The following is a 72,089-nucleotide window of genomic DNA, read 5'->3' on the forward strand; positions in this document are numbered from 1 at the left end:
CTAAATGCGGATGAAAATAGTGGCTTCCCATTCAAATGAATTCAATTCCGTATCAAATTAAAATTTGCAATGAATATAAATAAATCACAATGACAAATTTTAGATCTTGTTTGCATATATTTGCTTCAACCTTTTTTTAGATGGGCAATTATACATAGTTTTATCAAGAGCTAAGACTGCTTTGTCCATAAAGATTTTAATATGACCAATATCAAGTGATGGATGTGAAAACAATTTTACAAAAATATTGTGTATACATAATTATTAAAATTAGCATATTCAATTTAATATTATATACATGTAACTAGATTTAATTGTATAACATGAGTCTTGATATTGGAAGAAAATCGTATGTTTAATTTGATTTTCTTTTCTATATAATTATTGTTGTGTTATTTAATTTATTACAGTTATTCAATATAAATTAAAGTTTATATATTAATACATTTTATATATTCTACACTAATAGCGTCCAAGATGCAGATAATTTATATGTCAATCAAAAAAATACTCCAAGTATAAAAAATTAAAAAATGAATATGAATGTAGTAGACAAGTCACCCAAACGAACATGACAACATTCACTAATAAAATACCAAAATTTAACTTTGATTGGCCTAGAGGTTTAAAATTTATTTGTTTCATGCTTTTAAAAAGAAATTTTGACTCTTTCCTTCCTATTATAAAAATGTTATCTTAATAATAGTCATATATTAGCATTTAAAAACAGATTTTTGTTCTTAGCAACATCTTTTTAAAAATATTCTTCAAAACATAACATTAAAACAAAACAAAGTTATCATAGTAATTACATTATTTTGATATTCTACAAGGAAATCAAGTGCAAACTGTGACGCCCCCAAATCCCCACGCCCGAATACGGGGAAATCGAGACATCTGGATGGTGACAACCCGGGTCACCATCCCATCGACGGGTGACAAGTGTGTGCAAAGGCAACAAATATGCACGAAAGAACACGCAGCGGATAACGAAAGTCATTACTAAGTACCAGAATTTTCTTAACGTAATACAAGCTGTTTAAAACGTACATAGATAAAATATTACAAAAACACAAATACAGCTTTAAACAAATATAACACATAGCATCAGCAACCCAGCGGAGCCGCATCCTCGGGCTCAGCCTCCTCCTCTTCGTCCTCTAACTCTGCACCAAAAGCTACGGAACCAAAAATGGTACCGCAGGTAAGTAAAACCCAAACACTACCAGATAATAACACATATAGAACTCAAACAATATGCATGAACCATGCCCGATGCACAAAACCCAAAGACACAGTTTTCCACACACGCCAAAAACCCATTTGGCCCAAAAACACATCTTTTCCGGAAAACACGCCAAAGTCACATTTTATCCGTATGCACCATGACCTCCCCTAGGGGTCATCCGCACACCCTGGCTCCAGTGCCACACCGCAGAGTACCACCACGCATGTGACACCTAACGAGCGATGCCCAGTTTCGTGCCCCGCACGTTCGTAGCCAAGCATCCTCTAGCCCTCACCAGTGAAGGGCCACGGAGTCGGTGCGTAGAGCGATGCCCGGTTCCGCGCCCGGCGCGTTCGTAGCCAAGCAACCCCTAGCCCCCGCTCCCGTCGTCTAGTGACAACTCAGGGGACATCACTCAGTTTATTCCGCTCCCGAATGACCAGAGGAGCTCCACCGGGATAATACCCCATCCCGGCTTGGGGTCGTGATACACACGCACCCGTAAGACCACTTACGCCAATACACAGGCTTTTCACACATCAACAAAAACACACGTGCATGCACCATGAAATGCCATATCAATGCATAATAAAATAATCCAACAACATAATTCAAATAAACAGGCAACTCCGTCCTCCATCCATCCGACCCCCGAAACTCCTCGGACTCAGTCCGGAATCAACAACCAACAACAATAAATAAATTGAATGAGCGATATATATTTAAATCTGAGAATAGGGTTTGGAAAATACTTACAGCGCTATACGGTAATTTTAGAAAACAAGCAGCGTTGCAAACGGCGGCGGAAAAGCAACGTCACAGTGAAAATTCACTGCGGCCGTGGGTTTGAAAAACCCACTTTTGAACGGGGACAAACTAGGACACGAAATTGATAGGGAATGGTCTAGGGATGGTTGTGAAGCTATTGGAAGTGATGAACGGCCGTGGGTGGTGGCGGAATCGCCGGAAATGGCCGGAAAGTGCAAATCGGAAACTAAGCTCGTAGGAGCTGTTCCGGTGGTCGTTGGAGGCCGGAAATGGGTGGGTTAGGACGGCAAGGAGTCGGTGATGAAGTGGTGAAGAAATGGTGGCCGGAGGTGGAGCGACGGCGGCGGATCGGAGCAAAATCTGTGCGGCTTTGTTGGGTGTTTTCCAGCCAAACGGCCGGCCGGTTGGGGGTGGCCTTCGGAGGGGTGGTGCGCCGGAGGGAGGGGAAGAGTTTGGGACCGGTGGCAAGCCGAATGGTGGCCGGACGGCGGTGGGCCGGTAGAGAGAAGGCTTCGGCCGTGAGGGAGAGAGAAGAGAGAGAGAGAGCCAATCGGGGGGGGTTCGGACGCGGGGAGAGAGAAAAGAAAAAAGAAAAAGAAGAAAAAAGAAAAAGAAAGGAAAAAGAAAAGAAGAAGGAAAAAGAAAAAAGAAAAAAAAGGAAAAAGAGAAAAGGAAAAAGATGTGAAAAGAAATGAGGTCCAATCCTCACTCCGGGAAAACGAAACAAACCGCCGAAAAAGAGATTAAAAACCATAAAAACAACTAAAAGAAATAAAACACAACATCAAATAAATTAAAAACTAATTTTAAAACGCAAATAAATTAAAATAATTAAACTATATATTAATTAAAATAAAAACAATTATTCCAGCGAAAATACACTCAAAAGCGGGTCATCAGACAAACTACCTTATTTGATAAAAATATTGATATGCAGGATGACACTTCACACATTTTATGATCATATTACATCAACCATGTATATGTGAGGCCATTAAATCCTAAGTATAGAATTGAAACACATCAATATCAATGGATCTTAAATTTTAAAATACTCATTGAAGAGATACCAGCTGATGAAGAAGCATTGGAATCGCCAAAGTATAATATCGTCACCTTCAACAAACTGGATGCTTATAAAGACTCAATCACAAAAAAAGTGATTTGCTCTTCAATGTTTTAAAAACTTTAATTATCAACAAATTAATTTTTTAAATCTTATTTATTAGATTTGTTGCGGTTGTAATCCATGTCAAGCCATTTAGAGAGATAAATTCAATATATGGACCAACAACTATTTAACAAATATATGTTATTGACCAAAGGTAAAAATATATTTTAAGTTGTTCATTTTCTATAATTAACTTTCAATATTAATTTAGTAAATATTCAGTGTTTTTATTTGAATTTTGTAACTTAAATCCCATTTATTTAAAAATGTGGGGTCAATTTGTACATGCTGAATGTAAAAAAATTTCAGAAATAATTGGAGCTAAGTCAATTATACCTGGAATTTGGCTAAAAGTGGGTTCTTATAATGGTATTTTTAATTTTTAATAAATTACAATTTTATATTTTCTTTTATATCATATATATATATATATATATATATATATTTGCATTGTTCATAATTCATGTATCTAATATAGGATTGTCTCTTTCATCATAACCACCAAGCGTATTTACAATTAATCTTCTTGTTCCTGATGCAACATCAATGCAAAAATGGTAATCTATATTTACATAATTACTTCTCAATTCATTTATATTATATAATTAAGTTGTAACTTCTATATTTTAGTAATATATGTAAACAAATACAACTATATTAATGTCCATTGATCTTAATATTTTTTTTATCTCCTTCAATATTTAAATCTTCACAATTTTTCTTCTTACTTTGCATTTTTTTTTTTTATAAATTTTAAGGGTGGTTACTTAAGAGTATAATTGCAAAATTTTTGAAATACCAATCCACATCCATATCAACTGTTGGTTTCTGAGAAATAAGAAAGATTTGTGATGCTGCCAAATTGATGAAGACTTTGCAACTCATGATGGTAAAATCTTATTGTTAGTAATAAATTGCAATTTCTATGATGTAACTATAGAAACAAACTACATGCAATTTATCATAATTAAATCACAATACTTTCCAATATTAAGATGTATGTAACCACTTTGTCTAAATATTTGTCTTTGATCGAATGTAGAAAGTAAAATTTTAGATAAAAGCAAGGATAATCGTGATTGATTTGCATGAAATATTTTTTTATATGTCATGAATTAGCTGTAACAAAGGAATAGGCTGTAAACACAATGATTCTACCTCATTAAGAAGTAGGTTGAACTAATTTCTTTTGTTTGTACCTTCACAAATACTTTTCTCAAACTCATAAGCCCCTTGACAAAGCATACTCATGAGTTCATAAGTTCAAACCATGATATACCTTTACTCATACACTCAAAACATAACATCATCTAACCAAATGAATATAACAATCCATATAAGGGTGAAGTAGAGAGTTAAGTAGTTACCAAATATTGTGGCCAAGAGTTCAGCATTTGGTATGGTTGAACATCTTTAATATGTGGTAGAAAGAGACCAATTAATGGCCATAAGTTGTCAACTTGTGGTTTGAACAAAACAAAGGAGAAACGGAGGAGCAAGTGGCATGAACAAAGCATTGTATAAGTTGTCTTGAGGTTGAATTGATGGTTCACAAGTGAAGTAAGGAGCCTAGCTAATATGGGGTGTTGTACAATGCTTGATATGGTTGTTAAAACATCTCCTAATGTAGCCTAGAATAATATGAATTTAGTGGGTAAGGATATAAATGAGTTGAGAAAGGGAAGCTGAAATCTTACTGACATTTAACACAACTCATGCAATTTCAACCCAAGAGTTATCTCAACTAAACATTTTTTGTCGAATCCTAACATACAATTTGATGCATATGCATATTCTCAATCCATCTTTCCATACCATCAAATTCTTGCACATTTAAACCCAACATGCATCCAACTCCAAAATTACATGGCTTTACAATTCAAACCATAACCTCTCCTAGTTCACAAATCAAAATAACACATTATTCAATGATACAACCATACCTCACTCAGTTAAGCCTTCCCACAATACTTGACTATCATTTGAACATCCATACAATAGGGTGAAAGAATAATATAGAGATAGGGAGCAAAATCGAGAGAGTGGCGTGAGAGGAGACTTATTGTTGGTGCTACATTAGATTGGCGGTGATGGCTACCGCGAGAGCTCTTCAGGGGTTTCTTGGCTGGACATAGGGGAATCTTTGGCCGTGTATGAAGTAGAGAGAGAATTTGAGGTGTGCTGCAATGATTGAGTCCTGTCGTGAGAGTGAAGGGGTAAGCGAGAGAGGCAAAAAGGGGAGGAGGAAGAATAAGAACAGAGAGAGAGCCTATGTGTGTGTACCTTGCGGTGTTTATTTAGTGGTGATTGGTTATGGACGGCGGCAAGGGTTCTAGCTAAGCAATGGTGTACAAAGACTTGTTGTAGAAGAGATCATGGCTTCTACTCAAGGTGATGGCAGCTGTGTAAGGGACAACTAAGAAAGAAAGAAAATATGGAAAAATGCCGAAGAATACTCAAGAAAGAGAATGGATGAAATCAAGAATAATTCATTTCAATTCTTGATAAGATTTTTCGTGGAACTCTAAACCTCCACATGAAAATCATCTACAAAACACTTCCATACCTTCCATCTACATGACCCACACTTGTATACATGATACAATCTAAATGCACTGTTCTAATCAAAGTAAAACGTAGACTACAGCATATAAAACACACCCATTACGATCCCCTCTTTCCCATGAAATGTGCCATTTCATTTAACCTTCAGCACACCATTTTATTAATTCTCTAAAACGCCTCGTTTCATTCTACTCCCTTTATTCTAGTTGTTAATGTCGTTATTCTTTAATCTTCACATAACAATATCCACCCCTTCAAAGCCTTGTCCACAAGGTAGAATAGTAACTTTCCCCCATCACAGCACCTTGCCCACAAGGTAGGGGTATAAATTGTGTAGCTTCGAGAGCATCTTCCTAGAGCTATATTCAACTATGGCACCTACCCACTTAATGAGAACTTTAGTTACTGCTTGATTGCCCACTTTTTCCATCCTCCTATCCAAAATTGCTTTTGGTTCAGGTTGTATAGCTCTTTGATCATTTATAGATGGAAGTGAGGGCAAAGGAAACACTTGTTTTACCCAACTTTTTCTTTAGTCAAGACACATGAAAATTGGGTACTTGGAATTCTTTGCAAAGAAGCTATGCTTTCTCAAAATTATTAGTACATGTCTCAAATGTGTCAAATGCTCAAAAAAATTTTGGCTGTAAACCAAAGTATTATAAAAAAAATACCAAAATAAACTTCCTAAAGAAAGGTTTGAATACCTCATTCATTAATCCTTGGAAGGTAACTGGTACATTTGTGAGACCAAATGACATGACTAGAAACTTATAGTGCCCCTCATGAGTTTTGAATACTGTTTTAGAAATTTCTTCTTCTCTCACCCTTATTTGATGAGAGCCCAATCTAAGGTAAAGCTTGGAAAAAACCTTAGCACTAAAGAGCTCATCAAGTAACTCATCAATGACAGAAATTGAGATATTGTCATTGGTAGTTTCTTTATTCAAAGCTTTATAATCAACACACATTTGCCAAGACCCATCTGCCTTCTTAACAAGCAAAACTGGTGAATAAAATAGGCTCTGACTTAGCCTGACCACCCCACTCTTCAATAAATCTTGAACTATTTTCTTAATTTATGTTTTATGGTAGTGAGGATATCTGTAAGGCCTCACTAACACAGGGATTAATACCTCCCTTCAATATAATCTTATGGTCACAAACTCAAGTAGAACACAACCCCACAAGTTCCTCAAAGACTTCCTGAAACTCTTGAATCACAGCTGCTACATCAGTCTGCAATGTCTGCTCTTTCCCTTTATTTTCAATTGCCACCACTTGCAATAACCAAGCTTGCTTCCTTGGAAAAGATGACTTAAATTGCATTTTTGTAGCCTTTATAGCTATATTCTCATGGTTAATGCCCTTAAACATCAACTGCCTGTCTTGCAGATTAAATTGCATTGTCATATCAGTGAAGTCCCAATTAATATGACCTAAGGTCTTCAGCCATTGTACCCCTAAAACAATGTCACATCCACCAAGATTCAATACATGGAAAGGAACTTTGAACTTAGTTTCTTGAATCTTGATGAATTCTTCATATCTCCCTTAACTTAAAATATTCTCACCATTTGCTACTTTAACTTGGAGACTGGAATCCTTAAGAATATTCAATTTAGTAGGCTACACTACCAAAGGATCCAGGAAGTTGTGAGTACTCCCTGAATCTGCCAAAATTCCTATTGATAAATTTCTCCAACAATCTCATTGAATTATTGCTGGAAAAACCATATATGGCATGGATAGAGATTTCTAAATCCTCCCCACCACACTGCTGTTCTTCTATACACACATGGACTATCTCAATTCCCTCCTCCTTCTCGATTGTATTCTTAACAAAATCCTTAGTTTGCAACAAATACACCATAGGATTCTTACAAATATGGGTAGGATTCCATTTCTCATCATAATGAAAACACAAGCCTTTCTTTCTTTTTTCATCCATCTGTGATGAGAAAATATTTTTAGTTGGAATCGCTGTCCTGTGTCCTATTCACATTAGTTCCCAGCCCCTTCTCCATATTGACTTCACTGTTCTTCCAGGATCTTCTAAATGAAATCACATACTCTTTTTGGATTTTGGCCAATCCAAAAGCAACACGCAGGTTAATTGGATTAAACATCTTAACAGGAAGCCTAATCTCATCCTTCAGTCTAAACAAAAAACAACTAAGTTTATGTCTTTCAGATAGACCCTCTAGCCTATTAGACAAAGCTTCAAACTGTGCTTTATAGATGGACACATATGAAGTTTGTTTTAGGCAAGTTAATGCATGTGGAAATCCCAATAAATCTGGAGATGAAGTAATTAGTGGCAGATATCAAGATATTGTATTAGTGGAGTAATTTATGATAGATATTGTTTAGGAAGTTTCTATTTATGAATTTTCTGTTTTCTTGTCAATTAGTTAGGCATATTTCCTGCTCTTATTCTAGGAAATTCTTTCCTTTTTGGATATCTCCCTTGTATCTTAAATAGACCACTAGCATGTATAGAAAAATATAAAAATAACATTCTGATTTCATGGTATCAGAGCTAGTATTTTTTCTAAACCTAGCTATCAATGACAAAAACTGTTGTCAATAGCAAAGGGTTAATGACCTATGAACTCACAATAGTGAAAGAGAAACTATCTCCACCACGGATTCAATTGGACTTGATAATTCATCATTTCAACTAGAGAAGCTAAATGGGAAGAATTTTCGTGAATGAGCTTAATCGATTAAGCTCGTAATCAATGGCAAAGGAAAACTAGGATACCTTAACGATGAGACAAAAAAGCCAGCCTCAATCGACTCTTCCTCCCTCAAAAAATGGAAGTCAGAAAATTCAATGGTGATTGCTTGGCTTGTAAATTGCATGAAGCCCTCCATCGGCAAGACCTATCTATTCTTGCCATCGATGGAAGATGTCTGGGAAGTTTCCCGTGAAACATATTCTAATATTGAGAACTCCTCTCAAATATTTGAGATTAAGATTCAGCTATGGTAGATGAAGCAAGCAGAAAGGGGGGTCACAAATTACTACATGTAGATGACAACCATCTGGCAAGAACTCGATCTGAGTTTCAAAGAAGAATGGGAGTGCACTGGCAATAGTGTGCGATACAAGAAGCAACTCAAAAATGAAAGAGTTCTTGAATTTCTTGCAAGTCTTAACCGAGATCTAGATGATGTTTGCAGAAGAATTCTTGGCCGATGTCCCCTGCCTTCAACATGTGAAGTCTTCTCAGAGGTGAGGCGAGAAGAAAATAGGTGTAAGGTAATGCTAAAGGAGATTGTCTCTGCTAGACATACTGGATCTAAAATGTTTGCCTTGCTGTCTTAGGGCACTCTTGCTAGATCAAATTTAAGACAATAGAAGGGACGTGCCTAGTGTGAGCATTGCCGAAAACCTGGACACACAAAAGACTTGGGAGATACACGAGAAACCATGTAATTGGAAACCAAGGCAGAACAACTAAAATCGTGGCTACCAAGCTGCTGTTGATCATCAAGCCAAGCAACCTCAAGGGGAAAAGAGCAAAAAACCCACTCCCAACAGTGCATTTTAAGCTAGACAGTTGGAGCAACTCTATAATGCATCGGGTCAATCTTCCACGAGTGTCCCTTCTAGTTCTTTAGCCCACAAAGGTAATTTTTTGATAGTGTTAAGTTGGCACAGAACTCCTTGGATTATTGATTCCCTTGCTTCCAATCATTTGACTAATTCTTATCATCTTTTCTCCGCATACTCACTTGGTGCTGGAAATCTGAAAGTTAAAATTTCATATGGCTCACTCTCATCTGTTCCAGGCAAAGGGAGTATCCAAATCTTTGACTCTATAAAACTAGAATATGTTCTTCATATCCCTAATTTATCATGCAATCTATTATACATTAGCCAGTTGACAAAAAATTCCAATTGCTTGGCTAAATCTCTTCCCTCTCATTGTGTCTTTCAAGACCTGTCATTGGGGAAGATGATTGGCAGTGCTAAAGAGTGTGAGGGGCTCTATTACTTTGAGGAGGCTATTTGTGATTATGCATCTATTCCTAAGCATAGTGAACGTTTGTTATGACACTCTTGATTCTAGAATGGGTCATCCCAATTTTCAATATTTGAGACTTTTATTTCCTTTCATTTGTTTGAATAAAACATCTCTTAATTTTCAATGTGAAATTTGTAAACTTGCTAAACATCAGCGTACTTCTTTCTCAAAATCAAAATACAAACCGTTCACTATGATTCACAATGATTTATGGGGACCTTCCCGTACTCTTAATCGTTCCCACACAAGATGGTTTGTTACTTTTATTGATGATCATACTTGTATTTGTTGGGTTTACCTGTTGAAAGACATGACTGAAGTTCGTTCTGTGTTTATCCATTTCCATTCCATGATTTAAACACAATTCCAAACAAAAGTTCAAATTCCTCATATTGATAATGGCACTGAATATTTCAATAGTATTTTGGGAAATTATCTTCAACAACATGGGATAATTCACCAAAGTTCATGTGTCGACACCCATCGACAAAATGGAGTTGCCAAACGAAAAAATAGACATTCTTGAAGTTGCTCGTGCGTTGATGTTCACTACAAAATGCCAAAAAAATATTTTGGGGAGATGCCATCTTAACAGCTACATATCTCATTAATAGAATGCCTAGCCGTGTCCTTTCATTTGCAACACCCCTAAAAAAATTTTAGGAATTTTTTCCTACCTCTTGTCTCAACTCAAGTCTATCTCTCAAAGTGTTTGGTTGTATGGCCTTTGTCCATATTCATGATTACCATCGAAATAAACTAGACCCTAGAGCTCTTAAATGTGTTTTTATTGGCTATTCTCCTACCCAAAAAGGGTACAATTGATATGATCTAGCCACCCAAAAAAAATATTTGTTAGCCTTGATGTTACTTTCTTTGAGACCACTCCTTACTCCCAAAAGCCCTCTCTTCAAGGGGAGAATTTGAGTGAAGCTCGACCTTGGAGTTTTCTGGACTTCGATCTCTGTATTGCTGAATCTGTCCCAACCATTTCTAAGCTGCCAGTTACAAAAGAAAACTTAAACTCAGGGGGAGATGTAGAAAAACAAAATGACAAGGAGATACTTGTTTATTCAAGGAAGCCAAAATTAAGGTACAAGGAGAGTCTCACCCCTGAGGCACCAAGAGAGTTGGAACCGATGATAGATCCAAGCAATCATGAGTCTCTTTCCAATTCCGACCAAGTAATAGCTCAAAATTGTCATGAGTTTGATCTCCTCTAATAAATTTGAGCCTACTGATATTGATTTACCTATTGCTCTCAGGAAACAAACTTGATCATGTACTCTCTATCCTATTTCAAAATTCATGTCTTACAATACTTTGTCTGCAAGGTGTCGTGCCTTTACTTCTAACCTTGATAGTATAAAAATTCCAAAGAATATTTAGGAATTCTTGGAGATTCCTAAATGGAGAGAGGTAGTTATGGAAGAAATACGGGTCTTGGAAAAAAATGAAACTTGGCATGTGATGAATTTGTCGAGAGGGAAGAAACCAGTGGACTGCAAATGAGTTTTCATTGTGAAATATAGAGTTAATGGGATAGTAGAACAGTACAAAGCCCGTCTTGTTGCAAAGGGCTTTACACAAACCTATGACATTTACTACACCGAGACGTTTGTACCTATGGAAAAGTTAAATACAATTCAGTTACTCATCTTTGGTAGCCAATTTAGATTGGCCACTTCAACAATTTGACATTAAGAATGCATTTCTAAATGGTGAATTAGAAGAAGTTCTCATGACAGTACCACCAAGTTTTTGTAAGAAGGGTGAAGAAAATAGAGTATGTAAACTCAAGAAATCCTTGTATGGATTCAAACAATCTCTAAGAGCACGGTTTGATAGATTTGCAAAGGTGATAAAGGATCAAAGATATCGGCAGGGACAATCAGACTATACTATGTTGTTTCAGTAGTCCAAATATGGAAAGAAAACAAGTATGATTGTATATGTCGATGTTATAATCCTATACTGGAGGTAATCTAGTGGAGATGGAGAGGTTGAAGAAAGTCTTATCCTCTGAGTTTGAAGTAAAATATTTGGGACAAATGAGGTACTTTTTGAGAATGGAAGTTACTAGATCAAAGAAGGGAATTAGTCTCTTAGTGCAAGTATATTCTTGATCTCCTAACTAAAATTGGCATTCTTGGTTGTAAACCAAGTGACACTACCATCGAAGTAGGGAAAAGAACGGGAGGCTTTGGAAGACCTGTTGAAAGAGAAAGATATTAGAGATTAGTTGGCAAACTAATCTATCTATCACATACCAGACCTAACATTGCATTCGCAGTGAGTGTGGTGAGTCAACACATGCATTCACCAAAGGAAACACACTTGGAAGCTGTGCACCAAATTTAAAATCCAACTTTGTTTTTCTTGGTCCAAAAATAATATTTTTATCATCAATTAAATTGATGAGTTTTAGTAAATATTTCTTAAGAGAAATACAATTATCTAAATAAGTAGAGTTTTTAACATAAAATAAAAAGATGAATATTAAATAATATTTCTAAAGAAATAAAATCATTTAAATAAAATAAATTTTTAAAACTTTATAATTTTCGTGGCTCCAAACAATTAAAGAATCTTATTTAAAAATTAGGTTTGATCCAATAACACTAAAATGCCTCATTAAAATCAGTTTTGGACTAATAAAAATAGTGAGAAGATTTTAAGACAATTCACTCTATTTAAAAATCATTCGCAAAATTTAAAAACAAGATTTGAGATTTAAAACGTATAGGTGAGACTCGTGACCAATCGAGAGGAAAATGAGTGATTGGTCACAATTAGTGTCCAGATTTTATTCAGTCTAAAATCTCATTAACTTTGTAGTTGTTGTTCTATGTATTAAGATGTACTTGTGCTTCCTTTTGAATGAAATATGTTTATTATAAAGAAAATGCTGATATTCAATTATTTTGATGTATCTCACATGTTACTTTTATCATAATACAGTGTATTAAAAACAACAATATGTTCAATAATTTAATTGCCATGTATCATCGACCTTATACAAAACAATTTATTCATATGCATTGTGGGTAGGTTGGTAAACTTAGAGGGCACCCGCCTCTTCTTCAAATGTGTCCTTGACAACCCAATGGTTGTGTTAAGGACGTGTTTCATACCACCAACCACACAGATGACCTACAATGAACAAAGGGGCAGCACTGATTGCCCTGGGGACACTCCGATGCTAAAGTCAGTATAGCAATATGAGAGTAAATGTATAAAGTAGCCAATCAATATGTTTGTTACCTCTTGTAGGCTATTTCTAGATATTATTTTTTGAGTGTAAGTCCAACTTGACTTGTGAAACTTTTTCCTTTTAGGAATGTAAGTCAAATCTCCTGCTAGAAGTGTGATTCATCTCCCTCTTAAGAGTCTGAATCCCTTCTTGACTTTATCTCTGAGCTAAAATTGTGAGGGCTCAAATATTCCTTCCAGTTACCTCGCTAATTTTCTTTATGCAGTCACATGGAAAATTAAATACTTTGCATTCTTTGTACCTGCCTTTTACCCAGCTGGCTTGTGGGCGTCTGATTGCCTTCATTTTTCCCTACCCCACCAAGGATCCATGCTAGTCAGTGCATGTGGGTGCCTTCACTTCCTTTTGGTTAGCTACCAATTGGCTGCATTGTGAACGACCTTTGGTGGCTCGGCCGTTTAGTTGTCTTGGGAATCTTCAAGTCAACTATGATGGAGGTAACCTGCAGAAAAAGCAATTCTGGTAGTTATGAAGGCTTAGAAGGCCTTGAAAATTTTCAAGTCAATAATTTGCAAAATAAATTTAGAAACTTGGTCATTGGTTTCCCGTTTGGTCCTTGGTTTTCTGTTTGTTTTGTGCTAAGCGATGATGAGCTCAGCTTGGAGAGATAGGTGGGAGATGTACTCATCCACATTAGGTGTGAGCATGGAGCTCAATTTTGAGTTTGTTTGTTTGTGTGAATGTTTGCTTGAGAGATTGTTTATTGTCGGCAAAGAGTGACTATTTTTGTCTATTGGTTTTATGTGTGTATTTTTGTGATTGTTTTTGCTTTTGTTGGTAGTAGTGGATTTCCTACCCCTTAGCGTAAATTGTTGGTGTTCTTGATTTGTTGTTAGTGTTTGCTAGTAGTAACCCACACTTAAGTGATCAGAAAGCATGTCGACTCCCTGGGTCCACATTAGGGGTTGCTGAACCCATTCACTCATTCCCAAAGGAAACTCTCACGATGCAGATATGGAGCTCGATGGCTTGTTCTCGTGGGTAACCCGCTGGCGACAGTTGTGGCACCAGCATATACACTCGGCGTTTGCTAGAGAAGATGTTATACTCGTTTTGCGGTTCAAGTGAAAGAGGCCAGGCAATACAGAGAGTTGCCTGCCTATTAAGTGCCTAGGAGGTCGGGTGGTCCTTGACCTTTCCCGCTTGTTTACTTGTCACGAAAGAGGTCAAGCAGTCTTACAACTTGTCTTGCCTGTTGGCTCTCTACGATGTGTGAGTGGTGTTGGACGGTCAGGGACCTTTCCCAATTTACATAACACCGCGAGTTGTTTAGGCTCATCATTGGTGTTTTGGGGTGGCGTAGTCTAATGATCTCCACGTCCCTTTTACATGGCACTGCAAGTCGTGTAGGCTCATCATAGGTATTTAAGGGTGTTGTGGTCTATTGACCTCCACATCATTGGTGTATGGAGAGATGCTCGGCTGCATTGTTGTGACAGGAGGCCAAGTTCAATCGCCCTGATAGATTTTCACCAAAATTTAATTAGGTTAATGTAATACAAATTACAAGTTTGAGATTTTGTGAACCTGAGCAACCCTGCTAAAGTGTGGTGAAGGCTGGTGATACATGGGTGATGCCTGCAAGTAGCCATGCCTTGGCACGAGCAGTGACAGAACCACATATGCTTTCCAAAGAAAGATTGATCTGTTTGCATGGTGGCAGTGTCGATTTTGCTGCTCGCCGAAAGGCGTCAGTCAGGTTAATTTCCCAAAGCATTGGTCTTGTCTGCTCACCAAGAGGCATGGGTCTTGTTGCCCGCGCGGGTCTTCTTCTAGTTACTGAGTGTTCTTTGATCTCCACACCCTTCTTAGTTGCTAAGTGGGTCGTGGGGTTCTTCAACGTTGAAGCCCTTCTTGATTGTACCACATCCTGAGGAATTTTTACTAACACAAAATAGGTTAGCATAATATAATTTACAAGTTTTGGATTTGCAAACCTAAGCCATTCTGCTAGTGTGTAGTGAAGGTTGGTGATACATGGGCGATATTCGTTGGCGAATAGGTGTAACGAGAGATGCCCTTGACCATGTAACTCTGGCAAGTGGCATAACGAGAGAGATGCTTGACCGTGTAGCCTTGGTTAGGAAAGCGTGGCGGGAGGATGACTCTACCACATTGATGTTAAAGTTGAGCTCAACTGCTTCGTTGTAGTAGGAGATAAAATGCAACCGCACTATGTGGCAGAAACTAGAGCTTGCCTTGTACCAAAATAAAAACCAAACAGATTAGCTTAAATAATCTAAATCACAAGTTTAAGGTTTGCAAACCTTGGCTATCTTGCTTGAGTGTGGCGAAGGCCAGTGACACATGGACTATGTCCACGGGCAGCCATGCTCTAGCATTGATGAAGGTCTAGGATGCTCACGATACCAGTAAAAAGGCCCAGGCTGCCCACGATACCGAACGACCTATTTTGTTGAAGATAAACTGAGATGCACAAGTGGAGCCCAAGATCCGCTTCATTGTTGGTATTTCGCGCCATGCGATTCATTTCCAGTGAAGTATATTCCCACGACATGCAGGAGCCAAGTTTCTTGTGGAACCTTGAAGAGTTTTGTCTTTCAAAAAATCAACTTCATTAGAAAAAAAAATAACAGATTTGAAAAAGCCAAACTCGAGTAATTTGGTTGTTGCATCCAACTATTCCTCGACTGAGATCATTAGCTACTGAAACAATTTTTGCATAGGAAAATTGTCCGTCTTTGAGCACTTAACCATAATTGTTTGTTCTCTCTTCTTTTTTTGTTTGTTTATTTTTTTTTAATTTTATTTATTATTATTATTATTATTATTATTATTATTATTATTATTATTATAATATTATATTTTGTATCATGATTCAACTTCACAAGGCATTCTCTCATTCTAATCCATAAGCCTCCAAATTTTACAACTCATAACCCTAGCCAATAAAACCGAAATTCGACACCCAGATTCCAGAACCGCTGCCAAATCACTTATTTCTAGGCTCAAGGTCAGTAGTACTTTAGCCCGTGAAAAACCCAAGAGTCGTCCATAATTTCACACAATTTAGAAGGAAATATCAGACCAAACAGTAACATAATTGATAAGAGAACCTCCAAAATCATGAGGATTGTCGTCTCAGGAAGCTCTAAAACCCAAATGGCAGATAAACGAGGTAGTAAAAGGGGCTTGATGACTGAGGAAACCCTACACTACAGCTTCCTTTTCGGGTGAAACTTTCTGACGAAGAGCCTTTTTCTCTCACCACTACTACTTATACAAATTAGTAAATTACAAACTACTAGTTCTCTCTCTCTCTCTCTCTCTCTCTCTCTCTCTCTGTGTTAAGATAGAACAGGAACAAAATGATTAGTTTACAAAGGAGAGTTTCAAAAGTCGAGTAAATCACATTACGTACACATGAAGAGCATCATCTAGAATATACATATATACACACCAAAATTAACGAAATAAAAGAAAAATAATAGATTAGTACATAAAATTCTAATTTGTTAATTTTTTTTCTTTATTGGAGATGGTCTCACGAGTTAAAGAACCTGGACTTTTGTAGATGATTGCGATTTGCATGTGATGTGTGATAGTTGATGTGTGAAAATCACATTGAAGTCTACAAAGAATCCCATAGATGATGTCACTGTTAAGGACGTGTTTCATACCACCAACCACACGGATGACCTACAACGAATAAAAGAGAGGCACTAGTTGCCATCGAGACACTCCGATGCCAAAGTCAGTATAGCAAATGAGAGTATAAAGTAGCCAATCAATCAATTGTTTGTTACCTTCTGTAGGTTATTTATAAAGATTATTTCTTTTGAGTGATGAGTCCAATTTGACTTGTGAAACCTATTCCTTTTAGGAGTGTAAATCCATCTCCTGCTAGAAGTGTGAGTCATCTCCTTTTTAGGAGTCTAAATTCCTTATTGACTTTATCTCTTAGCTAAAATTGTGGGGGCTTAAATATCTCTTTCAGGTTCTTCGATCAATCTCTACTTTTGGGAGATTTGTTGCTGGGGTTCCCTTCTCCTCAACCAATTCGGTTGCGTCAGTCCGTGATTGGTCTAACATTTTGTTACGAGCTAGCTGGACAAAGATGGTTTGAAGGTAAGATAGATTTGAGTTCCAATGGCACAGGACCTTCAATCGACCATCGGACGTATTCTATCCTTATCAAATTCATTGTATTGAAGTGTAACGTAAGAATCTTTATGCTTACCCTAAAGGAGGTAAGCAAATTTTTGTCACAAGTGCTTGGGTTAACGGTTGAAGGGTGTTAAAACAGAAGAAGTAGAGACGCCAAGTGTTTGAAAATTTTTGTCACGAGTGCTTGGGTTAACGGTTGAAGGGTGTTAAAACAGAAGAAGTAGAGACGCCAAGTGTTTGAAAATATTCTATAGAACTGAGTATTGTATTGCTTGTATTCTTCAATACATGATCTGTGTACAGTAATGGCTATTTATAGTATTTGTACTCCTATAGATGAAAACCAATAGATCCGCACAAGCGAACCCACCACGCATAAAAAATGCCAAACAGATCTGCACAAACCAACGGAATATGCTAAAATGCTGTAGCCCCCCACCACCCCCCTCCAGTGGGATTTCGGTGCCTTCCTCTACAACCCAACCATTGCAATTTCGTAAACATTTTAGCGCCTAGTTAACAATTCTTCTATGGCCTGGAAGGAGGTAAGCAAATATCTGACACACAGATTATGAAACAAATCTAGCAATACATGTTATTGCATGAAAATCCTGTGAAAACATGTTTTTTTCCTACCCAAAGATGATTTTCCTTCGGTGACCATAATTAGGCAAAAACTCTGATAAATTAAGTGTGTCCAAGAAGGTTAGCAGGTCACCAACAATGAACGACCAAAGATCTCAAAAAATCATATGCCAAAAAAGGACCCTCAAGACCAATTTGCACAAGAAAAATTATTGTTCATACTTTTCAACTAGACACGAGAGAAGTGCATTCTTCATAGATCATTAACAATATAAGTTGGCTACAGAAAAGTCCAAACTCCTCAATATAGAATGCACGAGGAAAGAATATACCAACCCTATCATTCAAAGTGAAACCGCTTCCAACACTATGGACAACAACCAAACCAAAATAAATCAAAATCTTGCACAAAGCACCAACCTTGATGGCAAAACCAATCATTTTAAGGCCTAACGAGTTGTGCACTTTCCAAAGATTCATGCTTTCCATGCTAACCAACCATAAAAGAAAGGACAATGATAAAAATTCGTGCCCCTAAAAAGAAAACCAAGTTGGTCTGGAGAAACTAATTTCGCTAGAATCCACTCTGATGTTCCATGACCAACATGCTGATTGCCGCTGCAAAAATATACTACCTTGATGCCGCCACCCATCTCAAATACTATTTTTTTTTTCATTAAGTATCTACAAAATGAGTTGGGTTCTTAGAAATGCAGCTGTACGCGTTATCCTTCCACCATTGAGACGGGAGGTTTTCTTTGCTTCGTGAAACCAGACTCACACGTTGAACTCTCGGAAGCGAGACACGACTTGAGAGCCAGATCTAGCCGGTCAGTAGAAATATTTAGTGATCCAACACTCTATGCCTTCGCTCAAGTCGGGCCTATTAATTTAAATTCAATAGGCTATACTCAAGGTCACACCATGATTGCAATACGTAAAGGAAATGATATGATAGTAATACAAATCTCTGCTCAGATAGAAAAATTCCAAATCCTTCTCAAAACGCCAACTTCGCTAAAACCAACCATGGAAAATGGCAGTACTCCAACAAAATCTATGACCTAAATCGAACATTGCATCGTGTTTCAAAGGAACATATATGTGCTTGAGGTCATTAAGCCATTTCAGCTAAAACATTGTGTATGTATTTGTACTCTTATAGATGAAAAACAATAGATCCGCACAAGCAAACCCACCACACAAAAATTTTGTGGCAATGCCAGAAAAATCTACGGCAAAAATCATGTACGGAACAGAGGCTGTCTTGAGAGAAAAACATATCTGCACCCATGGTCACAAAGCAAACCTACCATAGAGGAAAAGATCATGTTAGACACTGGTTACCTGCCAGAAACCAACGACAAAGGAAATGGTAGTAATACATATCTGTGTTCACACAGAAGAATACCAAATCCTTCTTGGACATCCAACTTGACCAGAACCCAATGTCAAAACATGCAGTACCCCACAGCCAAAATCTTTGAAATAAATCATACGATTGTGCTAGATAGCAAAAATTAGCCCGCAGTGGGATTTTGGTGCCTTCCTGTACAACCCAACCATTGTAATTTTGTAGTAAACAATTCTTCTATGGCAGGGAAGGAGGTAAGCAAATATCTGACACAGAGAGATTCCAAAACAAATCCAGCAATACAAGTTATGGCATGAAAATCTCGGGAAAACATACACGTCTCAGCTACAAACCAACTATCAAAACCTGCTATTTTCCTGCCCAGAGATGTTTTTCCTTTGGTGACCATAACCAGGCCAGAAAAAAGGTTTTAAGGTCACCAACACTGAAAGACCAAACATCTCAAAAAACACGTCGCAATTTATGATCCTCAAAAAATCATATGCCTAAAAAGGACCCTTTAAGACCAGTTGCACAAAAAAAATAATTGTTCAAACAAGTAGAAAGACATCCCAAGGAAAACGAGACAAAAAATACTTCCACAAATCACACTTTCTCACTGCAGTTAAACTAAGGCTTGATCAAAATTTTCAACTAGATATGAGAGAAGTTCATTCTTCATAGATCATTAACACAGAAACTTAGATACAGAAAAGTCCAAACTCTTCTATATAGAATGCATGAGGAAAGAATCCCAGGCATATACCAAAATTCAATGTGAAACAGCTTTCTAAGCCTCCAACACTTGGACAACCACCAAACCACAATTCATCAGAATCTAAATGGCAAAACCAATCATCTTATCGCATAACGAGTTGTGCACATTCAAGTAGATGCTGGTAGAAACATGAGCCAGGAAATGAGCTGCTAAGCTTTGCAAAAAGTAGTCCACATGTAGCTGCCAGTTTTCGAATACTTTTCCAAATATTCATGCTTTCCATGCTAGCCAACCATAAAAGAAAGGTCAATGATAAAAATTTCTGATTCTATAAAAGAATACCAAATTGGTATGGAGAACCAACTCTGCACCGTCATATAGGTTACAAAAAATCGGAGCTAGAAAAAAGGGTAGGTTAAATCTGAAAAGTACTCTGTCAGGCTAACTATGTTTAGTTAATTGCCTATAAAAAAGAAAATGTTATGTGCTCCCGGTAAAAAAATGGCTACTCTATTCGATAGACCAGGAACAATCGAAAAAAGCCAGACCAGTACGGTATCTCTTTGAATCTGGAATATGGTGATACCTCCGATTGTACCAACCTACATATGTCTCTCCCCCATCAATTGGTACTAGTTATTTTTTGAAGGTGTAACCTGGGCAACGAAAAAGGGGCACCAGGCCGAACCTAACGCGAAAGCCCTTGCGCGGTATCCGTTTTCTTGTTTGTTGACAGGAGAAGTCTATTTACACGAAGGAATTACATTGAATAAAGTAGAGGAATAAAAACCTCTTGGTGCCTTCCTATGTTGGAACTCCCACCAATTGACATTACCTGCACCTGCTCATGGTTTACTTTCTAACATATTGACTATCTTCATATATTTGTTATTTCATATGTGATATTCTTCTTCTCTAGAATAGTTGAATTCAACTTTCATTTCTATTCCTTCAAATCCAGCATGACATGTGTCAAGAAGCATAGTACCCTACCCCGACCAATCAAAGAAAGGCTATAAACTCCCGTTTTGGCTAATTCAATGTAACCATATAAACGAAATTACACATAGACCAGACAGATGACCTTCACTCCGGGCAGGAAATGATCTATTGAATAGAGAGAACTCCATCTCTTGAGAGGATACAACATATTGAAATAAAGGAATTGGTGGATCTCTCCCATCAGACAGATCAACGGCACCGGGCATGGGATACACAGGCAGGAGAGCTGATTTGACCGGGCAGAGCGAGATTTATTTAAAGTGAAAGCGCTGTGCCAACTTGCGTACAAGATTTATATATGGATTTTATACTCTAGTCAAATCCTCTTCTCGATGAAACGATCCAGATTCCACACTATGCTGTGGGCTGGGGAGAGAGCTGCTCTGCAAAGCTGGGCGTTCAGTGTTCTTATGGAGGAACCATAGACGAAAGAGAATAGAAAGGGCCTTCAAAAAAGAGCGAGGGAGTCATTTCAATCTTTTTCTTCGAAAGAAAAATCCCGAAAAATCCGTCAATAAATGACGAACCCCATTAAACAGATGATAGGACAGAGCTAAGGCAGTAATCTCGACAGAGATTAAGATGAGCTTTTCCAAATATTCATGCTTTCCATACTAGCCAACCATAAAAGAAAGGTCAATGATAAAAATTTCTGATTCTATAAAAGAATACCAAATTGGTATGGAGAACCAACTCTGCACCTTGATGAAAATCTAGAAACAAGAACCAGGATCAACATGCTGATTGCTGCTGCAAAAATAAACCGCATGGATGCAGCCACCCTCTTCCAAATACTATCAATTTAATTTTTTTTGTAAGCATTTACAAAATGTGTTGGGGTCTTAGACATGCAGCTGTGCCCATATCCTTCCACTGTTGAGAACAGGCAGTTTTATACTATTCATGCTTTCCAAGTATTCATGCTTTCCATGCTAGCCAACCATAAAGAAAGGTCAATGATAAAAATTTCTGATTCTATAAAAGAATACCAAATTGGTATGGAGAAGCCAACTCCGCACTGTGATGAAAATCTAGAAACAAGAACCAGGATCAACACGCTGATTGCTGCTGCAAAAATATACCGTGTGGATGCAGCCACCCTCTTAGACATGCAGTTGAGCTTTCCACTGTTGAGAATGGAAAGTTTTCTACTAGACATGACAGAACTTCATTATTTGTAAATCATTAAGACAGGAACTTGGCAATAGCAATGTCCAAAGTCTTCCATATAGAATGCATGAGGAAACAATCCTAGGCATATATGAACTTAACATTCAGTGTGAGACCGCTTCCAAAGCCACAAACACTTGGACAACAACCAAACCACAATAAATCAAAATCTTGCAGAAAGCTCCAACCAGCAAAAAATGTCAAAATACTGAATGGAAAAACCAATCATCTAAGGCATAACGAGTTGTGCACATTTAAGTTGATGCTGGTAAAAACATGAGCTAGGACAAATGAACTGATAAGCTTTGCAAAAAATAGTCCATACAGCTGCCAATTTTCGAATACTTTTCCGAGGATTCATACTTTCCATGCTAGCTAACCAAAAAAGAAAGGACAATGATAAAAATTTCCACTCCTATAAAAGAATACCAAATTTGTATGGAGAAGCCAACTTCACTGGAATCCACCGAGAAAAAACATTGAAGCATGAACCAGGATCAAAATGAACCAGGTCAGAAACTCTGATAAATTAGTTGTCAAAGAAGGTTAAGAGGTCACCAGCACTGCATGACCAAAGACCTCAAAAAACCATTTCGTAATTTATAATCTTTAAAAAAATCATAAGCCTAGAAAGGAACCTCCAGACCAATTTGCAGAAAAAGAAAAATAATTGTTCAAACAAGTAGAAAGACTGCCTAAGGAAAGTGAAATGGAAGAAACTTCCAGCAAATCACTCTCTCTTGCGGCAGATAAAACATATTTGTCGTCCTATAGATGAAAACCACAAGATCTGCACAAGCGACCACCACGCTAAAATTATGTAGCAATGCCAGAAAAATATATGGAAAAAATAACGTATGGACAAGGAACCATCCTGAGAGAAAAACATATCTACTGCACCCATGGTTACAAAGCCAACCTACCATAGAGGAAAAGATCATGTCACACACTGACACTGGTAACCGGCTAGCAACCAACCAGAGAGGAAATGATTGCAATACATATCTGTCTCAGCAGAGAAGAATACAAAATCCTGCTTGGATAGTCAACTTTGCCAGGACCCAAATGTGAAAACAAGCTTCACCACACCGCCAAAATCTAGGAAATAAATCATAGGATTGTGCTAGAGAGAGATGAGACAGGACAAATGAGCAGATAAGCTTTGAAAAAGTAGTCCACACGCAGCTGCCAATTTTCGAATACTTTTCCAAAGATTTATGCTTACCAAGCTAGCCAACCATAAAAGAAAGGTCAATGACAAAAATTTCAGCTTCTATAAAAGAATACCAAATTGGTATGGAGAAGCCAACTCTGCTGGAATCCACCGAAAATCTAGAAACAAGAACCAGGATCAACACGCTGATTGCAGCTGCAAAAATATACCACGTGGATGTGGCCACCCTCCTCCATATACTATCAATTTAATTTTTTTTTTTTTTGTTAAGTATTTACAAAATGTGTTGGGTTCTTACACATGTAGCTGTGCCCATATCCTTCCACTGTTGAGAACAGGCAGTTTTATTTGCTCCGTGAATCCAGTCTCAGTTTGGAGTTGGCAGGTCAGCAGAAATATTCAGTGAACATAACACTCTTAGTCCTCGCCCAAGTCGGGCCAATCAATTTAAATTCAACAGGCTATATGGAATAGGTTTAGAAATGATAGTAATACATATCTCTGTTCCAATTGAAGAATTCCAAATCCTTCTCAAGATGCCAGCTATACTAGAGCCCACCGTGGAAAATGGCAGCACTCCACCTACAAATCTATGAAATAAATCAAACACAGCATCGTATGTCAGATAAACTTATATGTGGTTAAGGTCACTAAAATATTTGAGGTGAAAGAGTGTGTCTTTGTACTCCCATAGATGAAAACCAATAGATCTGGACAAGTGAACCCACCATGCTAAAATTCTGTAGAAATGCCAGAAAAATTTACGTATAAAATTACGTATGGAACAGGAGCCGTCCTGAGAGAAAAACATATCTGCACCCATGGCCACCAAGCCAACCTACCATAGAGGAATGGATCCTGTCACACACTGGTAACCTGCCATCAACCAACCAAAAATGAAATGATAGTAATACATATCCACATTCCCATAGAAGAGTACCAAAACCTTCCTGGACAGCCAACTTTGCTGGAACCCAACGTGAAAACAAGCTGTATCACACTGCCAAATTTAAGAAATAAATCATAGCATTGTGCTAGAAAAAAAAAAAAATATTTGTGCTCAACCAAGCTGGCCAAGCATAAAAAATGTGTGTACATACTTGAACTCCTATAGAAGAACACCAAACAGATCTGCACAAGCCAACTTAATATGCTAAAATGCTGTAGCCCCCCACCCCTCAGAGGACCCTCGGTGCCTTGAGTACAAAGCCAACCATTGAAATTTTTAAACGTTTTAAGCACCTAGTAAGCAATTCTTCAATGCCAGGAAGGAGGTAAGCAGATATCTGACACACAGATTATGAACTCCAGCAATACAAATTAGTCCGCGGAAAGCTTGGGAAAATAGACGCATCTCATCTACATAAGCACAGATACGAAACCTGCTTTCTTCTGGCCCAAAGATGATTTTCCTTTGACCATAATCAGGTCAGAAACTCTTATAAATTAGTTGTCCAAGAAGGTTATGAGGTCACCAACACAGAACGACCAAAGAGCTCAAAAAATCATGTCGTAGTTCATAATCTTCAAAAAATCATATGCCTAAAAATGACCCTTAATACTAATTGGACAAGCAGATAAATAATTTCCAGAAAATCATACTCTATCGCGCTACAGTTAAACGAAGGCTTAATCAAAATTTTCTACTAGACATGACAGGAGTTCATTCTTTGTAAATCCTTAAGATAGTAACTTGGCTACAACAATGTCGAAAGTCTTCCATATAGAATGCATGAGGAAACAATCCCAGGCATGTACGAACCTAACATTCAGTGTGAGACCGCTTCCAAAGCCACCAACACTTGGACAACAACCAAATCACAATAAATCAAAATCTTGCATAAAGCTCCAACCTGCAAAAAAATGTCAAAATACTGAATGGAAAAACCAATCATCTTAATGCATAACGAGTTGTGCACATTCAAGTAGATGCTGGTAGAAACATGAGCCAGGACAAATGAGCTGATAAGCTCTGCAAAAAGTAGTCAACAGACAGCCACCAATTTCCGAATACTTTCCCAAAGATTCAAGCTTTCCATGCTAGCCAACCAAAAAATAAAGGACAATGATAAAAATTTTTGCTCCTATGAAAGAATACCAAATTGGTATGGAGAAGCTAACTTTGCTGGAATCCACTGTGATAAAAACCTAGAAACATGAACCAGGATCAGCATGAACCAGGTCAGAAACTCTAATAAATTAGTTGTCCAAGAAGGTTATGAGGTCACCGGCGCTGCACAACCAAAGACCTCAAAAAACCACTTAAAAATCATATGCCTAGAAAGGAACCTCTGGACCAATTTACAGAAGAAGAAAAATAATGGTTCAAACAAGAAGGTTATGAGGTCACCGGCGCTGCACGACCAAAGACCTCAAAAAACCACTTAAAAATCATATGCCTAGAAAGGAACCTCTAGACCAATTTACAGAAGAAGAAAAATAATGGTTCAAACAAGTAGAAAGACTGCCTAAGGAAAGCGAGATAGACAAAACTTCCTTCAAATCACACTCTCTCGCTGCAAATAAATATATTTGTGCTCCTATAGATGAAAACCACAGGATCTGCAAAAGCGAACCCACCATGCTAAAATTCTGTAGCAATGCCAGAAAAATCTACGGAAAAACTCACGTATGGACAAGAAACCATCTTGAGAGGAAAACATATCTGCTGCACCCATTGTTACGAAGCCAACCTACCATAGAGGAAAAGATCATGTCACACACTGGTAACCTGCTAGCAACCAACCAAAACGGAAATGATAGCAAAACATATCTGTCTCACCAGAGAAGAATACGAAATCCTTCTTGGATAGTCGACTTTGCCAGAACCCAATGTGAAAACAAGCTATACGACACCGCAAAAATCTAGGAAATAAATCATTGGATTGTGCTCAAGAGAAAGATGAGCCAGGACAAATGAGCAGATAAGCTTTGAAAAAGTAGTCCACACGCAGCTGCCAAATACCCGAATACTTTTCCAAAGATTTCTGCTTACCGAGCTAGCCAACCATAAAAGAAAGGTCAATGACAAAAATTTCTGCTTCTATAAAAGAATACCAAATTGGTATGGAGAAGCCAACTCTGCTGGAATCCATCGAAAATCTAGAAACAAGAACCAGGATCAACACGCTGATTGCAGCTGCAAAAATATGGCCACCCTCACAAAAAAAAAAAAATAACGTGTTATGAAATCATAGAAAAAAGAAAGCCATAACGTATTATTAAACTTTTAAAAGGAGAGAAAAAGATAGAGATCAGAAAGGTTATGAACCTTATGAATTTCTATATATAGGCGTACAAAGGGAACTATGCTAGCTTACTATGCAATACTATGCTGGCACTATGCACTGTGCATATGTCGACCATTCACTATGTCAGTTACTATGCAGTACTATACTGGCACTATACATTGTGCATGTGTCGACCATTCACTATGCCAGTTACTATGCTGACACTATGCACTGTGCATATGTTGACCATTCACTATGCTAGTTACTATGCAGTACTATACTGGCACTATGCACTATGCATTTGACGACTAGATAAATGTGGTCATACAATTCAAAATAGTTTATAACACTTCCCCTTTGAATGACCATATTTAAAGAATATGCCTCGTTAAAACCTTGTCAAGGAAAAACCCTGTGAGAAAAAACCAATGGCGAAGGAAAAAGAGTACAGTATTCATGTGTATCGCCGAGTACTTTAGGATTGCCTCATTAAAACCTTGCAAAGGAAAACCCAATGGGATAAAACCTTAACGAAGGAAAAAGAGTACAATCAGCACAAGTCTTCAAGACATTACTTCCCCTGAAAATTGCATGATAACAGGTCTTTAAACCTCCGCATTCCAATGTTCTGCATAATCTTCTTTATCATATGTGAACCAGAAGTTCAGATGATAATTAAATTTTGGATACAATAAGATAAAAATGTCTCATATTCTAGCTGCTAAAATCCCAGCAAGGATTGAAGTCCTTGTAGGACAATTAAGAAATTCAGCAGTCTAAAGAAAGGCATGTGAGACTTATCGATACAAAAGATAGAAGATCTCAAAAGAGAAAGGCACAAATAATTTGGTGCTCCTGAAGAGGGCATACCCACAAAACAAGCAATAAAGTCCATCCAAATTCTCTGTATAAAATTCTCCTATATAAACTCTTGAAGAGTGCCTCCTGAAGAGGTTTTTCATGAAAATGTCTTCCCTTGAAGAGGAACAGGTACCTGAAAATAACGAGATCTCGTTACATTTCATAAATAATGGAGAAATTATGGATAGAAATAAAATTGTTGTCGACAATGTATTTCCATATGAGATGGCAATTGACATTACCAGAAGTAATGATGAAAGTGAATCAAGAATCGTCGTATTCGGCCAAATTTGAAAAAAAAAAAATTCCTGCAGAATTGATTCACTAGAAAAATATGATGCATCGGGACTTATAGTCCAAACACCTAAAAAGGTGATGCTTGTTGAATGTCAATGGGTATTTATGGAAAGGAAATAAAAATGCGATATATAAATCACGAGTCAGTTTCTCAATTCCTGTAGAATTGATATCACTAAGTAAAATGTAATAAATATGGACTTGAAGTCCAAACACCTAAAGAGGTGATTTTTATTAAATATCAGTGGATATTTATATACATGATATAAAAAGTCTGAAGCTTTTAATATGAAAATGTGATATAGAAATCACAAGTTAGTTTTTCGAAGAAACAATATTGATATGATTTTAAAGTGGTTGAAATCATATTGAGATTTTTATTAGCTTGAAAGTTACCGAGAGTTTGGATATACATGATTAACTGCATATTTATATGGATCATTAGATCATGATATATATATGAAAATCCCTGAATGATAGAAAATGTCTGAAGCTTCTAATATGAATACATCTGGAAATATGTATTCTATCAAGTTTCAAAAATCCTTATATGATCTAAAGCAATCCAAACGCAAATGAAAACAAGCTATTATTTCAATTTATATATATGATTTAAATGTCATTGAAGCTCCAGAAGAACTCATAAAAACTGCACATATTTGAAATATAAATCTGAAACCCTTGTGGCTTCAAAGGGAAGATGGATGATGATGTTATTAGTCATGAAATACCATCTTTTACTACAATTAGTATTTCAGATTCATATTATGGGTTTGATATGAAGTGTGCATTATTAAAGAAGAAATAAAAGGGAGCACACTGAACATCTACCAAAAGATAGAAACATAAATATGAATATTTGTGAAATATTATTTTATTATCTTGAAGCAAGAATTACAAAAATTTGACACTTTGCCTCATTCTTCAAACGCTCTTGTTCTTCAAGAATCTGCATAGCATTCCTATCTAAAGGGATGAGCAATCGAAAAGAAGATTTAAGCAAGGATTTTAAATTCTTATTCTCTTTCTTTATTGATTTTATCTTCATGTTGGACTCCAGAAGAAGTCGCTGAAGTATAGCAATATTCTCATGGAGATTGTCAACTCCACAAATTCTGGATTGCAGTCGGCGAGAAAATGCGACAATGGATGATGAGTATCGGGTACCGAGACTCACAAGCTCATAGATAGCTTCATTATCTGACCTACGAGTCAGATCATTATATTGCATGATAGCACCTTTGGTAGAAGCAGGAACAGCTGATGAATGAGGTGCAGAATACCTCATATATTGACCCTGAGAAGATTGTTGAGCCATTGCAGAGAGAAATTGCAGGATAAGAATGCAGAAAGAGATTGCAGAGTAGTATGATTATAGAAAAGTGAAGAAGATGAGATGCGAATGAAGATGAACTGAATATCTCTTTTATAGAGAAAATTATGATACGACATCTCTCGTGAAGCAAGAGAAAAGAGATGGAATATAGCTTCATAGCTCTGCGGCGTCTGACAGCACGCCTGACAGCTGCGGTGCCTGACACCTACAGAGGAGTTAAAAATCCAGTGCTTGTCTGATCTTAAAAGGCTGGCCACCGTTTTTTTTAAAAAATGAGGTTAGCGGTTCTAACTGTGTTATTTATAAGAACTCCAGAAGAGTACAACTCCAGAAGCAGAAAGATCCAGTTGTGATTATTTTATCAACATAGATCAAGTCCACAGTTAGTTGGATGTACAGATGCAATTTATCTTTCAGATACACACAAGAAGATCATTGCAATTCATGAGAAGAAAGTTGAAATTGATATCAAGAAGGTACGGTCAAGTAAAAATCTGGCAGATTTATTCACTAAAGTATTACCAACTGCAACATTTAAGAAGATTATGCAGAACATTGGAATACGGAGGTTTGAAAACCTGTTATCATGCACTTTTCAGGGGAAGTAATGTCTTGAAGACTTGTATTGATTGTACTCTTTTTCCTTCGCTAAGGTTTTATCCCACTGAATTTTCCTTTGCAAGGTTTTAATGAGGCAATCCTAAAGCACTCGGCGATACACATGAATAATACACATGAATACTGTACTCTTTTTCTTTCGCCATTGATTTTTTCCTACATAATTTTTCCTTAGCAAGGTTTTAATGAGACATTCTTTAAATATGGTCATCCAAAGGGTAAGTGTTATAAACTATCTTGAATTGTATGACCACATTTATCTAGTCGTCAAATGCATAGTGCATAGTGCTAGCATAGTACTAGCATAGTGAGTTGGTCGACATATTCATAGTGTATAGTGCTAGCATAGTACTAGCATAGTGAATTGGCCGACATATGCATAATGCATAGTGTTGCATATGCATAGTATTAGCATAGTACTAGTATAGTGAATTGGCCGACATATGCATAATGCATAGTGCCAACATAGTAACTGGCATAGTGAATGGTCGACATATGCACAGTGCATAGTGCCAGCATAGTAACTGGCATAGTGAATGGTCGACATATGCAGTGCATAGTGCCAGCATAGATAGTAAGCTAACATAGTTCCCTTTGTACGCCTATATATATCGTTGAATTCTTTAAGAAATTCATAAGTTTCATAACCTTTCTGAGTTCTATCTCTTTCTCTCCTTTTAAAAGTTTTATAATACGTTATGGCTCTCTTTTCTCTGACTTCATAACACAGCTCTCTCTTTTCTATGACTTCATAACACGTGTTATGAAGTCATAGAAAAGAGAGCCATAACGTATTCTAAAACTTTTAAAAGGAGAGAAAGAGATAGAGTTCAGAAAGGTTATGAAACTTATGAATTTCTTAAAGAATTTAACGATATATATAGGCGTACAAAGGAAACTATACTAGCTTACTATGCAGTACTATGCTGACATATACACTGTGCATATGTCAACCATTCACTACTATGCTAGCACTATACACTGTGCATATGTCGAACATTTACTATGCCAGTTACTATACAGTACTATACATTTGACGACTAGATAAATGTGGTCATACAATTCAAGATAGTTTATAACACTTCCCCTTTAGATAACCATATTTAAAGAATATGTCTCGTTGCACTGTGCATATGTCGAACATTTACTATGCCAGTTACTATACAGAAATATGCATTTGACGACTAGATAAATGTGGTCATACAATTCAAGATAGTTTATAACACTTCTCCTTTAGATAACCATATTTAAAGAATATGTCTCGTTAAAATCTTGCCAAGAAAAAACCCTATGAGAAAAAACTAATGGCGAAGGAAAAAGAGTACAGTATTCATGTGTATCGCCGAGTACTTTAGGATTGCCTCATTAAAACCTTGCAAAGGAAAACCCAGTGGGATAAAACCTTAGCGAAGGAAAAAGAGTATAATCAGCACAAGTTTTCAAGACATTACTTCCCCTGAAAATTGCATTATAACAGGTCTTCAAGACATTACACATGCAGTTATGCCCATATCCATCCACTGTTGAGAACAGGCAGTTTTATTTGCTCCGTGAATCCAGTCTCAGTTTGGAGTTGGCAGGTCAGAAGAAATATTCAGTGAACATAACACTCTTTAGTCCTCGCTCAAGTCAGGCCAATTAATTTAAATTCAACAGGCTATATGGAATAGGTTTAGAAATGATAGTAATACATATCTCTGTTCCAATTGAAGAATTCCAAATCCTTCTCAAGATGCCAGCTATACTAGAGCCCACCGTGGAAAATGGCAATACTCCACCTACAAATCTATGAAATAAATCAAACGCAGCATCGTATGTCAGATAAACTTATATGTGGTTAAGGTCACTAAGATATTTGAGGTGAAAGTGTGTGTCTTTGTACTCCTATATATGAAATCCAATAGATCTGGACAAGTGAACCCACCCCGCTAAAATTCTGTAGCAATGCCAGAAAGATTTACGTATAAAATTACGTATGGAACAGGAGCCGTCCTAAGAGAAAAACATATCTACACCCAAGGCCACCAAGCCAACCTACCATAGAGGAATGGATCATGTTAGACACTGGTAACCTGCCACCAACCACCCAAAAATGAAATGATAGTAATACATATCCATATTCCCATAGAAGAGTACCAAAACCTTCTTGGACAGCCAACTTTGCTGGAACCCAACGTGAAAACAAGCTGTATCACACTGCCAAATTTAAGAAATAAATCATAGCATTGTGCTAGAGAAAAAAAAAAATATTTGTGCTCAAACAAGTTGGCCAAGCATAAAAAATGTGTGTACATACATGAACTCCTATAGAAGAACACCAAACAGATCTGTACAAGCCAACTTAATATGCAAAAATGCTGTAGCCCCCCCACCCCTCAAGAGGACCCTCGATGCCTTGAGTACAAAGCCAACCATTGAAATTTTTAAACGTTTTAAGCACCTAGTAAGCAATTCTTCAATGGCCAGGAAGGGGATAAGCAGATATCTGACACACAAATTATGAACTCCAGCAATACAAGTTAGTCCGTGGAAAGCTTGGGAAAATATACGCATCTCATCTACATAAGAACAGATACGAAACCTGCTTTCTTCCGGCCCAAAGATGATTTTCCTTTATGACCATAATCAGGTCAGAAACTCTTATAAATTAGTTGTCCAAGAAGGTTATGAGGTCACCAACACAGAACGACCAAAGAGCTCAAAAAATCATGTCGTAGTTCATAATCTTCAAAAATTCATATGCCTAAAAATGACCCTTAAGACTAATTGGACAAGCTGATAAATAATTTCCAGAAAATCATACTCTATCGCTACAGTTAAACAAAGGCTTAATCAAAATTTTCTACTAGACATGACAGGAGTTCATTCTTTGTAAATCCTTAAGATAGTAACTTGACTACAACAATGTCGAAAGTCTTCCATATAGAATGCATGAGGAAACAATCTCAGGCATGTACGAACCTAACATTCAGTGTGAGACCACTTCCAAAGCCACCACCACTTGGACAACAACCAAATCACAATAAATCAAAATCTTGCATAAAGCTCCAACCTGCAAAAAATGTCAAAATACTGAATGGAAAAACCAATCATCTTAATGCATAACGAGTTGTGCACATTCAAGTAGATGCTGGTAGAAACAGGAGCCAGGACAAATGAGCTGATAAGCTCTGCAAAAAGTAGTCAACAGACAGCCACCAATTTCTGAATACTTTCCCAAAGATTCAAGCTTTCCATGCTGGCCAACCAAAAAATAAAGGACAATGATAAAAATTTCTGCTCCTATGAAAGAATACCAAATTGGTATGGAGAAGCCAACTTTGCTGGAATCCACTGTGATAAAAACCTAGAAACATGAACCAGGATCAGCATGAACCAGGTCAGAAACTCTGATAAATTAGTTGTCCAAGAAGGTTATGAGGTCACCGGCGCTGCACGACCAAAGACCTCAAAAAACCACTTAAAAATCATATGCCTATAAAGGAACCTCTGGACCAATTTACAGGAAGAAAAATAATGGTTCAAACAAGTAGAAAGACTGCCTAAGGAAAGCGAGATTGACAAAACTTCCTTCAAATCACACTCTCTCGCTGCAAATAAATATATTTGTCCTCCTATAGATGAAAACCACAAGATCTGCAAAAGCGAACCCACCACGCTAAAATTCTGTAGCAATGCCAGAAAAATCTACAGAAAAACTCACGTATGGACAAGGAACCATCTTGAGAGAAAAACATATCTGCTGCACCCATTGTTACGAAGCCAACCTACCATAGAGGAAAAGATCATATCACACACTGGTAACCTGCTAGCAACCAACCAGAACGAAAATGATAGCAATACATATTTGTCTCACCAGAGAAGAATACGAAATCCTTCTCGGATAGTCGACTTTGCCAGAACCCAATGTGAAAACAAGCTATACGGCACCGCAAAAATCTAGAAAATAAATCATAGGATTGTGCTCAAGAGAAAGATGAGCCAGGACAAATGAGCAGATAAGCTTTGAAAAAGTAGTACGCATGCAGCTGCCAATTTTCGAATACTTTTTCTGCTTCTATAAAAGAATACCAAATCGGTATGGAGAAGCCAACTACACTGGAATCCAATGTGATGAAAAACTAGAAACAAGAACCAGGATCAACACGCTGATTGCTGCTGCAAAAATATACCGCGTGGATGTGGCCACCTTCTCCCAAATACAATCAAATTAATTTTTTTTGTAAGTATTTACAAAATGTGTTGGGTTCTTAGACATGCAGCTGTGCCCATATCCTTTCACTGTTGAGAACATGCAGTTTTCTTTGCTCTGTGAAACCAGTCTCACGCGTTGACCTCCTATCTGAAGCGAGACCTGACTTGAGAGCCAAATCTGATGCAGTCTCAGTTTGGAATTGGCGGGTCAGCAAAAATATTTAGTGAACACCACACTCTCCGCACTCAAGTCAGGCATATTAATTTAAATTCAGCACGCTATATTCAAGGTCACCATGATTGGAATAGGTTTAGGAATGATAGTAATACATATCTCTGTTCCGATAGAAGAATTCCAAATCCTTCTTGAGACTCCAACTATACTAGAGCACACAGTAGAAAATGGCAGTCCTCCACCTACAGATCTTTTTTTTTTTTTTTTATAAGTAAAATAGTTATATTATCAAAAACGTAGGCAAAAGCCTGATACAAAGATTAGTGACCAGTTCTAGGTTTGATCAATGGATATAAGGAATTCATGCCACCTACAAATCTATTAAATAAATCAAACGCAGCATCGCATGTCAGATAAACTTATAGTTAAGGTCACTAAGACATTTGAGCTGAAAGAGCGTGTATGTATTTTTACTCCTATAGATGAAAACCAATAGATCTGGACAAGCGAACCCACCCCGCTAAAATTCCGTAGCAATGCCAGAAAAATTTACATATAAAATTACGTATGGAACAGGAGCCATCCTGAGAGAAAAACATATCTGCACCCATGGCCACCAAGCCAACCTACCAAGAGGAACAGATCACGTTACACACTGGTAACCTGCCACCAACCAACCAAAAATGAAATGATAGTAATACATATCCATATTCCCATAGAAGAGTACCAAAACCTTCTGGTACAGCCAACTTAGCCGGAACCCAACGTGAAAACAAGTTGTACCACAACTGCCAAATTTATAAAATAAATCAGCCAGAGAAAGGAAGAAAAAAAAAAAAAAAAAATTATTTGTGCTCAACCAAGCCGGGCAAGCATAAAAAAAGTGTGTACATACTTACTCCTATAGAAGAACACCAAACAGATCTGCACTAGCCAACCTAATATGCTAAAATGCTGTAGCCGGCCCTTGATGCCTTCAGTACAAACCCAACCATTGCAATTTTTAAGCACCTAGTAAGCAATTCTTCAATGGCCAGGAAGGAGGTAAGTAAATATCTGACACACAGACTATGAAACAAATCCAGCAATACAAGTTAGTCCACGAAAAGCTTGGGAAAATGTACGCATCTTAGCTACATAAGCATAGATACAAAACCTGCTTTCTTCCTGCCCAAAGATGATTTTCCTTTATGACCATAATAAGTTCAGAAACTCGATAAATTAGGATTCCAAGAAGGTAATGAGATCACCAACACAGAACGACCAAAGAGCTCAAAATATCACGTTGTATTTTATAATCTTCAAAAAATCATATGCCTAAAAATGACCCTGAAGACCAATTGAACAAGTAGAGAAATAATTGTTTAAACAAGTAGAAATACTTCCCCATGAAAAGGAGACAAGAAAAAATTCCAGAAAATCATACTCTCTCGCTGCAGTTAAAAAAGGCTTAATCAAAATTTTCTACTAGACATGACAGAAGTTCATTCTTTGTAAATCATAAAGACAGTAACCTGGCTACAGCAATCTCCAAAGTCTTCCATATAGAATGCATGAGAAACAATCCTAGGCATATACGAACATAACATTCAGTGTGAGACCACTTCCAAAGCTACCAACACTTGGACGACAACCAAACCACAACAAATCAAAATCTTGCATAAAGCTCCAACCTGCAAAAAATGTCAAAATACTGAATGGCAAAACCAATCATCTTAACGCATAACGAGTTGTGAACATTCAAGTAGATGCTGGTAGAAACATGAGCCAGGACTGATAAGCTCTGCAAAAAGTAGTCCACAGACAGTCGCCAATTTTCGAATACCTTTCCAAAGATTCATGCTTTCCATGCTAGCCAATCAGAAAACAAAGGACAATGATAAAAATTTCTACTCCGATGAAATAATACCAAATTGGTATGGAGAAGCCAACTTGCTAGAATCCACCATGATAAAAACCTAGAAACATGAACCAGGTCAGAAACTCTGATAAATTAGTTGCCCAAGAAAGTTACGAGGTCACCAGGACTGCACGACCAAAGACCTCAAAAAACCACTTCGTAATTTATAATTCTCAAAAAATCATATGCCTAAAAAGGCACCTCTAGACCAATTTGCAAATTGTTCAAACAAGTGGAAAGCGAGACAGAAGAAATTTCCAGCAAATCACACTCTCGCTGCAGATAAACATATTTGTCCTCCTATAGATGAAAACCACAAGATCTGCACAAGCGAACCCACCATGCTAAAATTCTGTAGCAATGCCAGAAAAATATACGGAAAAAATCACGTATGGACAAGGAACCATTACCATCCTGAGAGAAAAACATATCTGCTACACCCATGGTTATGAAGCCAACCACCTTAGAGGAAAAGATCATGTCACACACTGGTAATCTGCTAGCAACCAACCAGAAAGGAAATGATAGTAATACATATCTGTGTCACCAGAGAAGAATACAAAATCCTTCTTGGATAGTCAACTTGCCGGAACCCAATATGAAAACAAGCTATACCACAAAGCAAAAACCTAAGAAATAAATCATAGGATTGTAGTCGAGAGAAAGATGAGCCAGGACAAATAAGCAGAAAAGCTTTGAAAAAGTGGTCCGCATGCAGCTGCCAATTTTCGAATACTTCGCAAGAGATTCATGCTTTCTGAGCTAGCCAACCATAAAAGAAAGGTCAATGATTAAAATTTCTGCTTCTATAAAAGAATACCAAATTGGTGTGGAGAAGTCAACCCCGTTGGAATCCACCGTGATGAAAATCTAGAAATGAGAACAGGCAGTTTTCTTTGCTCCGTGAAACCAGTCTCTGTTTGGAGTTGGCAGGTCAGCAAAAATATTCAGTGAACATAACACTCTTAGTCCTCGCTCAAGTCGGTCCAACTAATTTAAATTCAAAAGGCTATATTCAAGGTCACCATGATTGGAATAGGTTTAGAAATGATAGTAATACATATCTCTGTTCTGATAGAAGAATTCCAAATCCTTCTCGAGATGCCAACTATACTAGAGCCCATCGTGGAAAATGACAGTACTCCACCTACAAATCTATTAAATAAATCAAACACAGAATCATATGTCAGATAAACTTATATGTCGTTAAGGCTACTAAGACATTTGAGGAAAACGAGCATGTATGTCTTTTTACACTTACAGATGAAGACCAATAGATCTGGACAAGCGAACCCACCCTGCTAAAATTCTATAGCAATGCCAGAAAAATTTACATATAAAATTACGTGTGGAACAGGAGCCGTCTTGAGAGAAAAACATATCTGCACCCATGGCCACCAAGCCAACCTACCATAGAGGAACAGATCGTGTTACACACTGGTAACCTGCCACCAACCAACCAAAAATGAAATGATAGTAATACATATCCATATTCCCATAGAATAGTACCAAAACCTTCTTGGACAGCCAACTTTGCTGGAACCCAATGTGAAAACAAGCTGTACCACAATGCCAAATTTATGAAATAAATCATAGCATTGTGCTAGAGAAAAAAAAATATATATATTATTTGTGCTCAACCAAGCAGACAAAGCATAAAAAAAGTGTGTACATACTTGAACTCCTATAGAAGAACGCCAAACAGATCTGCACAAGCCAACCTAATATGCTAAAATGCTGTAGCCCCCCCACCCCTCAGAGGACCATCGGTGCCTTCAGTACAAAGCCAACCATTGAAATTTTTAAACGTTTTAAGCACCTAGTAAGCAATTCTTCAATGGCCAGGAAGGAGGTAAGCAGATATTTGACACAGATTATGAAATCCAGCAATACAAGTTAGTCCACGGAAAGCTTGGGAAAATATACGCATCTCAGCTACATAAGCATAGCTACAAAACCTGCTTTCTTCCTGCCCAAAGATGATTTTCCTTTGTGACCATAATCAGGTCAGAAACTCTGATAAATTAGTCGTCCAAGAAGGTTATGAGGTCACCAACACAGAACGGCCAAAAAGCTAAAAATATCACGTCGTAGTTTATAATCTTCAAAAAATCATATGCCTAAAAATGACACTCAAGACCAATTGGACAAGTAGAGAAATAGTTGTTCAAACAAGTAGAAAGACTTCCCAACGAAGAAAATCACACTTTCTTGCTGCAGTTAAACAAAGGCTTAATCAAAATTTTCTACTAGACATGAGAGAAGTTCATTCTTTGTAAATCATTAAGACCGTAACTTGGCTACAGCAATGTCCAAAGTCTTCAATATAGAATGCATGAGGAAACAACCCCAGGCATATACGAACCTAACATTCAGTGTGAAACTGCTTCCAAAGCCACCAACACTTGGACAACAACCAAACCACAATAAATCAAAATCTTGCATAAAGCTCCATCCTGCAAAAAATTTCAAAAAATACTGAATGGCAAAACCAATCATCTTAAGGCATAACGAGTTGTGTACATTCAAGTAGATGGTAATAGAAGCATGAACCAGGGCAAATGAGCTGATAAGCTTGGCAAAAACTAGTCCACACACAGCCGCCAATTTTCGAATACTTTTCCAAAGCTTCATGCTTTCCACGCTAGCCAACCAAAAAAGAAAGGACAGTGATAAAAATTTCTGCTTCTATAGAATACCAAATTGGTATGGAGAGGCCAACTTCACTGGACTAAAAACCTAGAAGCATGAACCAGTATCAACATGAACCAGGTCAGAAACTCTGATAAATTAGTTGCCCAAGAAGGTTACGAGGTCAACAGCACTGCATGACCAAAGACCTCAACTTCATAATTTATAATCATCAAAAAATCATATCTACCAAATGAGCAGATAAGCTTTGCAAAAAGTAGTCCGCACGCGGCTTCCAATTTTCGAATACTTTTCCAAAGATTCATGCTTTCCAAGCTAGCCGACCATAAAAGAAATGTCAATGATAAAAATTTTTGCTTCTACAAAAGGATACCCAATTAGTATGGAGAAGCCAATTACGCTGGAATCCACCGTGATGAAAATCTAGAAACAAGAACAGGATCAACATGCTGATTGCTGCTGCAAAAAAATACCACGTGATGCGACCACCCTCTCACAAAATTTATCAATTTAGTTTCTTTTGTAAGCATTTACAAAATGTGTTGGGTTCTTAGACATGCAACTGTATATCCTTCCACTGTTGAGAACAGGCAGCTTTCTTTGCTCCGTGAGACCAGTCTCATGCGTTGACCTCCTCTCTGAAGTGAGACCTGACTCAAGAGCCAAATCTGACGCAGTCCCAGTTTGGAATTTGCAGGTCAACGGAATTATTTAGTGAGGCTCAAGTCGAGCCTATTAATTTAAATTCAAGAGGCTAGCTATATTCAAGATCACCATGATTCCAATACGTAAAAGAATTGATAGTAATACATGTAACATATATCGGTTCCGATAGAAGAATTCTAAATCCTTCCCGGGACACCAACTTTTCTAGAACCCACCATGGAAAATGTCAGTAATCCACCAACAAAATATATGACCCAAATAAAAGATAGTATCGTGTTTTAGATAAACATATATATGCTTAAGGTCACCAAGACATTTAAGCTAAACTAGCACGTACACATTTGTACTCCTATAGATGAAAACCAATAGATCTGCACAAGCTAACCCACCAAGCTAAAATTAAGTAGCAATGCCATAAAAATCTACGGAAAAAAACACGTATGGAACAGGAGCTGTGCTGAGAGAAAAACATTTCTGCACCCATGGTCATGAAGCCAACCTACGATAGAGGAAAAGATCATGTTACGCACTGGTAAGCTTCCAGCAACCAACCACAAAGGAAATGGAACCTAGCGTGAAAACCAGCTTTACGACAGTGCCAAAATCTATGAAATAAATCATAGGATTGTGCAAGAGCGAAAAAAATTATTTTCGCTCAACTAAGCCGGCCAAGCATGTGGACAGAATGATCAAAGACCTCAAAAACTTACGTCGAAAATTTAAAAAAAAAAAAAAAAAAAAAAAAAAAAAAAAGAAAAAGAAAAAGAAAAACACTTCTAACAAATCACACTCTCTCGCTGGCATTTAAACAAAGGCTTAATCAAAATTTTCTAACAGAAGTGACAGAAGTCCATTCTTCATAAACCATTAACACAGGAACTTGGCTACAGCAAATTACAAAATCTTCCATATAGAATGCATGAGGAAAGAATTCCAAGCATATACCAACCCAACATTGAGTGTGAAACCGCTTCCAAAGCCACCAGCTCTTGGACAACAACCAAACCCCAATAAATCAAAATCTTGCATAAACCTCCAACCTGCATAAAAGGTCAAAATACTGAATGGCAAAACCAATCATCTTAAGGCATAACGAGTTGTGCACATGCAAGTAGATGCTGGTAGAGACATGAGCCAGGACATGAGCTGATAAGCTTTGCAAAAAGTAGTCCACGCACATCCGACAATTTTCGAATACTTCTCCAAAGATTCATGCTTTCCATGCTAGCCAAGCATAAAAGAAAGGACAATGATAAAAATGTGCTCCTATAAAAACCAAACTGGTCTGAAGAAGCCAACTTCTCTGGATTCCACCGTGATAAAAAGATAGAAACATAAACCGGGACCAACATGCTGATTGCCGCTGCAAAAATATACTGTGTGGATGCGGCCGCCGCTTTCAAATACTATTAATTTAAATTCAAGAGGCTATATTCAAGGTTACCATGATTGCAATATGTAAAGGAAATGGCAGTGATACATATCTCTGTTCTGAAAAAAGAACGGAATCCTTCTCGAATCGCCTTCGATAGAACCCACCGTGGAAAATGGCAGTACTCCACCAACAAAATCTATGACATCCACTATGTTCTCAAGGTCACTAAGACATCCAAGCTAAAAGAGCGTGCATGCATTTTTTGTACTGCTGCTGTTGAAGAAAACCAAAAGTTCTCCACAACGGACCCACCACGCTAAAATGCTGTAGCAATGCCTGCAAAATCTACGGAAAAAATCACAATATGGAACAAGAGCGTGAGAAAAACATATATGCACTCATGGTCACGAAGCCAACCTACCAGAGGGCAGCAACCAACCACAAAGGAAATGATAGTAATATTTATCTGTGTTCCCATAGAAGAATACCATGGACAGCCAACTTTGCCGGTGGATAGTAATATTTATCTCTGTTCTGAAAAAAGAATTCCAAAAACTTCGATAGAACCCACCGTGGAAAATGGCAGTACTCCACCAACAAAATCTATGACATCCAAGCTTCTATGTTCTTTTTTTTGATAAATATCCAAGCTTCTATGTTCTTCTCAAGGTCACTAAGACATCCAAGCTAAAAGAGCGTGTATGCATTTGTACTGCTGCTGAAGAAGAAAACCAAAAGTTCTCCACAGCGAACCACCACGCTAAAATGCTGGTAACCTGGCAGCAACCAACCACAAAGGAAATGATAGTAATATTTATCTGTGTTCCCATAGAAGAATACTCCCATAGAAGAATACCATGGACAGCCAACTTTGCCGGTGGGTTGAAAACAAAGCCGCATCATATCGCCAACACGTATGAAATAATAAAGGATCTTCAGAGAGAATTATTTGTACAAATAGATCAGCGTAGTGGCCATTACTATTATTATCGTCGCCGCCATCTGTTTCAGATTGGGAATTTCCAATTATCCCTGTTGCATGACAAATCAGATGTATCACCCCTATATCAAAATAGGCAGCCAGATTTTTTTCTATAGAAGTTAGAAGTTGTCAGTTTATCAAACGAAAAATCCACGAATGGGAATTTCCATTGCTAGAGTAATTTTTCTTGAAACCGTTGCCTAGCTCTTTGATACTATATCCAAAATATTTCTATAGAGTAATAGTGTGCGCTGATGCCAAGTCAGTATAACCGTAAGGGGTTGTTGGAATTTTTACAACCACTTGCAACCACTTGCCTCCCTTCACCCCCCAATGGGTATGGTCTCCTTTTACTACAGGACATTTTGTCAATCCTATCTTTTACTCGAAGGGATTCGTAGAAAACGATCGTCCCTTCGAAGCATTTACCGAATGATTAGTTATGAAAGAAGAATTTTGTAAATGTGCTCATGTATGAAGGTTCTGAGAACAAAATGGCAATTATCGATCATTGTATTGAGACAGACCACTCATAGCTGCAAGAACTGAGGTACATCTGACATAAAAACATTAATAAATAAATAAATCATTACTTTCAAAAGGACCATCGAGCACCATCACCATATCTAACATTACTTTTATATTTATAGAACTCTTGTTAACTAGTGATACGGAAATTGTGAAGTAGCATTCCAAACATTATCACGTCACCATTTATAACACCATAAAGTAATCCTGTAGAAGAAAACTTCGTGATCTGGATAGGGAATGAATCCTCCATAAGATTGCAATATATTCTTTCTATACAATAAATCCTCAATATCCATTAGAAACTTGTATTTGTGATCGTAGTTACCAAGCCAGCCGTAAAGGAAAAGAAATTGTGACAAATTGGTTACATGCCAACCATCAATTAAAAATAAGGCAATGCTCCATATTTGTAACCCAGTACAAGAAATCCGTCATAGAGCATTAACTACCATAGCTATATCCCCACACAATCCAACAATTCAAATCAATTCTGACTTTCCTCCCACTCAGAGCGCAATCACAATCATATCCAAATCTGTTACATACCTTACCAAACAACAAAAAAATCCCAAAGTCCAATGAGGCTGTAAATGACACAGCTTATCATCTTAAGGTCTAACAAGTATGGCAAACGTGCAAGTGGATTCTGGTAAAAACATGAAGTGCAACCACACTTAAAAAGCATGCAAATGTCTTAGATAACAGCCAAACAAAAATAAAGAATATATAAAGGGCAAGTGGATTCTGGTAAAAACAAATGAAAAGCATGTGGGAAATTGAGAAGCAGATGAGAACATATAGAACGCCCTAGTTAAAACCCACCCCCTGGCATTTCCTGATCCCTTGGAATTAATTATTTAGGCCACGCAGATGCAGCCAGACAATATAAAGACTAGATAAACAAATGAAGAGCATGTGGGCAGTTGTAAAGCAAAAGAGAACAAAAAGAACGCCTTAGCTCAAACCCATTGCATGACATTGGATTAAAATGATTTATTTTGGCCACACAGATGCAGCCTGACAATATACAGTGTAGATAAACAACAGAAAAGCATGTGGGAATTTTTTTTATCCACAAACTAGACATGGCCCAGGTACACATAAAATATACAACAGATGAACACAATTACAAGCTACGCGCTGTGGCATTTGGGAAATTGATAAGCAGAAGAGAACATAAAGAACAAAATAGCGTAGCCATAGCTCAAACCCATTTCATGGCATTTGCATGACACCTTGAAATTATTTATTTAGGCCAAGCAGATGCAGATTGAAAATTCACACAATGTAGATAAACAAAAGGAAAGCATGTGCAAAATTAAGAAGCAGAAGAGAACATAAAGATCAAAACTACGAAGCCTTAGATCAAACCCATTTCATGGCATTGCCTAACCCCTTGAGAAGTAATTATATCAACCACACAAATGCAGCATGACAATACACACAAAGCGGACAAGCGAATGAAAAGCATGTGGGAAATTGAGAAGCTGAATAGGATCACCCCTTGAAATTTTAATTTAGGCCGAGCAGATGCAGCCCAACAATACAAGCAATGTAGATAAACAAATCAAAAGCATGTGGGAAATTGGGAAGCAGCAGAGAACACAGGCAACAAAATCACGTAGACACGCAGATGCAGCCTGTCAATATACAAAGTATATAAGCAAACGAAAAGCATGTGGGAAATTGAGAAGCAGAATAGAACATAAAGAACAAGATCGCGTAGCCTTAGCTCAAACCCATTTCATGGCATTGCACAACCCCTTGAAATTATTCATTCAGGCCACAAAGATGCAGCCTGACAATACACACAATGTAGATAAACAAATGAAATCATGTGGGAAATTCAGACGCAGATAAGAACATAAAGAATGGCTTAGTTAAAACCCATTCCCAGGCTTTTCTTTATCCCTTGGAATTATTTATTTAGGCCACACAAACGCAGCCTGACAATATACAGTGTAGATAAACAAATGACAAGCATGAAAGATATTGGGAAGCAGCAGAGAACACAAGGAACAAAATCACGTAGCCATGGAGATGCAGCCTGTCAATGTACAAAAAGTAATAAGCAAACGAAATGCATGTGGGAAATTGAGAAGCAGATGAGAACAAAAAGAACAAGATCACGTATCCTTAGCTCAAACCCATTTCATGGCACTGCATGACCCCTTCAAATTATTCATCCAGGCCACTCAGATGAAGCCTGACAATACACACAATGTAGATAAACAAATGAAAAGTAAAGGGGATATTGAAAAGCAGAAGAGAACAAAAACAAAATCACAAAGCCATAGCTCAAAACCATTTCGTGGCATTGCCAGACCCTCTGGAATTTTTTTTTCAAACCACTCAAATGCAGCCTGACAATACAGAAAAAGTAGATGGGCAAATGAAAACCATGTGGGGAAATTGAGAAGCAGAAGATAACATAAAGAACAAGATCACTTAGCCATAGGTCAAAAAACACAATCCATGGCATTGCATGACCCCTTGAAATTATTCATTCAGGCCACCCAGATGCAGCCTGAGAATACACACAATGTGGATAAACATAAGAAAAGCAAGGGAGCTATTGAGAAGCAGAAGAGAACATAAACAAAATCACAAAGCCTTAGCTCAAACCCATTTCGTGGCATTGCCAGACCCTCTGGAATTATTTATTCAAACCACGCAAATGCAGCCTGACAATACACACAAAGTAGATAGGCAAATGAAAACCATGTGGAAAATTGAGAAGCAGAAGAGAACATAAAGAACAAGATCGCTTAGCCTTAGGTCAAACCCATTTCATGGTATTGCATGACCCCTTCAAATTATTCATTTAGGCCACCCAGATGCAGCCTGACAATACACACAATGTGGATAAACAAATGAAAAGCAAGGGGGATATTGAGAAGCAGCAGAGAACATAAACAAAATCACATTGCTCGAACCCATTTCATAGCTTTGCCTGACCCTTTGGAATTATTTATTCAAACCACGCAAATACAGACTGACAATACACAGAGTAGATAGGCAAATGAAAACCATGTGGGGAAATTGAGAAGCAGAAGAGAACATAAAGAACAAGCTCCCGTAGCCTTAGTTCAAACCCATTTCAAGGCACTGCATGACCCCTGGAAATTATTCATTCAGGCCACCCAGATGCAGCCGGACAATACACACAACGTAGATAAACAAGTGGATATTGAGAAGCAGAAGAGAACTTAACAAAATCACAAAGCCTTGGCTCAAAAACATTTCGTGGCATTGCCCAACCCTCTGGAATTTTTTATTCAAACCACTCAAATGCAGCCTGACAATACACACAAAGTAGATGGGCAAATGAAAACATGTGGGGAAATTGAGAAGCAGAAGAGAACATAAACAACAAGATAGCTTAGCCATAAGTCAAACCCATTTCATGGCATTGCATGACCCCTTCAAATTATTCACATTGAGGCCACCCACATGCAGCCTGACAATACACACAATGTGGATAAACAAAAGATAAGCAAGGGGGATATTGAGAAGCAGAAGAAAACATAAACAAAATCACAAAGCCTTAGCTCAAACCCATTTCGTGGCATCGCCTGACCCTCTGGAATTTTTTATTCAAACCACGCAAATGCGGCCTGACAATACGCACAAAGTAGATGGGCAAATGAAAACCATGTGGGAAATTGAGAAGCAGAAGAGAACATAATTAACGTCTTAGCTCAAACCCAATTCATGACAATGCATGACCCCCTGAAATTATTCATTCAGGCCACCCAGATGCAGCCTGACAATATACGCAGTGTAGATAAACAAATGAAAAGCAAGGGGGATATTGAGAAGCAGAAGAGAACATAAAGAAGAAGATAGCGTAGCCTTAGGTCAAACCCATTTCATGGCATTGCATGACCCCTAAAAGTATTCATTCAGGCCACCCAGATGCAGCCTGACAATACACACAATGTAGATAAACCAATGAAAAGCAAGGGGGATATTGAGAAGCAGAAAAGAACACAAACAAAATCACAAAGCCTTAGCTGATACCCATTTCATGGCATTCCCTGACCCTTTGGAATGATTTATTCAAACAACGCAAATGCAGCCTGACAATACACACAAAGTAGATAAGCAAATGAAAATCATGTGGGAAATTGCGAAGCAGATCAGAACATAAAGATAGCCTAAGCAAAAACCCATTTCCTGGCATTTCCCGATCCCTTGGAATCATTAATTTAGGCCATGCAGATGCATCTTGACAATATACAGTGTAAATAAACAAGTATGAAGCATGTGGGAAATTGGGAAGCAGCAGAGAACACAAGAAACAAAATGACGTAGCCATGCAGATGCACCCTGTCAATTCACAATAAGTATATAAGCATTCAGGCCACACAAAGTAGGTAGGCAAATAAAAACCATGCGGGAAATTGAGAAGCAGAAGAGAACATATAGAACGCCTTAGCTCAAACCCATTTCATGGCACTGCATGATCCCTTGAAATTATTCATTAGGACACCCAGTTGCAGCCTGACAATACACACAATGTAGATAAACACACGAAAAGTGTGCGAAATTGAGATGCGGAAGAGAACAAAAAAAGAACAAAATAAGACCTAGCTAAACCCTTTTCATGGAATTGCCTGTCCCCTTGGGATTATTTATTTAGGCCATGCTGACACATCCCGACAATACACAATGTAGATAAACAAATGAAGAGCATAAAAATCGAGAAAGCAGAATAGAATTTTTTTTTTTTTTTTTTTATCGGAAATTGAGCAGATGAGAACATAAAGAATGGCTTAACATTTCCAGGCATTTCTTTTTCCCTTGGAATTATTTATTTAGGCAAATGAAGCCTGATAATATAGTGTAGATAAACAAATGAAAAGCATGAAGGAAATTGGGAAGCAGAGCAGAGAACACAAGGAACAAAATCACATAGCCACGCCGATAAAGCCTGTCAATACACAAAAAGTATATAAGCAAACAAAACGCATGTGGGAAATTGAGAAGCAGAAGAGAACATAAAGAATAAGATCACGTAGGCTTAGCTCAAACCCATTTCATGGCACTGCATGACCCCTTAAAATTATTCATTCAGGCCACCCAGATGCATCCTAACAACGCACACAATGTAGATAGATAAATGAAAAGCAATGGGGATATTGAGAAGCAGAAGAGAACATGGACAAAATCACAAAGCCTTAGCTCAAACCCATTTCATGGCATTGCCGGACCCTTTGGAATTATTTATTCAAACCACGCAAATGCAGCCTGACAATACACACAAAGTAGATTGGCAAATGAAAACCATGTGGGAAATTGAGAAGCAAAAGAGAACATAAAGAACGCCTTAGCTCAAACCCATTTCATGGCACTGCATGATCCCTTGAAATTATTCATTTAGGCCACCCTAATGTCACCTGACAATACACACAAAGTAGATATAAACACATGAAAAGCGTGTGGGAAATTGAGAAGTGGAAAAGGAAAAAAAAAAAAAAATCACGTAGGCTTAGCTCAAACCCTTTTTTCATGGCATTGCCTGAACCCCCCTGGGATTATTTATTTAGGCCATGCAGATGCAGCCTGTAGATAAACAAATGAAGAGCATGTGGGAAATTGGGAAGCAGAAGAAATTTTTTTTTTTTTTTAATCGGTAAAATAAAAAGTGTTGGGGTTCTTAGAAGTGCAACCCTGCCCATTGACCTACTTCCACCGTCGAGAACGGAAAGATTGCTTTGCACCGTGAGACGCACACTGACGTTCTCTCTGAAGCGAGACCTGACTCAGTCTCGGCTTGGAATATTGGCCAGAAAGATTGAAATATTTAAGTGCTGCGTTACCCCAACATTCTGTGCTCACCCTCGCTTTAGTTGGGCGAGAAGTAGAGGAGAAAATGAAGAACAAAATCACATAGCCTTAGCTCAAACCAATTTCACGACATTGCCTGACCCCTTGGAATTATTTATCTAGGCCATGCAGATGCAGCCTGACAATACACACAATGTAAATATGCATATGAAAAGCATGTGGGAAATTGAGAATCTTAAGAGAACATAAAAAAACAAAACATGTAGCCTTAGCTCAAACCCATTTCATTTCATCACCTGACCCCTTGGAATTATTAATTTAAACCACGAAATTGCAGCCTGACAATACATGATAAGCTAATTGTGGGAAATTGAGAGGCAGAGGAGAACATAAATAAAGAACGCCTTAGCTCAAACCAATTTCATGGCATTCATGACCCCATGAAATTATTTATCTAGGCCACACAGATGCAACCTTACACACAATGTAGATAAACAAATGAAAAGTATGTGGGAAATTGAGAAGCAGATCGGAACATAAAGAATGGCTTATTTAAAACCCATTTCCTGGCATTTCTTGATCCCTCGAAATTATTTATTTAGGCCACGCAGATGCAGCCTGTCAATATACAGTGTAGATAAACGAATGAAAGGCATGAGGGAAATTGGGAGCAGCAGAGAACACAAGGAACAAAATCACATAGCCACGCAGATGCAGCCTATCAATACAAAAAATATATAAGCAAACGAAAAGCATTTGGGAAATTGAGAAGCAGAAAAGAACATAAAGAACAAGATCGCTTAGCCTTAGCTCAAACCCTCTTCATGGCACTGCATGACCCCTTGAAATCATTCATTCAGGCCACCCAGATGCAGCCTGACAACACACACAATGTAGATAGATAAATGAAAAGCAATGGGGATATTGAGAAGCAGAAGAAACATAGACAAAATCACAAAGCCTTAGCTCAAACCAATTTCATAGCATTCATGACCCATTGAAATTATTTATTTAGGCCACACAGATGCAACCTGACAAAACACACAAGGTAGATAAACAAATGAAAACATGTGGGAAATTGGGAAGCAGCAGAGAAGACAAGAAACAAAATCACATAGCCACGCAGATAAAGCCTGTCAATACACAAAATGTATATAACCAAACGAAAAGCATGTGAGAAATTGAGAAGCAGAAGAGAACATAAAGAACAAGATCGCATAGCCTTAGCTCAAACCCATTTCATGCCACCCAGATGCAGCCTGACTATACACACAATGTAGATAAACAAATCAAAAGCAAGGGGCATATTGAGAAGCAGAAGAGAACATCATAAACAAAATCACAAAGCCTAAGCTCAAACCCATTTCATGGCATTGCCTGACCCTTTGGAATTGAAAACCATCTGGGAAATCGAGAAGCAGAAGAGAACATAAAGAACAAGATCGCGTAGCCTTAGGTCAAACCCATTTCATGGCATCGCATGACCCCTTCAAATTATTCATTCATGCCACCCAGATGCAGCCTGACAATACACACAATGTAGATAAACAAAAGAAAAGCAAGGGGGATATTGAGAAGCAGAAGAGAAGATAAACAAAATCTCAAAGCCTTAGCTCAAACCCATTTCATGGCATTGCCTGACCCCTTAGAATTATTTATTCAAACCAAGCAAATGCAGCCTGACAATACACAAAGTACAAAGGCAAATGAAAACCATGTGGGAAATTGAGAAGCAGAAGAGAACATAAAGAACACCTTAAAGCCCAAACCCATTTCATGGCATTGCATGACCCCTTGAAATTATTTAATTTAGGCCACCCAGATGCAGCCTGACAATACACACAATGTAGATAAACACATGAAAAGCTTGTGGGAAATTGAGAAGTGGAAAAGAAAAAAAACGAACAAAATCACGTAGGCTTAGCTCAAACCCTTTTTTCTTGGCATTGCCTGACCCCCTGGGATTATTTATGTAGGCCATGCAGATGCAGCCTGACAACAATACACACAATGTAAATGAACAAATGAAGAGCATGTGGGAAATTGAGAAGAAGAGAGAAATTTTTTTTGATCGGTAAAAAATGTGTTGGGGTTCTTATAAGTGCAATCCTGCCCCTTGACCTTCTTCCACCGTCGAGAACGGAAAGATTTCTTTGCACCGTGAGACGCACGTTGGCGTTCTCTCTGAAGCGAGACCTGACTTAAGAGCCAGATCTGACCCAGTCTCGGCTTGGAATATTGGCCGGGAAGATTGAAATATTTAAATGCCACGTTGTCCCAACATTCTGTGCCCGCCCTCACTTTAGTTGGGCGAGAAGCAGAAGAGAAAACAAAGAACAAAATCACGTAGTCTTAGCTCAAACCAATTTCATGGCTTTGCTCCCTTGAAATTATTTATCTAGGCCATGCAGATGCAGCCTGACAAAACACACATAGTATATATGCATATGAAAAGCATGTGGGAAATTGAGAATCATAAGAGAGCATGAACACAAAAAATATATAAGCAAACGAAAAGCAGGTGGGAAATTGAGAAGCAGAAGAGAACACAAAGAACAAGATCGCGTAGCTTTAGCTCAAACCCTTTTCATGGCATTGCATGACCACTTGAAATTATTCATTTAGACCACCCAGATGCAGCCTGACAATACACACAATGTAGATAAACAAATGAAAAGAAAGTGGGATATCGAGTAGCAGAAGAGAACATAAACAAAATCACAAAGCCTTAGCTCAAACCCATTTCATGGCATTGCCTGACACTTTGGAATTATTTATTCAAACAACACAAATGCAGCTTGAAAATACACACAAAGTAGATAGGCAAATGAAAACCATGTGGGAAATTGATAACCAGAAGAGAACATAAAGAATGCCTTAGCTCAAAACCCATTTCATAGCACTGCATGACCCCTTGAAATTATTCATTTAGGCCACCCAGATGCAGCCTGACAATACACAATGTAAATAAACACATGAAAAGCGTGTGGGAAGTTGAGAAGCAGAAGAGAACAAAAAAGAACAAAATCACGTAGGCTTATCTCAAACCCTTTTCATGGCATTGCCTGACCCCTTGGGATTACTTATTTAGGCCGCGCAGATGCAGCCTGACAATACACACAATGTAGATAAACAAATGATGAGCATGAAGGAAACTGAGAAGCAGAAGAGAAAATTTTTTTCAGAGTAAAAAATGTGTTGGTGTTCTTAGAAGTGCAGCCCTTGAATTATTTATTTTCAGAGTAAAAAATGTGTTGGTGTTCTTAGAAGTGCAGCCCTTGAATTATTTATTTAGCCACGAAGATGCAGCCTGTCAATACAAAAAAAGTATATAAGCAAACGAAAAGCATGTGGGAATTTGAGAAGCATAAGAAAACATAAAGAACAAGATCACGTAGGCTTAGCTCAAACCCATTTCATGGCATTGCTTGATCCCTCGGAATTATTTATTTAAATCACAAAAATGCAGCCTAACAAGAGAGACAACGTATATAAGCAAATGAAAAGCATGTGGGAAATTGCAAAGCAGAAGAGAACATAATGAACAAAATCACGTAGGCATAGCTCAAACCCATTTCGTGGCATTGCATGACCCCTTGGAATTATTCATTCAATCCACGTGACAACAGTGTAGATAAAGAAATGAAAAGAAAGACTACTCAAAAGCACGCAGGAAATTTTTTTTGATGAATAAATAAAAAGCACGCAGGAAATTGAGAAGCAGAAGAGAACATAAAAGATAAAATCATGTAGCCTTGGTTCAAACCCATTGCATGACCCCTTGTTAAGCCCTCAACAAAAGAGCCTTTTAAAACCGGCCTCAAATTTCGAGGCAAACCAACAAGAAATGCAAGTGCACAGGCAGAAAATTTCTCCTTCTTTTAACTCAATTCTCTTTAAAGTTTTAGGCCTCATTTAGTTACCAATAAGATGAGATCAAAATTAAATAAGATGAGATCAAAATTGAATAAAATATTGTTAAAATATAATTTTTTAACATTATTTTTATTTTAAAATTTTAAAAAAAAAAATTATTTATTATATTTTATGTAAAAATTTAAAAAAATTATAAGAATTATATAGCTTTCTTTTAAGAGCTCAAATCAGGAGATATGAACAGCTTACCATCACACGCACCAATTAAACATTATTACCCAAGATCAAGAATGGTCCATGAAAGATGTTAACTTCGAAAGGAAATCCAAACCTACACTTGTATTCGTATTTGCTGAAATTAACACACTTGTATAAGAAGAAGAGATCATATCCAATAAGAAATGCAAGAATTTCAGACCAATCATCAACAAACGTAATCCAAAAGTATCATATGAAACCGTCACTCCTTCTCCATAGCATCAAGTCGGATTCGTAAGTAGCAGAACTGAAAAACAATATAAAAACAAAAAGGATAGCCATTTTTCTTTTATAATAAGAGATTTAATTACTAAGAATAGGCACAGTCCAAATTCACAAAAAGTATACGAAGGAAATACCTACTACACTCTAGAGACAAAAACAGATTCAGTACATTATCGTCCCTCCTTACAAAAATCCTAGCGACAAACACAACTTAGAAAAGAAAATATTCCGAATTTCTCCGAGAAAAACTCAACCTTTACCATCAGAAATCAATTTTTCTTCATCGACAACAACATGATAAGAAATCCATCACCAACGACGACAAGTATTGAAAGAAACTCCCAATCTTTAATGAAAAAGAAAATTCCATTTCAGCCAACGGACAACATAATTTGGAGACAAATCCAGATTTGGCAATGAAGATGATGGACGCTGCATCAAGAAAAAACCAACACGACGAAGATCACATCCTTTCAAAAATGCAAGATTCTGAAACGAACCATCAAAAGACGCAACCCAGCAGCATAATATAAATCCCAACAACTATGAAACCGTCTCTTTCTCCATAGCATTAGTATGGATAAGCAAGAAGCAAAAAAGAATTACCGATTCCTTCTGAAATCACTTTTCTTCATCGACAAACGATATCATAAGAAAACCATCACCCACGGTAACTATTGAAGGAAAACAAGAAACGCAGAAACCTTCATCGTTACCATCTGAAATCAATTTTCTCCATCGATAAACGATATCATAACAAAACCAGTAACGATGGTAAGTGTTGAAGGAAAATCCGAATCTTTAACGGTAAAGAAAATTCTTCCCTTTCCCCCAACGGCCAACGAAATTAGAAGAGAAAATCCAGATTTCGCAGCGGAGATGATCGGCGATGCATCAAAAAACATAAGACGAAGAAGTTCACAAACTTTCAAGAATTCAAGAATTTCGAAACCAATCGTCAATAAAAACACAACCCAACAGCATAATATAAATCCGAACGACTATGAAACCGTCGCTCTTCTCCATAGCATTAGGACGGATAAGCAAGAAGCAAAAAACATTACCGATACCATCGACAAACGATAACCATTGAAGGAAAATCCGAACTTTAACGGGAAAGAAAATTCTTCCCTTCCAGCCAAAGGACAACGCAATCAGAACAAAAAGCCAGGATTTCGCAGCAAAGATGATCGGCGATGCAACAAAAAACCTAACGCAAAGAAGACCACATCCTTTCAAAAATTCAAGAATCTCGAAACCAATCCTCAATAAAAGGACAATCCAAAAGCATAATATAAATCCGAACGGCTATGAAACCGTCGCTCTTCTCCATAGATTTGGAACGGGTGCGCAAGAAACAAATCTATAACGAAAACAATAAAAAAAAAAACAAAAAACCTTCCCTTTCAGCTAACGTACAAAATAATTGGGAGAAAAGAACCAGGATTTCACAAGGAAGATGATCGGACTCGCACCAAAAAGCCCAAACGAATATCTTCCCCAAGAGCAATCTTACACCTCAAAACCAAAAACGAAGGAAACTAAAGTTAGAAATACGAGGATCTGAATTAAGATGTGGGTATCTTTTATAGGCAATGGGGGGAGTCGGTCAGGAAAGGCGGTGGAAACACGTAATCGTATTCCAAGTCGGTTACTTTACGCGGAGTCAAATCTTGTGCGGTTCTTTTTCAACTTCCACGCAATGTTTAAATATTGAAAATATTGTATCATTATTAAATATTAAATATGTCTATATATTTTTATTTTTTTATTTTTTATTTTTTAATAATTAACAAAGTGATTATTAATAAATCTATATTTTTTTTATTTCTCTCTTAATGTTTAATATTTAAAGATATTTAAAAAATTCTTAAAAATGATAAAAATAAAAAAAATTCATTTATATTCGTGTATATATTTAATAAATATATTTGATAGTTCACCTCACCTTATCAAAAAAAATTTAAATGATTTCCATCACTGCCCTTCTTATCCCACGTTTCTATTGTTTTTTTTAAAAGATCAGATAAACATGTTTTTTGCAGGTAAAGTAGATAAACATTGACTTGAATGTGAAGGTGAATGAAAGAAATCTCGAGGGGACGGGAAACTTCTGGAGGAGGTTTTGAAATGATGACTTGCCTTGACGACCACAGAATCAAAAATATCGTTGTCAAATAGTTTTTTTTTTTTTAAGCATTGTCAAATAGTTATTAGGAGAGAGTTTGGAATGATTGATTGCATATTTAGGATTTTGGTGAATAATATAATTTTTAATTTTATGATTTATAATTTTTAATTTATTTATTATTAAAAAATTATTTATTGTTTATTAAATATATATCTAAAATACTTCATTCATGCTCATATACTGTTTAGTATCTCTATTAATATATTAATTTTGACAAGAAAAAAAGATTATATATTTAAAATACTTTCAAATATTTTATATATTTTTTAAAACAAATTAAAAAATTGCTTTTTGAGGTAGAAATTGACATAAGTGATTATTTGATTTTTACAAAATTATGAGCTTTTTTTATATAGTTTGAAAGTTGTAATTATCTTAAAGTTATATAGATATTTTTTCTTATTGATTGACTTTTTAAAATTGAAATTACATTTCGAAATATTCAAAAAAGCAAGTTTAAAAAAAAATCAAAATAATATTTACAAACGTGCTTTTTACCTCATCTCCACCTATAAGCCCTCATCTCCCTCATCGTCACCTAAGTACCCTCATCTTCCTCATCTCCCTCATCTCCTTGAAAATCTGGAGCACATCTCCCCAAACCACATGATCCCTCATCTCTCTCATCTCCTTGAACCACAAGAACCCTCATCTCCACCTACGAACCCTCATCTTTCTCATCTCCCTGAAAATCTCGAGCACATCTTCCTGAACCACACGATCCCTCATCTCCCTCATCTCCTTGAACCACAAGAACCACCATCTCCTAAAGAAGCACATGAACCCATCTCCCTAAACCACAAACCCTCGCCTGTGGCCTCCATCTCCCCGAGCCATCTCATTTCTCTCTTGGCATCCTCTCAACATCTCATCCCCTGAACCACGAACCCTCACTCGAACCATGAGCCAGAACCCTCCGCTTCCAAAGCTCATCACCCTTTACCCTAAATGAACCATTTGAACCCACGCTTGCCTCAATCCCTCTCCCCCCTCTAATTTTAAACCCCCCGAACCCTTCATCTCCCTAAACTCGTCACTTACCTCCATCCCAATTGGTAGAGCTCCATTTACAATAACAGAGTCTTTGTAGTTACTCAGTGTGCTTCGCTACTTGTCTCTAATTTTCACTTCTCTATTTTATGTTTTCTTGCATGACTCATGTTCAGCCCCTCTAATTTTTTTCCATTATTGATGGGTTATAAATTGTAATTATTAATTGTTTGAATAACTATTGTTGCAAATGTTTTCTGTAGTGATTTATAGTTATTGATTTAGCATTATTGTAATAATTAATATGCTTAATTGGAAAAAAAAAATTAAAGGAGAGTTGCAGGTTGGGTTGCGTACATTGTTTGAAACTCATGAAGAAAATGCATGAACATTGTGACATTATATGCAGCAAGAACATGAGTTTTGGGACCATCCATTGAAAGTTTGAAATTCTTGGTTTAATTAATTAGTTATGCAAATGGGAATTTAATTTGATATGTTTGTTCCTTTTTAATCTACTCAAGCTAGGTGAGTTGACGTAAAGATTACATAATATATATTAAGAGACAAACGGACAAGGTCGTGGATTCAAGATTCATTAAGCCTGTGGGTTTGAGTTCATGGCTACTCTTTTGTTCTACTTTGGAACTTTTAAGACTGCAAACTTTCAAATTAAACATTTGATATTCATATATATATGGGTAGAAACCTTTTGCAATTTTTTATTTTTGGTTTACTCTAGTTAAGAGACCTAGTTGGAGTCCAATGCAACAAATAACTATCCCTCTAGGATCTAGATTTATCACAAATAGTCGGAGATGACAAGCGCTGCTTTGCATTTAGGAAATGTTTGGTCTTCAAGTAGAATAAATGAAGAAGTGAATGGATTGGCACGGCCAACACACTATCTGTTAACATCATGCTTCCCATGAATTTGGTGCTGGGGCGAGTTGCAGTTGCTGGGTTCTACCTAACTTTGGTTTGGTATTTTTTGGGGTTTGGGCAGTTTTGAGAAGTACTTTAAGATTGACATGTAATGGATGTGAATTTTTATGTTTTGGACATTTCCTGTTATAAATTTGTAAATATTTTACTTTTGAGAATGAATTGATAGTTTCAAATTTGTGTATATCTCCACATGACAATTTCAGCTTCAGTTTTTATAAGATACATTGTAAACTTATTCTGGTTGTGAATTTGTAAATATTTTATTTTTAAGAATGAATGGACAATTTCAGATTTTTGTATTTCTTCACATGACAATTTTAGTTCAGTTTTTATAGGCTACCTTGTAATCGCATTCCATCACAAAATTGTGCATCACAAAATATTGCACTAATTCCATTAGTACAAAAATGCATTATAGGAAATTACACTAAGTATATTACAGGAAGTAACTTTAGACGTTTGAATATTATATTATATTATAATAACTTAATGGACCAAAACACCACCATATACACCAATAATTTTCACCAAAATCACATTCCAATAATTTCCACAAAAATATACTCCAATAATTGTGTCCATACGTAATCATTTCCATCAAAACATTCTTGCTAATCACCACCATTTATATTTGTCCTAATAATCATCCTGATCTGAGAGAAGCAATTGAGATGGTTGGACCTAAAAAAACAAAACTTAGTAAGAACAACAGTAAAAAATTAAAAAACAACATCAGTGTCTCACGTTGACACTACCTGCAATGGAGGAGCAGTCGCTCTAATACCCAAATAATCTGTTGTATACACTTGCTCGTATGTATACTATAGGGATAAAAAATGTTATGTCAAAACTAACAAAATGTAATATCATAATGTGCCAGTAGTACAAATTTTATTTTTTATATTTTTGCGAAAGTTTACATGTAAAGGAGCAGCAGTCGCTCCAATTCCTAAATAATCTGTCATGTATATTTGTTCGTGTGTATATAGGGCTGTAACGAGCCAAGCTCGAGCGAGCTTTGGTTGTGCGAGCTCGACTCGTTCACAACTTGAGTCGAGCCCAAGCTTGGCTCGTTTATGGGTCGAGCTCGACTTGTTTACAAGTAACTAAAACTCAAGCTCGGCTTGAGCTTAATTCTGTTAACGAGCCGAGCCCAAACTCGACTCGAGCTTAGCTCGTTTACCTATATTTTATTTGCAGAATATTAAATATACAATTAAAATAAATGCATTAGAATAGTAACAATTTTTTTTATGGAGAATAATAGCAACTTAAATTTACATCATGAAACCTTCTAGAGATATCCTTTGCATTATTACGTTAAATGTCATTTACTTCCTAATGGAACTAGTGAATGAAAAATAACTTTACAACAATAAGAAATGAAACTTAGTACATTAAACTTCAAAACAAAAAATAGGCTCTAAAATTGAAATTAGTGAAGTCCTCAATTTTCTTGAATGCAGCCCAGAAGTCAGAACCAAATACATTATTGTCCTGTTGCCTGCATATACTAATACACTAAAAATTTTGTTAATAGATTTTTAATCCCTTGCTCAAGTATTGTTAACTTAGTCTACTGTCAAGGGATATCTAACAGGAATGCAAAATTTAATTTGCAAGAAAAATAAATGGCATATCTCTACAAATATTAGACACACAGTATACCAATACCAAAATCATATTTCAAACAGGTTGAAGCATGTAGTAGCATTAGAACTAGCATACTATAATACTACAGGCAGCTATCAAAAAAGTTACCAAAACAACTAGACAAGTTGACAACAAAATCATATTTCAAACAGGTTAAAGCAAGTTACCAAAACAACATGGCACAAGTCACACAAGAAGAATTGAATCTGCCAACTAGCAGGCAGTCAACAAAAAATTTACACTAAACTGTAATACCACAGGCAGTTATTAAAGAATTTGTCAAAAAGCCAGACATATTGAACTAAGTTACCAAAACAACCAAAAGAGCATGACACAAGTCACACAAGAAGTTCTCATACAGTTACCAAAACAAGTTCTCATGCAGTTACCAAAACAAGTTCTTATGAAACAAAAGGCATACACTAATATGTTCTTATGCAGTTACCAAAACAAAATCAACATGACACAAGAAGTCATATATAAAGAAGTAGGTTGCAGTAGCAATAGGCATACAAAAGTTCACTAATTTTTATTAAACAAAATTAACTTAGTTACCAATAAAATCACAATGACTAGAAGTTACCAAACTTATACAAAATCTGAGTTCACCATGATAGAAGTCAACAAGTTCCCAAATTTGAACAAAATCACCATGACAACCTTCACACACTAATACAGTAAAAAACATTAATATAATTTTATTTCCTTGCAAAATTGCTCAAGTATTTTTAACTTAGTAATATTGTCAAAAAATGTTTACAATGCAAAATTTAATTTGCCATTTAAAGAAATTTAACAAATCTAGATAGTGAGGAGTTAGAACTTACAAATTACCTGAACTGTCATTACTCATATCACCCCAAACAAAATTAGATAGGACAACCAAACTATCCAAATATTACAAAGTAAATTATCCAAATATCAGATAGCAAATAATATATATTAACCAAAATAGACCAGATAAAACTAGAAAACTGCCCAAATGCTCCATAGATTAAACATGCTAAAAAAAAAAAAAGAATCTAAGTCTATATGGGCCTATGGCTGTGGCAATATAATCTGAGTTTCTGATAGAACATCCTTCTATTGACAAGAAAAAAACAATAGTTAGTATTGTTGTAAATAAATTAATAATAGTAAGTATAAAATAATAAAATAGCAATAGGCAGTTGAAATAAATAGATTACACTTATAAAATTTGTTGATAATCTTTTAAGTCCATATAATACTCTAACCCAATCAGACCCACATAATAACATATGAATAGTTTCAGTTGACAATGAAGCTCGATGAGGATCAATGACTCTGTCTCCTGTGCTAAATGTTGATTCTGAGCTAACTATGGTAATTGGTGTAGCCAATATATCTCAGGCCAATTTGGACAAAGTTCAAAATTTGAGACTACTTGTTTTCCACCAATCTAGGGCATCGAAACTTGCATTTGAACCCTCTTCACAGATACATATACTCTCATCTAAATAATATTTTAGTTCTGATTTATTAGGCTGTACAATATCAACACTTCTAACAAAAGATTTAAATAATAACTGGCCACTCAACATGCTTCTCCCAGTCTCAACACTTGAGGAAGAACCAGATACATTCATTTGAGCATTATCCTACTCTCTTTCTACCTCAAGAGTTAAATTACATTCATAAACATACTCATCATATAATTCATGCAACACTTGAGAGACATGATCAATCTGCAATTGACATCAATAGATTACACTCCCCTCACTAATTGTCAAACTTAGCGCTCATTTTCCTTACTATTGATTTCATATACTCATTTTCATCTCTACTCTTCTTACCTAAAATGTACTTCATTCTCCAAACTTCAGAAAGAAATATGTTTTCTGTTGGGTAATCACTTCCGGATATAATATTAATGACTTCATTGAAAATAGATAGTAGTTGACAAACATTTTCATCTTGCCCACACTCTTCAACAGTTGAAACTCATTCAAAACATTTATCTCTATCACCATTTCTAGGAAAAACTTCTTTGAACTATTGCAGCATTCAACATTAAATAAGTGTTGTTTCATCTTGTAGGCACATATAAAATCAGTTTCTTTTAGGGTAATTGCAACTGTTTTGCAATTTCACTAAACTATTTTAGCCTACTCTCTGATGCTACCAGATATTTTATACCATCTCTTATACAATCAACAATATCCATAATCTCCTCAAGTCCATATTGTACAAGTAAATTTGTTATATGCACACAACAACATACATAAAATAGTTTCCCACCTACAATCAATGTTTTCTTCAACCTAAAATCATCATTCAAGATCCGAATGGCAAAATCATTAAAACTAGCCTTGTCAACAGTAATTAAACTAATTTTATTCTCAAACTTCCAATTTTGAAAACACTTTTTAAAGCATCAGGAATAAGAAGGCCAATATATGGAGGTGGCACATTACAAAAGTTCAATACACGCATCTAAAGATGCCAATCAATATCTATAAAATGGCATGTCACTACCATATATGAAAGTTTTTTTTTACAGGAAATCCACATGTCAGTTGTGATATGAACTTTATTCACATGTTTAAGCAAAATCCTTAACTTTGTCTTTTCATTTCCATAAGTTCTTATGTATTCTTTTTTTGCAGCAGCTTGAGACATTTTTTTCCAATATAGAGTGTTTGCACTCATGAATTTATTAAATACGACATGCTCCATTAAAGAGAATGGATATTCATGGTAAAGTATCATATGAGCGGTAAGCTCTTGGACCCTATTACAATCATAGGTAAAGTTTGAGACAGTGAAGTCACCATCTGCCTCCTTAAACTCAACTGCTAAGACTTTTTATTTTTTCTTAGATCTCATGTATGGCAAACAGGTTAGAAAGTGTCTATGTAGTGTAGTCGTAGAACTTGATAGAGAAGCTTTGAACAACGTTTTACACCACTTTCATTGAGGCTGTTTAACCCCATCTCTATCAACCTCGACAAAATCATTTCATGCATCAGAAGTCCTCTGTTTTTTTTTTTTTTTTTTTTTTTGTTCTTTCATAGGCTACTGTTTGAACTTCTATGGAAAGGCCCCCAGTAGACACAGTATTAAAGGCCTAACTATTTGCAGTGTCTCCATCATTATCAGATATGGGCTCTACTAAGCTAATCCTAATTAAGTTTTCATTTTCATACTCTTCTATCGAATCAACTTCATTCACTAGATTACCCATTTGCTAGGGTCTAATATTTTGTAAACACAACCAAAAAATACAATAAGCATATAGACATTGATCAAAAATTAAAACAATCTTGTCTTGGCGGCACAAGGTGCCTCCAAAAGTAAGGATACTAAAAAATGTTAAAGTCAAAATAATATAACTCCAACAGTTTTGTCATACAGTCTTGCCTTGATGGCCTAATGTGCCTCTAGAAGGAAAAACTGATATAGTTGATTAATATCAACTAAAACATATGTTAAAGTCAAACTAATTTGACTCGAACAATTTTAGTATACAATTTTGCCTTAGTGGCTCAATGTGCCTCCAGAAGCAAGGCACCTCAACAACATAAACACAAAATAAATTGGATAAAATTTATCGATCAAAACATATTAAATACTGGTACATTTCGTAGTTGAAGCAAGAATATAAACACAAGACACATTGGATAAGATTAATCAAGTAAGACATGTTAAAGATGACATAATTAAATAGTTGAAACAATCACCATATATGATCATTTAAAATCAACCAAAACAGATTCAAAAAAGTATATTTAAATACTTGAAGCAAGAACATAAACAGAGGACAGGTTGAATAAGATTAATCAACCAAATCATGTTAAAGATAGTATAATTAAATAGTTGAAGCAAGAATCATAAATAATAATTTAAAATCAACCAAAACATATTCAAGAAAGTATACTTTAAGTCTTGAAACAAGAACATAAGCAGAGAACAGGTTGAATAAGATTAATAAACCAAATAATGTTAAAGATAGAATAATTAAATAGTTGAAGCAAGAACCATAAATAATAATTTAAAATTAACCAAAACAGAATCAAAACAGCATACTTTAAGTGTTGAAGCAAGAACATAAACAGATGACAGGTTGAATAAGATTAATCAACCAAATCATGTTAAAGATAGCATAATTAAATAGATGAAACAAGAACTATAAATAATAATTTAAAATCAACCAAAACAGATTCAAAAAAGCATACTTTAAGTCTTGAAGCAAGAACATAAACAGAGGACAGGTTGAATAAGATTAATCAACCAAGATAGACATATTGGATAAACACATAACAAAACAAAAACACAGAACATATTGGATAAACACAAAACGGAACATAAACACATCAACACAGAATAGAATAGAACTTAAACACATAAACACAGAAGTGACATAACAGAACAATTTATAAACACATAATAGAAAATAGTCATATAAACACAAAACACCATTTCATAAACACATAAGCACAGAACATAACAATTTATAAACACAAAACAGAACAAATTATAAACACATAATTAGATAAACATGTTAAAGAAAGCATGTTTACATATTTTTAGTAGACATGAAACAAGAACCAAATCAAACAATAATAAGTATTAATCACTGCATTGTTGACTGCAAGTTTTGCTTTAACTTTTAGAAGCAAGACACGGTTTGGCTTGTAAGTTCTTTCTTCAAATGGTTTTTCCCTCAAAATTAAAATTTCCAATATAACAGCTATAATTCTTGAAACAGATAGTATAGTGCAAGTGCAATGTGCAAACAACAACAAGATCAAGATAGATATCATAGATTGAAGTCATAAACAAAGACAGGGTCATAGAGACAATCAAGATGTCACACCATTTCGGAGTACTAGGGTTTACAAATACAATTACAAACATGAAAAAAAAATAATTAGATCTACAATACATAGATATCATAGATTGAAGTCATAAATAGAGACAATCAATATGTCACGACTCAAACCATTTCGACGTACTAGGGTTTACAAATACAATTACAAACATGAAAAAACATAATTAGATCTACAATACTAGAATTGCGAAATAGTTAGGAGACAACTAGAGGTTAAAAAATAATCTAATAATTAGAAACATGAACAGGACCAGGAAAATCCAAAAATCTCCAAACTTCCAAAGGATTAAAGGAGTCAAGGACCAAATCTCCAAACTTCCCAATGAAATCGTTAGAAACATGAAAATAACCTGCCTAATCGACTGATGTGCAAACCAAATATAGAACCAAAGAAGCATAAACCATGAAATCAGAAATATAGTTGGTTGGGAGTCATAAATGCTAGCATTTAATAACCCATCTGTTTAAGCCTGACTGCCATCTCTGAGATTGAGATTGCAGTCAACAAACCAGCTGACGCCTTCTGCGAGGGTTTTGAGCAATCGTAGACTCCCAGACACAGAACAAGCCTTCAAGAATCAAAAATCAAGCCTTGATTCAAGGCTTCATTTAATCATTTCATGGATTAATCAACTAAGCGACAAGTTAGTTATTCGAAAATTGCAAATCACGATGAGTCTGAGAGGAAGTGAGTGAAACAGTGAAAGTAAAAGTAAAACGGCAGAAGCGTGAAGGACAAAGTGAAAGGACTGGGCGGCTAAGGTTAGAACTAGAAGTAAAAAGCAATGTAAAAGTTTAATTAACGGCTAAGATTTCTTTTTACAGATCCAACAGCTCCGAATATGTAATCCAACAGCTTATTGTTAGTTGTCACATTATATTTTGTGATATTAACACTATACTACTAATAAATTATTAATTTATTATATTATATATTTATTAAATTATTAATACAACACCATATGTATATAAGTATATTATGTAAATATATAATGTTATATATTATGTAAGACTATACTAGACTATACTACTAATAAGTTATTAATTTATAATACTATATATTTATTAAATTATTAATACACCACCATATGTATATACTATAATACAAGTACTAATATGATATGTTAATATAATAATATTAACAAATGCTGATAAACCACTATATGATATGCTAATATGATATTATACTAATAAACCACAAACTTTCTTTCATAACAATATTAGTATATTAGTATATGTTATGCTAATATACCACCATACATTAGTAATAGTATATATTAGTATATGTTATGCTAATATACCACCATACATTAGTAATAGTATATATAATTATGAATGTAAATTAGTTATAATACAACTATTTGAGTGATTTTCTTTCTTTTTATATATTATATATAAAATATTTTGTATAATATTATTTTTGTATAAAACTAATGTATTCATCATAACTTGTAAACTTATAATATTACATATTTATTGGCCTCATGTATTCATCATAACTTCTAGTTCTATAAGACTAGAAGTTAATATTATAAATTTATATATAGCATATGTAGTGGACTATAAGTAAGACTAAGTCTATATACATAATTATGAATATTATAAATTATATCTATAATATCTATATATATCTAACTTTTGGCTATTATATATATTGTATTATATATGTATAAATATATACAAGTCGAGCTCACGAGTCAAGTTGTGCTTCATACGAGTTTGTTCATGAACATTAATCGAGCCGGTCGAGCTTTATATGAGTTTGTATCGTTTAGTAATCGAGTATAATTCTATGTTTAAGAACGACCCATTTAATATTCTATTCGAGTCGATTTCGAGTTTAATTGAGTCGAATTCAAGCTGCCTGTTCATTTTACAGCCCTATGTCTACACTATAAGCATAAAAAAAAATTCAGTTAAAATCAATAAAATGTAATGGTGATAAAAACTTTATTCTTTTACATCATGTGAAGGTTTACTTGCGAAGGAAGAGCAATCTAAGGAGTAGAAAAAAAATTCTGGTGCATGTGTCCAAACTTGATTTGTTATATCCTGTAGGTGTATATAATAGTATTATTCATATACACAATATCAAAATGTGGAGAAAATATACAAATTGCTCTGGCAACAAAAAACCACCAAAGAAAGTACTTGGGTTCGAGGAGATACATATTGTGTGCCGCTCACATTGCATTGATTTGCTATTTGACTACTCTACTCTCTAGGAAAAGATATGTAAGATTATCTTGTTAAATAATCAAGAGAACTAATTGTTTCGACAATAAAAAATTAAAAAACAATTATGAAAGAGGAATCTCAATAGGATTACATCGCAATCTCCTTCTTGTACTAGCTTTCTTAAGAACCTTCTCAACAGGGTGCACTTTTTTCTTTGATGGTGGTCTTCCCTTACTCTGAACTACTAACGGACTAAGAACTGTACTTGTCCTGCCCTCCATGGAAGTAGGTGGATCAACTGGTTTGCTAGCACACTGCGAATTGATGTCAGGGTACTCGAGCTTCAACTGCTCTAGTTAGCTGATCAATTTGACACAAGTGCGCTTGGCCTTTGAAGCATCCGAACACAATTCATAGAAAACAATTTTGGATCCTATCGTACCTTTGTCCATCGTGGTTGTTACTCGACTCATAACTATTTTTTACAAAGATGTATTTTCACTTTATATCCTTATTCCATCAACCCAAGATATATTTTGATGGTATTGTACTCTTGTCTAGCTGAGCCAAGATACAAAGAGCATGTCTGCATAATTTGTCTCCAAAACACTGTAGTTTGCACGTTTTATTATCACTCGCTCGAATCTTATTGGCAACTACGTACATGCATCTTCCACCCACACATCCCAAATACGAGGTAGTCAAATATAGAAATTCCCAAAATTCATCTTGTGCTTCTTTGAACTTGGCAATTGTGTATGCTTTTTGAAACTACTCCTCGAGATGATAGTGATTGATGCAAGGAATCACAGTATTAAATGAATTGAAGTTAGCAATGGCTTCATTTTCCACCTTCCTCCTAAGAGCTGAATCGCAAAATTGCTTTAGAGTGGTCTTTGATCAGTTAAATTAGTCATAAAAAAATGCATTCATGCCTTCCCTCCATTCTGTAGTTGACATTCTAGTCCAAAATGTGTCTTTAGCATAGGCTGGTACCTAGAAATGCCGGTCGCTATATAGTGATTCCAACCATGCATTCTCATATAAATCATATATATCGAGCAAATCAGACCAACATTCTTCAAATTCATGCTCACTTAAAGAGTCATACACACATTTCTGTAGTGCACCCTTAAGATAGGTTTGGTAGCTAAGATAAGATACAAAATTCTTATCTAATCTCATCTCATTATTACAATTTTCACATAAAATATAATAAACCATTCAACTTTTTCAAATCTTAAAACAATAATAATATTAAAAAATAGTATTTTATTCAACTTTCAACCTTCACCTAAGATTAAAAATTATTTGTTGGTAATTTTTTAATACTATTTATTTTTTTACCATTAATTTCTTCTAATTTAAGAGCAAGCATTCAAATACCTTACGTTGATACATGTTTAAGTGGCAACAGGCTGAAAATAAAGTTGTTGTTACTTTGGATTTTAACATGGTTTGAAGGCTAGTTAAAGTTGTTAACGTTGGCACCAGTTGTTAATGTTGGCCCCTTTAATTCAATTTATTCATTTTCCCGTTTACGTCCCTTTACGTCCGGGTTAGTTTATTTTTGTCCAATATATATATATATATATATATATATTTGTTTGGTCATTCGGTACGAGTGAGAAAAAAACATATTTTTTAGTGAGATACGAAAAACAAACTAGTGAGTATATATGTTTTAGAGTACTTCTAGACAATAGAGAGGTATTTTTTGAGTTGAGTTTTGGGCTCAACCACTTGTGTAGAGTTGGTTTGGGTTATATGAAGATCAATTAGGCTTTTGTATTTTAGAGGAGTCAAGTCAAGAGGAGTTCTGCTGCATCGGTTAAATTGAAATTTTATACACCGCAAAGGGCTTGAATCTCCTTAAAAAAAGCGAGATTTTTGTGCCTCAATCCAAATTGGCTTCTTTTGAATGTTAATTTCATTGTAATTTTTATTATATTATTGTGAAATTCACCAACAATTTTAAGGACATTCAACATGGAGCCTACAGTTGAAAAATCCACATAAAGCATTGGAGATCTTAACAAACCCTTCCGTTTCAAATGAGCCCATTTTAAGAGATGGAAGTGCAAAGTGCTCTTCTATCTAAGCCTTCTCAACGTCTCTTATGCTCTCACTGCAAAGAATGCTAGAAAGATCACCACTGAGAACATGACTGAAGCACAAGTGAAAGCTTACGAAGAAAAGATTGAAATATATATCAAAAATGAGTATAGCTGTCGAAGCTATCTTTTAAATTGTCTTGCTGATCAATTTTATGATTATTATAATACTACTTACACTTCTACAAAGAAAATTTGGAAAGCTTTACAAAGTAAATATGATACGGAAGAAGCCAGAGCGAAGAAATATGCGGCGAGTCGCTTCTTTCGATATCAAATGATTAATGGAAAGTCCGTCGTGGGGCAAGCCCAAGATTTTCAAATGGTTGTAGCAGAAGTTAGATCTAAAGGCATCAAGATTGGAGACAATCTAATTGTTTGTGCCATCATCGACAAGCTACCACCTTCGTGAAGAGATTTTCAAAAGTCGATGCGCCATAAACGAAAGGAGACTTCCTTGGAGACGTTAATCATGAGTATTCGCGTAGAAGAGGAAGCTAGAGGGCAAGACGCTTTGGTCTTTCAAAATGGTAATGAGGATTCCATGACAAAGGTAAATTTAATTTCTGAAAATGATAGCTTGTCCAGAGGTCAAAATACAAGAAATAGTTATTTGAAGCCGCAACGAAAAGATTTCAAAAAATTTAGTAGACCTCACAAAAATAGCTTTCAAAGTCAAAAGGATAAGAACCAAGGACCCCTTCACAAAATCAAGCTTGTTTTGTTTGTGGTAAAAGTTGGCATTTTGCTCAAATTTGCAAGTTTTGAAAGCGAGAAAATAATTATCAAGTTAATGTAACTGAGGAACTTTTTGTAGCTATGATTACAAACATTAACATGGTTGAATTTGTTGAAGGGTGGTGGGCAGATTCTGGTGCCAATAAGTATGTCTGCTATAATAAAGATTAGTTCAAAAATTTTACTCTCTTTGAAGAAGAGAAGACTATTATGCTTAGTGATTCAAGTAAAACCAAGGTCATTGGGAGTAGTGAGGTCGAGTTAAAATTCACCTTGGGACATATATTGATGCTCAAAGATGTACTTTATACGCTGTCCATGAGAAAGAATTTGATGTCGAGTTTTTTACTCAACAAAGCGGGCTTCAAACAAACTATGGAATCTGATTAATATGTAATTACAAAAAATACAGTTTTTGTGGGCAAAGACTATGCTTGTAATGGAATATTTAAATTAAATATGAATATAAAGCATAAAATGTTTCTCTTTATATGCATTCTTCTTTAATTTTTTTAGCATGCACGTTGATGTCTTGTCAATAGTTGATATGTTACAATCATGCGTAGTTTATGATTAATTCCTAGTCTGACGACAAATGTTTTTAAAAAAAATTGTGAAGCTTGTAGTTTTCCTAGATATGAAAGAAAAAATAGCCATCCATATTTTTTTTCAAATTGGAATAAAATGGTTTTTGAGTGAGGTGTATTTTTTATATATAAAAAAAATAGATAAACAAAACTAGTGGGGGTCAAGGTTTTAGGAAATAATATTTTTTTTAGAAAATTTCGGCCCAACACGTCTTTAGTATTCTTCAGTTTGCTTTTTTTTTTTTTTTAGTCTTTGGGAGTAAAGTCAAAAGTGATTTAACTTCCGATATGAACTTTTTTTTAGAAGATTTATAGATATGAACGTGTTGTGAAAAACGATGACAATAAAGTGAAGAGAAAATCTATTCCTAAGCCGGTCTAAGACTCCAATACCACACACCAAAACGTGGCAACTCCGATCTAATCACCACGTCACGGTTTTTCTGCCCATCACAGCTGTCTCCCTTGCTTCTCATCCCTCTCTCACTGCTCTCTCCCTCAGAAGCCTCTTGGGACCCAAATCTCACCTCGAACAGATCCCTGTCTCGCTACTCTCTCCCTCCCGAATCTCACTTCCCTCAAATCCCTCTCTCATTGCTCTCACCCTCACTTCTCCTAAATGCAAAAAACCGTCTCTTGTTGTCTTCCCCTCCCGTCTACATACCCTCAAGCCCTCTCTCCCTCACTTGTCTCTCACTTCCCTACCATAACCCTCTCTCTCTAACCCCAATCTATGAGTCAATACCATATTGGAGGAAATTACTTTGTCCAGATCTATGGCTTAAAGACATGCATGCATCTGCGTCCAGCTCAATCTTCAATGCAAGTTTCTTAGAAACCCAAATAAGAGTTACCTAAGTACGACCTCAGAAAGTTTCTATTTGAAAACCTTTCTAATATTATCTTGCTCGGTGTTATTTGTACCAGGTTTATAAATACCCCCAAATAACTCCCTCCCCATTCAATTCAATTCGTACATGACCACAAATAATTTCTATTTGAAAATCCTTCCTAACATTATCTTGCTGTAAGATTCCTAGTCTAATGTCGATCACATAGGCAACACCTCTTGCATGCCATTCTTATATTTGGAAGCATGAATTGTAGTGTAGGAAGCATTGGAAGAAGCTACAGACGTGAGTTTCAACAATTTCAACTGTTCTTGGAGAATGTGAAGATGTGAAGACGACCCCATTTAGCAAATCAATTTTATGTGCATTTACATATGTTGATGCAACATTTCTCACATTTTTTTATTGGTATATCTCTTGGTATATCTCTTACTTGTCCCCTAGACAGTGGAAGAAAGACTATAGGACAACAGTGGCAGAAGAGACGGCAGCTGGCAGAAGATTTTGGGTTACCCAAGTGGGAGGGGCGACGCGTTGGAGGGAGCCTGGAAATTCGAAGATTTCGGCCCTTGGGGATAAAAAGGATGTTTTAATGGTAAAACGCCTGCTTTTTACTGTAGTAATTTTTTTTTTTAAAAAAAAAAGGCCACGTCAACAGCGTGTGGTGTAAGTTACTGTAGAGGCTTAAGTATAGCATAACTCTAAAGTGAAAAATTAATATGAACGAGAAAACAATCACACACAACACAAGATTTACGTGGTTAAGCAAATTGCCTACGTCCATGGGAGCTGCAGAGGTTTTTATTACTTGAGGAATCACACAATACAATGGTGGGGTGATTACTGTACTTCTACAGTGTTCTACAGTACGACCATATGATATAATAATATATATAGTCAAACGGCGGAAAAAAATCCTAAATCCATGTAAAAAGCATGTTCGCTCGAGCGGCATGTCGAGCAAACTTCCTTCCCGCATCCGCTCGAGCTCACTATTGAGCTGACATCATGCGTTCAACTCTGTCTGACTTCACTCGAGCGGCCAATGCCTCCGCTCGAGCCGTGTGGACCAGACTCCACAGTACTCAACAATTCTCCCACTTGGAGACTGGTACACTCGTTGTATCACCGTCTTCTTCAAACATGATATCCTCCACCTCTATAACTCACTGCCCCTGTCTTCATGCTAAAAGACTAACTGAAGTTGCAACTTCAGTTTCTCAAGTGTAACACCCTTTGTCAACATATCAGTAGGGTTCTTGCTTCCACAAATCTTCTCAAGTAACAACAGTCCATCATCTAACAATGATCGTATAAAGTGATACCTGATCTGAATGTGCTTGGTCCTGGAATGAAATGCTGGATTTTTGGCAAGGAATATGGCACTCTGACTATCACTGTAGAGAGTGCCTTTCTAATTCTTTTTACCCAATTCCTCCAAGAAGCCCTGTAGCCATTAGGGGTGTGCATTCGGACCGGATTTTTATCCGGTCGAGTCTGAAAATCTGGATCCGGTTGAATCCGGGCGGTTATCCACCCGGATTACATCCGGGCGGTTATTATAAATCTGGATCCGTTTACGGATTCGGATTTATAACCCGGTAATCCGTAACCGGGTTATACACCTGGTCAAATTTTTTTTCCCCCAAAACGACACCGTTGTCTCACATTTCGAACAAAAATGACTCTCTCGAAGACTCAAACGAATCTCAGTCTCACTCTTCAGTGATCAGTCTGCTCTCACCCTCGTCACTGTCGTCTCTCAAGTTCTCAACCCTAGTCGTGGCGATTGCAAATCTGCCGTCTCTATCTCGAAACCTAAGGTGTGTTAATCTCTCTCTCTCTCTCTCTCTCTGTATCTCTGTCTCTCTCGGTTTGGGTGGATCCCTTTTATGGGTTTATGGTTGATTTTTGCTTGGGTCAGCGCTATCTCCATGTGTTTTGTCTAAACTTATTCTGATTTAGTAGTACAGTTATTTACATGGAAGTCCCAAAAGGGATTGCAAGATTTAGCCTTTAAATCTTAGGGTTTGCATCATCTAGCTTCAAGAACCAATGGTTGTTGAGAAATAGCATTAGTATTATAGATGGATTTAAATGCTATTTCTATAACATCAATAATTTGTTAGGAGCTAAGCTCGTATTTGTTCAATGTTGTTCCGTATATCTGGTTGGGCATTCAATGTTATTCAATGTTGTTCCTTATATCTGGTTGGTAAAGCATAATGTAATTTTTTGTAGACTCCTTCCCTTTTATAATTCATCAATTTTTTTGTAATTTAAATGCCCATATCTACATTTATTGTTCATGACTATCTACTCGAGCCAAATTCAAGTTGTTCTGTAAAACTTGACCAATGAGTTAATCAAATAGACAGACAACAGAGGCTTTTTATTTTTCCACCGATGGTAGGGGCCTTTTGGATTATTTTACACCTACTCTGGAGCACTTTTCATGCCGTGATTCAACTGGGCATTATATGTATGGGCACTTTTCAGGCTTTTTTTTTTTTTTTTTTGGCTTAATTGAATTGGTTGTACATTGAGATTGCATAAATAGATATTTACTTTGTGTATTACTCTTTTGTTTTGGTTTCTCTCTCTTTTATTTTCCCTTTGAGTTAATTTCTGTTGTACTTACAAGATATCTTTGCTCAATCTCTCTTCTCTCTTTGATTAAAATGCTTTACCATCTGCTTGTTTACGGTTAAAACAAACACATTTTGTGTATTTATAAGTGAGAAGAAACTGAAAAATTTTCTCTTTATCATCCTTTTGCTTAATTGAATTGGTTGTAAATTGATAAATGTGCAAATTGATACATGCGCCTGTGATCGTTGTGTC

The 72,089-nt window shown here is 36.4% G+C and overlaps 3 long non-coding RNA genes across 65 annotated transcripts in view; 1 reads left to right on the forward strand and 2 right to left on the reverse strand.

Moving 5' to 3' along the window:
• Nucleotides 1-10,288: 10,288 nt before the first annotated feature.
• LOC122295389 lies at nucleotides 10,289-27,341 on the reverse strand. 14 transcript variants are annotated; one of them, XR_006237994.1, is made up of 4 exons: nucleotides 27,275-27,341; nucleotides 25,957-26,313; nucleotides 10,881-25,867; nucleotides 10,289-10,767 (listed from the first exon to the last, which is right to left on the reverse strand). It is a non-coding gene; the product is annotated as an uncharacterized LOC122295389 (long non-coding RNA). The 14 variants fall into 14 exon arrangements; XR_006238000.1 differs by lacking the exon at nucleotides 27,275-27,341 and having other exon boundaries at nucleotides 25,957-26,039; nucleotides 26,232-26,719; XR_006237992.1 differs by lacking the exon at nucleotides 27,275-27,341 and having other exon boundaries at nucleotides 10,881-25,027; nucleotides 25,804-25,867; nucleotides 25,957-26,719.
• A 3,540-nt stretch (nucleotides 27,342-30,881) lies between these two features.
• Nucleotides 30,882-53,767, reverse strand: LOC122295390. Of its 50 annotated transcripts, XR_006238044.1 has the most exons (7): nucleotides 37,047-53,765; nucleotides 34,785-36,940; nucleotides 33,373-34,673; nucleotides 33,220-33,283; nucleotides 32,813-32,862; nucleotides 31,441-32,568; nucleotides 30,882-31,302 (listed from the first exon to the last, which is right to left on the reverse strand). It is a non-coding gene; the product is annotated as an uncharacterized LOC122295390 (long non-coding RNA). The 50 variants fall into 50 exon arrangements; XR_006238033.1 differs by having other exon boundaries at nucleotides 31,441-34,673; nucleotides 37,047-47,393; nucleotides 47,497-47,559; nucleotides 47,684-53,766; XR_006238021.1 differs by having other exon boundaries at nucleotides 31,441-34,673; nucleotides 37,047-47,393; nucleotides 47,497-47,559; nucleotides 47,667-53,766.
• Nucleotides 53,768-70,839: 17,072 nt separating this feature from the next.
• LOC122295812 overlaps nucleotides 70,840-72,089 on the forward strand; it is a 2,637-nt gene continuing 1,387 nt past the window's right edge. The window contains exon 1 of the long non-coding RNA XR_006238275.1: nucleotides 70,840-72,089. This exon is cut by the window's right edge and continues 859 nt beyond it. This is a non-coding gene — a long non-coding RNA (uncharacterized LOC122295812).

The sequence above is a fragment of the Carya illinoinensis genome, chromosome 15 (assembly GCF_018687715.1).
Source record: "Carya illinoinensis cultivar Pawnee chromosome 15, C.illinoinensisPawnee_v1, whole genome shotgun sequence".
In the NCBI taxonomy this organism is placed as follows: domain Eukaryota; kingdom Viridiplantae; phylum Streptophyta; class Magnoliopsida; order Fagales; family Juglandaceae; genus Carya; species Carya illinoinensis.